The sequence below is a fragment of the Phaseolus vulgaris genome, chromosome 4 (genome assembly GCF_051622355.1).
Source record: "Phaseolus vulgaris cultivar YP4 chromosome 4, ASM5162235v1, whole genome shotgun sequence".
NCBI lineage: Eukaryota > Viridiplantae > Streptophyta > Magnoliopsida > Fabales > Fabaceae > Phaseolus > Phaseolus vulgaris.
In genome coordinates this window covers 21,171,025-21,243,113 of record NC_143501.1, presented here as the reverse complement: position 1 = coordinate 21,243,113, position 72,089 = coordinate 21,171,025, and the positions used below count along the sequence as shown (strand labels likewise).

The 72,089-nt window shown below is 36.9% G+C and overlaps 1 protein-coding gene and 1 pseudogene across 3 annotated transcripts; one reads left to right on the top strand and one right to left on the bottom strand.

Moving 5' to 3' along the window:
- The first annotated feature begins 39,492 nt into the window (after positions 1–39,492).
- LOC150027959 (uncharacterized) lies at positions 39,493–44,375 on the top strand (annotated as a pseudogene).
- A 6,991-nt stretch (positions 44,376–51,366) lies between these two features.
- Positions 51,367–54,391, bottom strand: LOC137837515 (Ubiquitin carboxyl-terminal hydrolase family protein). 3 transcript variants are annotated; one of them, XM_068646520.2, is made up of 3 exons: positions 52,174–54,391; positions 51,643–51,762; positions 51,367–51,536 (listed from the first exon to the last, which is right to left on the bottom strand). In XM_068646520.2, the coding sequence occupies exon 1, from the start codon at positions 54,256–54,258 to the stop codon at positions 52,252–52,254; it is 2,007 nt and encodes a 668-aa protein (XP_068502621.2). In that variant the 5' UTR covers positions 54,259–54,391; the 3' UTR covers positions 51,367–51,536; positions 51,643–51,762; positions 52,174–52,251. The 3 variants fall into 3 exon arrangements, with proteins under 3 accessions (XP_068502621.2, XP_068502622.2, XP_090157963.1); XM_068646521.2 differs by having other exon boundaries at positions 51,643–51,755; XM_090301837.1 differs by lacking the exon at positions 51,643–51,762.
- Positions 54,392–72,089: the final 17,698 nt, after the last annotated feature.

Below are 72,089 nucleotides of genomic sequence, written 5' to 3'. Positions count from 1 at the left end.
CTCAATGTCTTTACACAAAGCTTTCTCTTAGTAAATCACTTAGATCACAATTAAGTTGAGAAAACAAATGCAAGAAAACAATGTATGCTAACTAATTAACAAAGCTAGACGATTTTAACAAAGCTTAAAACAACCACACATACAAAGCGTTACTAATTAAGCAATATAGAAACAACTAAAACAATTAACAATTGCTAATTAAAGAGTTCTATACTAGTCGGCCCTAGGTGAGGCTTCTTGGACACTTGGAGCCCTTGAAGACACACTCACCGTCTAATAACGTAATTAAGAGGTAATTAACATAAATTAAGTTGCAAGGAAATTAAGAAAAACTCCCTTTGTTGATCCTCTTTTTGCTAAATGCACTTCCTTGTTGTCTTTACTTGTTGGCCCTCCAAGTGTTTGTGGTGTTTTTTTTTTTTCAAGAAAGCTTGATTCTGCCTTGGCTTTGTTTCCCCTTAGAAAGAAGGTCTTAATTCTCCAATTCCAGCACCTATCAAAAGACTAGACCTTACCCAAGTCAAGTTTCCATTCATTTAAGCACCAGAGGAGAATAAATTCCAGCACCAAATTAGAGGTCAAAGAACAAAAGCAAGAAACAATTTAATTGAATAAAACAGTACCACCAAAAGGAGTTAGATTATGACAACTAGAAAGAGGTCCAAGAAATATTAAGCAAGCAAATAAAAGGTACCAAAGTAAAGGTAGGCACACAAAAGAATCCTAAGAATGGCACTAGAATTAGATGACCAAATAAAAAAAACAACACCACTGGAAAATGTTGTGGGCCAAAAACGTTTTTTTCCCCAATTTATGCTGAGCTGTGTTTTTAAGATATGATTCTGAAATTTGATATGCAAGATATACAAGATCTTAGCTAAAATCTGGCTTTGGAATCACTCAAAACTCATGCACCAATTTTTTTTAATAAATTTTTTGCAATTTTGGTGTTCAGTTACGCCAGCTGTAGCGCCTCAGATTTGCACACTGATTTTAAAAGATTTATCATTTTTTTTTCTGTTGATTCTTTTGGACTAATTCTTTTCTTGTCCTTTCTATAACACTTCAAACTTGCATATTCCAGAGAATCAAAATTTTCCTATGAGTGAAAATATTTTTCTAGAACAAAACAGCCAGCACAGAAAATTTGAAACAGGGGATTCTGGAAAGTGGAAACAAAAAAACAGCAAGATACCAAAATTTAAACACAATGGAATTTGTGAAATAGAATTTGTGTAGGATCTAACACAAATATGAACTCAAACTAAAATTAAAAAGGCACCAAAAGATCAAAGAACAGCATATTCAAAGCAATTAAAGATACCCAAAATCAAGACACAATCAAGCCAAAAAAAGGACTACTAAGAATTGTTGACATTGTGGATGAACATGACTTGACAAAACATATATGGATTCAGAAATTAAAGACTCAAAAGCATAATATGAACCAAATTAAAAGTGCAATAAAGACTCAAAAGCCTAAAAGAAAACAGCAACTCAAAGGTGTATGAAATCCTATCACAAATTGCACAAGAAATTGTTCAAGATCAATTGAACAAAAGTGCTTCGGTTGGATCTTCCAAATAGCACACCAAAACAAATTAAAATGCAAAAAATAGCAAGACAATTATGGAAATAAGATGAACAACATGAAATAAAGAAGAACTAGAAATGAAAAGACCAAAAGCAACTCATCTTGAAGAACCCAAGCTCATGATACCAAATGATGGCATTTTCATGAAGGTCTTCTTGAATCATGTAAGAAAATGGTGCAGAAGCTATGGAGGTGTGTGTGCAAGATCCTCCTAAGAGTGATGTTGATCTTGAAGGTGCATGATAGGTATGAACATAGGGAGGTTCGGCCAGCCCAAGGAAAGGTGAAGGATGTGAAGTTTAGAGCCTAGAGTTCTAGGGAGAAGCAAAGCTTGGCACAAAATGGCAGCATAACTTTACTCACAATAAACTTGAAAATACAAGGTGTAGGCTCCTCCTTTTATAGGCTAAGGAGGACCATAATGCAACCCTAATGCTAGCCAAATGAAATGTAAATGTGAAGCACATGGGTGCACATGGCACATGGGTGCACAAATGAGCACATGGGGAGGGGTGTGTCTAGTTTTTATGCTCACCCCCTCCATGGGCTTTCTAGACCGGCCTTGGTAAATTTAGAGGTTTTTTTAGAAACTCTAAGTTTACCTAGGTTGGTGTTTTAGGTGTCAAAATGAATTCTAAGAAAATTACAAATAAAGTTCCTATGCTAATTTTGACAAGAAATTAAAGTCTACTCTACACTAGAGTTTATGGCATTTGAACATGTAAAAGAACGTCTTCTTGGATCCTCTTGGCCATAACTCTATGGTTGGCCCAAATCTACCCTTTGGTGGGCTTGCATGTGGGCTTGTGCTTGGGCCTCTTCCATCATAAATTCCATTGTGTTTTAAGTTTCTCAAAACTGTTTTTAATTCCAGAATTAGGATTCCTCTGTTTTTGATTCTGTATTGGCTGCTTTTTGCTAATGAAATTAAAATTCGTTGGAGAAAAATTATGAAATTCTGGATTTAAACAGATTGAAGTGTTAGAAAAAAGTGAAGCCAAATTCCAAATAGAAAAAAAAATGATAAATCAAATACAATTAGTGTGCAATTCTGGCGCAGAAAAAACGGTGAAATAGCATCAGATTTAAAAAGTTTATCAAAATTAATTGGTGCATTGTATTGGTGTGATTCCAGGGCCAAAATTTAGCTAAGATCATGAACTGTTTGTGATTCAAAATTCAAATTCGAACTATACAGCTCAACATAAATATTTTAAGTCACGCATTTTGTGCCTCAAAATTCCAGTAGTACTGCTTTGGTTTTATTAATCAATTCTAGTGTCATTCTTTAGGTTCAATTTGTGTGCCACCTTTTGTAGTGCCTTATTTGTTGATTGTCATATTCATTCAATACTCTTTCAATTTGTGTCATATAATTACTCCTTTTGTTGTTGTCCAATTCCAAATTGATTTGTTTATTTGCTTTGAAATTTGTTGACCTCTTTGATTGGTGGTAAAATTTTCAAAAAGCGATGCTAGATTTAGTTGGAGCTAACCTTTCCAGTGAGTCCATTGTCACTTAGTAGGTACTGTTTTGAAGACCTAACTTGAATATTTTCGGGAGGTTGAACAAGAGTGCAGCAGCAAGTGAGTTTACAAAATACACAAAGAGTGGGTGCCAATAGCAAGAGTAACAACAAAAAGGAGTGTCAACAAGCAAAAGAAGAACATAGAATTGGATTTCTAATTTTTGTCAATTGAATTTGTCATTATATTTCTTTGAGTTGTAATTGCATTAAACTTTGATTAATTAGTGGAATAATTACGCATTAGACGGCAAGTTTGTCTTCAATGGTTCTAAGTGCCTAGAAGCCTCACCATAGGATTTGTCTAGCTTAAAAGCTTTCTAGTTAGCTACCTTTAATTGTGTTTTTGTTAATTGCTTTGCATTGTTTACTTGCTTTGAATTGTTTAATTTCTTTGCATTTGTCTTGCATAAAATTGTGTTTTTTCATTCTTAATTGTGATCTAAGTGAATTATTTAGAAAAAGATTTGTGAAAAGTCTTGAGGGATAGATTTTGGCAAGGAAAGGCTTGGTACTTAAGAGATCCAAGTGATCCACCTCCCTTTCCTGGGAAGCTACCTTCATTACTCTCTTTCTCTTTTTTGGGGTAAATTACTTACAACACATTGCTCTAACCATGTATTCTCATCATTCTAATGAAAGTGAAGGAGAGTCTATCAAATCTCTTTTGAAAAAATTAGCACAAGACTTTCAAGCACTTTCAATAGACAAATGCAACATGAGACCCTTTTCAAAGAAAGAGATACTCAATTTGCTTTAATACAAGATGAGTTGAAAATGGTTAAAGAAAGAGATGATTACACCAAATCCAAAAAGAGTTATCATGCATCTAGCTCTAGGGTGAATGATTCTTTTAGGGAACATATGTAGATTGGGAAATGAAAAGAAAGACAAGAAAGCTCAAAGGAGGTTAGGGTAGAGCTACCTCATTTCTATGGAAAAGAAAATGTTGAAACATATGTAGATTGGGAAATGAAGGTAGAACAATTGTTTGCTTGCCATAGAGTAAGTGAGGAAAGAAAGGTACCCTTAGCCACCTTAAGTTTTCAAGGAAATGCTATGAATTAGTGGACTACCCTCAAAAGAGAGATACATCTCCACAAGGATCCTCCCATTACATATTGGAATGACCTTAGGGGAGCCTTGAGATGTCGCCATATTCCCTCACATTACAATAGGAATTTGATGGACAAGCTCCAAAGACTTCATCAAAGAAATCTGAGTGTAGAAGAATATTGGCAAAAGATGGTGTTATATATAATAAGGGCAGGGATTAATGAAGAAAACCATACCACCATATCTAGGTTTTTAAGTGATCTCAAACTTGAGATAAGAAACAAAGTTGAACTTTTACCTTATAGAGATTTAAATACTTGATTCAACTTAGCATTAAAGTTGAAAAACAAATTTTGAGAAAACAATCAAGTCAAAAACAAAGTTCATACTCTGTATCTTATGACAAGGATGAGTTCCAAAGAGGGGAAGAACGTATAAAAGAAACATCTCTAGAACCTTCCCAAAATCAATCCAAATACGAGCATATCTCATACACTCAAGCTACAGAAATTCAGTGTTTTAAATGTCTTGGTAAGGGTCATTTAGCATCTCAATGTTCCAATGAAAGAACTATGATCTTAAGGGACAAAGATGAAAATAGTAGCCAAGAACAAGAAACTAGTGATAGTTAAGAAAATGAGAAAAAAAAATAAAGAAATAGAAAAGCCAAGTGAGGGGTTGTTTGAAAAAGAAGAAGAGGAATCTAGAAAGAATGAGAAGTATCTAACAACACCTCCTACAAGAATAGTGAAAACAAATCCTTAAAGGGGGATTGCATAGGTAAATATGTAGTAGTTTACTTTGATGATATCTTAGTTTATAGCCAAAGCCTAGATTTCCACCTAAGTCACCTTAGGGAGGTTCTTTTAGTGCTTAGGGACAATAGCTTGTTTGTTAATATTGATAAGTGTACCTTTTGTGTTGATAGTGTAGTATTTTTAGGCTTTATAGTTAACAAAAATGGGGTACATGTTGACCTCTAGAAAATCAAAGCCATCCAAGAGTGGCCAACTCCACAAAATGTAGGAGATGTTAGGAGTTTTCATGGTCAAGCAAGTTATTATAGGAGATTTGATCCTAAATTCTCAAGTCTAGCTTCATCACTCAATGAGTTAGTGAAGAAATACACTCAATTTTGTTGGATGGAGAAGCATGAGCAAGCCTTTCAAAGGTTGAAAGCTCAACTCACCAATACACCCATTCTAGCTTTACCAAACTTTGTAAAAATTTTGAGCTAGAGTGTGATGCATCGGGAGTAGGAATAGGTGTTGTGTTGTTGCAAGGTGGGCACCCAATTGAATATTTTAGTGAAAACCTTCATGAACCCTCAACTACCCCATCTATAACAAAGAGCTTTAGGCATTTGTGAGGGCCCTGCATGCGTTTTTAAAATATTTAAAAGGTCAACACAAGTTAAACAAAAGACATGCAAAGTGGATGGGATTTCTTGAGCAATTTCCATATGTTATCAAATACAAGAAGGGTAATACAAATATTGTGGCGGAAGCTTTATCAAAGAGACATGCCCTATTTTCTAAACTTGGAGCCTAAATTCTTGGATTTGAAAACATACCTGAACTTTATAAAGAAGATCAAGATTTTGCACCCACTTTCATTAAGTACCAACATAAAGCACATGGAGGGTTTTATCTTTATGAGGGGTACTTATTTAAAGAAGGAAAACTTGGCATACCCCAAATAACACATAGAAAACTCCTTGTAAAAGAATCACATGAAGGAGGATTCATAAGTCATTTTGGAGTTGTTCAAACTCTTGATCTTTTGAAAGAAAATAAAGTTATGTACTTCTGTTTAAATAAATCTTGTGAAAAGTTGCCAAAAACAATAGAAAAACAAAAACAATGGCAACTTAATAAAACTGATTTTTATACTGCTGAAACTAACTCATTTGATTTGTTTGATGACTTCAATAGATTGACATTTGATCCTGAAGGATGAGCATAGTTTTAAAAGCAGGAATAAGGCTGTTGTTCGAGATCAACCCTATAGATCTGAGGACAGATCCTCTCAAGAAGGTGGGGATGATGGAAACCGTCCAGCCTCACACAACCATATAATAAGGAGGATGAAGACCTAAAGGTTGTTTATTGATTTAATTTCAAATATGGTTCTAATTGGGCTTTTGTTTGTTTTTGTAGGCCCAATCAAGAGAAAAACTCTAGGGTGAAGGAATGCACAAACATATCCAAGAAGACCTCCAAGTCATCAAAACATAAACTAGAGCTTTGGCCAGAAGAACACAACAAGACTGGGTTTCTGCTGACTGGTTAACATTATTTGTGAGCCAAGCTTTAGCTTAAATAAATTGTATAAAGTTGTTTAGGATTTCATGGGCCATGTATTAGGCCTAGTAGCATAAAATAATTCGACCAAATATTTGGGCCAAGTAGTATAGGTTTTTGGACTTGTATTAGGGCCAATAGTAAAATATGACTAGTTAGAGTAACAATTGGGCTTCTTTGAGCCCAATGTGTTGAATCAAGTGTGTTCAAGCTTTGAAGAATCCAAATCCTTTGAGTTTGATGGAAGGCTGGATGTGCTTGTTGTTGCTGAGGTTTTTTATAATAGGATCTGGGGTAGATTATCTGTGTTAATCCACTCTTAATTGAATCCAAAGCTTAAGCATTCTCAAACCTTTTTAATTGAAAGTGTTTTTCAAACTAAGTGAAAAACAACCTGTAGTTTTGTCGAAACAACCGATTGATTTATACTTAGGTGTTTTGAGAAACGTTGAAAATTGTTTTTGGTGGTTGACTTGTTGTCAAACCAAAACAACCTATTGATTCGAGCATTCAACCAATTGTTTGTTTTGGGACCATAACAAAAAATTGTTTTATGCTTTGACTGAGCTTTAAATGATTGTATAACTGAATATGCTCCAGTTATAAATGCTTTGACCAGTCATTGAAAGCAAAACAGAGTTTGTTCAGATTATGTAACAAACAACAACTGAGATTTAATCATAGAAAAACAAATTTGAGTTTTTCACTGATTTTGCTTTTTAAGAGTTGAAGATTTCTTTGAGATTGCTTTGATCAAGAGAGTGTGGAATAGGATTTTCAATTGTATTGATTTCAGATCATTTCTGTAACAAGTGTAATCATTTTGTACTTTGTGTAAACTCTATTGTGTGAGGCCGAGAAGTGTTGTGTGCTCTTGAGGTTGTCAAGATCAGCATTCTTGGTGGTGTATGTGCTGAGCCAAAGGAAGTGTGTGTCTTGAGGGGATCAAGGTCACTTCTTTGGTGGTGTGTGTAAGTAATCTAGGTTTGATTACTTAGTGGATTCCCCAGTGGTTTCTGGGAAGACTGGATGTAACTCTTGGTTTAAGAGTGAACCAGTATAAACTTGTGTGTGCAATCTCTCTATCCCTTAAACTCTTTAATTTCAGTTTATACTTGTTAACTAGTATAAACAACCAATTGTTTATGCGAAACAACCAATTGTTTTTCTGGTGTTGTGCTAAATTGCTTTGTGTTTTTGGCAAACTGAATTCTGAATCAAGTTTTCTCGAAGGAATTTCATTCTAGACTAAAAGGTTGCGAAAACCCTCTTTAAACCATTCACCCCCCCCCCCCCCCCTCTAGTTTAAAGCCATACATTCTAACAATTGGCATCAAGAGCTTGGTTCTTGAAATTTATTCAAGTGTGATCCTAAAACTGTTTTTGGGGAAGGTGCTTCAATCAACAGACCACCTCTGTTTTGTGGTTTGAACTACCAATTTTGGAAAGTAAGAATGAAAATCCTTGTTGAATCTCTTAACAAAGGAATTTGGGATGCAATTGAAAATGGCCCCTTTGTTCCAAAATTTGAAAATGATGAATCTTCCATTGAAATACCTTAGTCTCAATGGACTGATTCTGAAAGCAAGAAGGCCAAATTTGATTGCATTGCTAAAAACATAATAACTTCTACCTTGAATTCAGATGAATTTTTCAGGGTCTCAATTCAAATCAGCAAAGGAAATGTGGGACACCTTGGAGGTAACTCATGAAGGTACCAATGAGGTGAAAAGAGCCAGAAAGCATACTCTAATCCAAGAGTATGAAATGTTCAGAATGCTCAAGGGTGAGACAATTGCTGAAGTTCAGAAGAAGTTCACTCACATCATCAATCACCTCATGAGCCTTGAGAAAACCTTTGAAAAATAAGAGCTAAACATCAAGATCCTCAAATGTCTTGGTCTTGGCAACCTAAGGTAACTGCTATATCTGAATCAAAAGTTCTAACATCATTGAGTATGGCTTCTTTGTTTGGCAAGCTTAGGGAACATGAGTTAGAAATGAATAGACTCAATGTTCAATAAAGTGAAGACAAGCATGTGAGAAGCATTGCCTTAAAAGCTGTCAAGCACAAAAGCAAGCAAGAATCCAGTGATAGAAGTGATGAAGAGAACCTTAGTTTGCTATCTAGAAAGTTTAGCAAATTCTTGAAAAGGAACCGCAACAAAGACACCAACAAAGAAAGGTATGGAAACAAAAAATCCAATGATTTTAATTCCAATAACTATACTTGTTTTGGTTGTGGTGAGCAAGGGCACATAAAGGCGGATTGCCCAAATAAAGAAAGCAAGGAGAAGATGTCAAGCTATAAAGAAAAGAAGGGAAAGTCAAAAAGAACCTACATAGCTTGGGATGAGAATGAAGTCTCCTCATCAAGCTCATAATCAAGTGAAGAAGAAAAGGCAAACATATGCTTGATTGCTGAAGAAGATGATGAGTCATGTATCTCAAGTGATGTAAGTTCATGTGCTTCTCTAAATGCTGAAAATTATAGTGAATTGCTTGAAGCTTTTCAAGAAACACATGATGAAGCTAATCGATTGGTTCTTTCAAACAACCGATTGAAAGAGCTTAACAGATGGCTTGAAAAGAGAGTTAAGGCACTTGAAGAAGAGCTGGAAAAATCAAAAAGTGATTTTGAAAATCTGAAAACTCATTGCAAAAACTCCTCTTGCAAGTGTGACACTCTCATTTGTGAAAATCTTGAAAAGAAAGTGCATTATCTTGTGAGTACTGTGGATAAGCTTTCAAAAGGAAAATCCAACTTTGGGAATGTCTTGGCATCTCAAAATTGTGTTTATAGAAGAGCTGGATTAGGTTTTAATCCACAAAACAAGCAAGATAAGTTTTCAAAGAATTTTTCAAAACAGCCAGTAAAACAACCGATTGTTAAGTCGAAACAACCGGTTGTTACATGCTTTTATTGCATGAAGAAAGGCCATTCTTTTAGATTCTGCAAAATAAGGAAATTTTTTGTTCCCATAGGCTTTATGAAATGGATTCCCAAAGGTTGTGAGGTTTCAAATGATAAAAATAAACCAAATGGACCCACATTTGTAAGGGGACCAAACCTTGTTGCTTGAATTCATGTTTATGCAGGGAATCTAGAAGAACATGAGGAACTGAGTCATCTAATCAGGTTTTTGGAAGGAAAAGAGTAACATTGAAGCTGAATCAATGTTATGTACCAGTCCAAGGTTCTCAAATAGTCAAAAGAGGCTTCTTGATCACAAGCATATGACTCATTGAAGGAACTTCATAAAGGATAAGACCTTCCTTATCTCTATCTTTAATTTTTTAAAATTCATATTCATGCTTAATATCTCTCGTTAAATGCTCAATTTCATCTACATTGAATCCTATATGCTCATTCTTAATAATTCAAAATTTGTTTTGCTAGTGCAGAAAAACAACCGATCGTTTCCTCGAAACAACTGACAGTTTCCTCTCTGACAACACTGACAAAGAATGGATTTAATTCTTTTTTGAATTCTGTCTGTTGCAAATCTCAATTATGAAAGAATCCTTAGTCAATAAAGCAGTGTTGAAAGTTGATCACGTTCTGGAGGAAGTTACAACATGTCATAAAGGAATATATTCCAAAATCTTGAAAATTTAAGAGCCTTTATGACTAGTCAAAGATCACATGTGATGACCATGTGATTTTCTGCTTTTTCTGACGTTTTATGTGCAAGTCTTGGTCAAGTCTTTTCTCTTTGAAGACTGAAACCCACTCACATCAATTGAATGCAGTATGGTTCAGTTTTTCTTTAAATTCTGGTGCAGTTGTTCTCTCTCACAAGAACAATCAATTGAGCCATCTCTTGCAGCATCTCTTGCTCTCCTTGTGTGAGTCTTCTTTGCCTCTTTTTAACCTGTCATGGAATTCACTCCTCCCACTTCAAAGAGGATCAAAACCAGAGCTGTGAGGTCTGGAGGGAGACTAGAGGGCTAGTTTTCTGGAGACAATGAGCTCATTGAAAGATATCGCTTTGAAACTAGCACAAAGGTGATCAACAACCCCAAAGTTGTTTCCTTTGATTGGCTAAAAAGCCAAAAGCAAGACAATGTGAGGAAGTTGCTCAAGGACCAGTTGTGAGAAGGTTCCTGGAGATGAAGGGAAACATATACCCTGATTTGATTCAGGTGTTCTACACCAATCTCAAGTTTGAGGGAAACAATCTTGTCTCTCATGTGAAGGGAGTTGACATGGAGATCACTCATGATGTGTGGACTGTTGTTGCTGGTCTGAAATATGTTGGTCTAAGAATCAACCAGGGAAATCTTGGAGGAGTGGAGGATTTTAACAAAGTCCAATACTACAAGAGTTGCTTAAAGAATCAAAATACCCAAGTGAGAACTTGTTCGGTTGGAGGCTTAAAGCTAGATGAAAGGGTGCTTGCTCTTATTGTAACTTGGATTCTTACTCCAATGGGGAGCAACCATTCTGTCCTAACAAAAGAAGACCTTGTATACATCTACTACATCATGAAGAAGATCAATATCAACTGGATCCACATCATTAAAGAACACATGCAAAAAGCCATGAGGTTTAGTAATTACCACTATCCCTATGCTGTTTTAATCTCTAAATTCTTGCTCTGTTTTGAAGTGAATATTGAAGATGAGACATCTTATTTGGTTAAGTCAACACAAGAGATGAACAATGGCTCTCTTAGCAAGATGGGATTCACCAAAATAAATGGAAAATGGGTGAGCAAAGATGGTGATCATGGTGTTTCATCAAGTGTTGCAGCTGCTGATTTTGATGAAGAAGATCAAGCTGCTGACATGGATTTTCACCATGAAGAACAGCCTGAAACCAATTTAGGTGCCGGAACCAGTGCAGGGAATCAAGGAGATGAAATGCCATCCATGTCTGCTTTTGAAAGATACATGGTGAATAGGTTTGATGGCTTTGTCGAGAATCAAAGAAATCCTCATGATTTATGTGTGAGCAACTTCCAGAGTATAGACAACAGGTTCAACAACATGGATACTCGGTTCATGACCTTGGATGAATAGATAGAAGTTGTTCCAAATCAGATCTTTGAACTCCAGTATGGCAAGGATGATTAAAGGAAAAACAACCGGTTGAACTCACAAAACAACCGATTGTTTTTGCCCTGTATCAGATTAAGTGCTTCTGTTTTCTAATTCTGTATAATTTGGAACAATTTCCTTTTTATCTCTTCTTATTGTCCATTTGTGAAGACAAATAGGGGGAGACTTTATGTTGTGTTGTCTTTTATTATCTGGTAATTTCTGCAAACTCTATCTTATGTTTAAAATGTTTAAGTAAGCTTTATTTCTGTTGTTTTCTTCTGCTGATAGACTGGTTTTTAAGGTTGCTAATAAGCTGTTTTTGCTATTTTGCTCTAACCTTCTATCAAAGATATTGTGCTTTGCTTAAACCTTGTCTTGCAGGAACTGCTTAAGATTCAATCAAATCCAACACAAGCAACCAGGGTTTGTCTTCATCAAATAGGGGGAGATTGTTGAATCAAGTGTGTTTAAGCTTTGAAGAATCCAAATCCTTTGAGTTTGATGGAAGGCTGGATGTGCTTGTTGTTGCTGAGGTGTTTTAGAATAGGATCTGGGGTTTATTATCTATGTTAATCCATTCTTGATTGAATCAAAAGCTTAAGCATTCTCAAACCTTTTTAATTGAAAGTGTTTTTCAAACTAAATGAAAAAACAACCTGTTGTTTTGTCGAAACAACCAATTGTTTTATACTTAGGTGTTTTGAGCAAGGTTGAAAACTGTTTTTGGTGGTTGACTTGCTGTCAAACCAAAACAACTGATTGATTCGAGCATTCAACCGATTGTTTGTTTTGGGACCATAACAAAAAATTGTTTTGTGCTTTGACTAAGCTTTAAATGATTTTATAACTGAATGTGCTCCAGTTTTAAATGCTTTGAGCAGTCTTTGAAAGCAAAAAAGAGTTTGTTCAGATTATGTAACAAACAACAACTGAGATTTAATCATAGAAAAACATATTTGAGTTTTTCACTGATTTTGCTTTTTAAGAGTTGAAGATTGCTTTGAGATTGCTTTTATCAAGAGAGTGTGGAATAGGATTTTCATTTGTATTGATTTCAGATCATTTTCGTAACAAGTGTAATCCTTCTGTACTTTGTGTAAACTCTGTTGTGTGAGGCCGAGAAGTGATGTGTGCTCTTGAGGTTGTCAAGATCAGCATTCAATCTAACTCCATTTGTGTGGTACAATTCTGGTCAGCAGCTTGATTTAACTCTATAAGTGCACACACAACCCTAAACATACACTTTGCAATGGTTGTCTCAATAAGACATGACAAGTTTCTTTAGGCCCTACTTCACATAAAAATTTGCTTTTTTAGATGCTTATAAAAAACTTGACATTCACTTGGTGATATCCTAGCACATATGAGAAATAATCTATTTCATTTTTATCTATGCAAGCTTCTTTTAAAGACTCTTCTTTTTCACTTAGGCTTGCAAGTGTTCCTTTACAAAAGGTAAGGCTTTGAGGTTGTTCAACAAGACACGTATTTTCAAAGGTATTTTCAAATCTTTGGTCTTGTTGAATGACCTTGTGGGAAGGAACACTCTTCTCCCACGCCTTTTGTTCTTCAAGGGTCTTCTCATGCTTTTCTTTTTCTTCTTTTTCTTTAGCTTCCCTTTCGAATTCCCCTCTCTTCTTTTCTATTTTTCTTTCCTTTCTTTCTTTATGGGAAGCAAACAATTTTTCTACCCTCATTTCCCATTCTTGGCAAACTTCTATATTTTCTTTTCCATGGAAATGGGGTTGGTCTACCCTAACCTCTCTTGGGTTTTCTTGTTCTTTTCTATCTCTTCTATGTCTTCTAGGGGGTGCTTGATAATAATCATTTACTCTAATGCTTCCCTCCCCAAAAGAATCATGATCTTTAGAGATATATGCATGAGAAGGTAATTTTTTTAGAATGTGAGACTTCTCATCCTTTGCTTTAGTCAAAACATTAAGTTTAGTCTCACTCTCCAATTGTCTATATGCAATTGATTGCACAGTTTGTGAAACTTCTTTCAAAAGAGTTTTTAAAGATTTTAATTCACTTCCAATAGAATTTGTAGAATGAGAAGAAGAAGACATGGCTAAAGCATTGTGTATACAAGTATTTTACCTTGAGAAAACTTAGGAAAGTCAAAGAAGGGAGGTGAGTCACAAAGGACTACTTAAATACCAAGCATTTGCCTTAGCCAAAAACTATCCCCCAATGTCTTCACACAAAGCTTTCTCTTAGTAAACCACTTAGAACACAATTAAGTTGAGAAATCAGATTTTAATGCAAGAAAATAATGCAAGCTAATTAATTAACCAAGCAAGGATTAACAAGGCTTAACAAAGCAACACAATTGCAAAAGCGAAACTAATTAAGCAATAGAAAAGCAATCAAAAACAATTAACAATTGCTAATTAGAAAACTCTACACTAGTCGGCCCTAGGTGAGGCTTCTTGGACACTTGGAGCCCTTGAAGACACATTCACCATCTAATCGCGTAATTAAAGAAGTAATTAACACAAGTTAAGTTGCAAAGAAATTAAGAAAACTCCCTTTGTTGATCCTTTTTTTGCTATTGGCACTTCCTTGGTTGTCTTTTCTTGTTGGGCCCTCCAAGTGTTTGTGGTGTTTTAAGAAGTGTTTGATTCTGCCTTTGTCTTTGTTCCCCTTAGAATTAAGGTCTTAATTCTCCAATTCCAGCACCTATCAAGAAGACTAGACCTTACCCAAGTCAAATTTCCACTCAATTAAGCACCAAAAGAGAATAAATTCCAGCACCAAATTTAGAGGCCAAAGAATAAAAGCAAGAAACAATTTAATTGAAGAAAACAGTACCACACAAATGGAGTTAGATTGTGACAACTAGAAAGAGGTCCAAGAAATATTAGACAAGCAAATAAAGGTACTCAAATAAAGGTAGGCACACAAAAAGAATCCTAAGAATAGCACTAGAATAGATTTCAAAATAAAAAACAGCACCACTGGAAAATTGTTGTGGGCCAGAGAACGTGTTTTTCCCCAATTTATGCTGAGCTGTCCTTTTAGAATTTTTCTCTGAAAATTGATATGCAAGATATTCAAGATCTTAAATAAAATTTGGCGTTGGAATCACTCCAAACGCATGAGCCATTTTTGTTTAATAAATTTTTCAATTTCAGTGTTCAGTTACGCCAACTGTAGCGCCCAGATTTGCACACTGTTTTTATCATTTTTTTTCTATTTACTCTTTTGAGCTGATTCTTTTTTTGTCTTTTCTGTAACACCTTAAACTTGCATAATCCAGAGAATCAAAAAATTCCTATGAGTGAAAATAATTTTCTGGAACAAAACAGCCAGCACAGAGAATGTAAAACAGGGGATTCTGGAAAAACTGGAAACAAAAACAGCAAGAGACCAAAATTTAAACACAATGGAATTTGTGAAATAGAATTTGTGTATGATCTAAACACAAATATGAACTCAAGCTAAAAATAAAAGGCACCAAAAGATCAAATCTCAGCAGTTTCAAAACAAATATATAAACCAAAATCAAGAAACAATCAAGCCAAACAAAGGACTACTATGAATTGATGACATTGTGGATGAACATGACTTGACAAAACATATATGGATTCAGAAATTAAAAGACTCAAAGATCATTTTATGCTCTTTTGCAATAAAGACTCAAATACCTAAAATAAAAAATAGCAACTCAAGGTGTATGGAATCCTATCACAAATTGCACAAGGATTGTTCAAGATCAATTGAACAAAGTGCACCGGTTGGATCTTCCAAATAGCACACCAAAACAAAGTAAAAATTAAAAAACAGCAAGACAATTATGGAAACAAGATGAACACAATGAAATAAAAAAGAACTCAAAATGAAAAGACCAAGAACTACTCATCTTTGAAGAACCTATGCTCATGATACCAAATGATGGCAAATTCATGAAGCTCTTCTTAGAATCATGTGAAAAATGGTGCAGAAGCCATGGATGTAGATGTGCAAGATCCTCCTAGGAGCTATGGTGATCTTGAAGGTGCATGATATGTATGGAAGTAGGGAGGTTCGGCCTGCCCTATGGTAAGTGAGGAAGATGAAGATTAGAGCCTAGAAACTAGGTAGAAGCAAAGCATGGCACAATGTTGGCAGCATAACTTTACTCACATTAATCTTGCCAATACAAGGTGTAGGCTCCTCTTTTTATAGGCTAAAGAGGACCAGATTTGATGACCTAAATGCTACACAAATGTAAGCCAAATGAAATGGAAAATGTGAAGCACATGGGTGCACATGGGTGCACATGGGTGCACATGGGTGCACATGGTGCTTTATTAGTAAAGGCTTCTAGAAACCTTTAGCTAATCAAGGTTAATGCTTCCTTAATTCTAATGTGCAGAAAAATAAACATTTGTCCACATGGCTATGCTATTTACACCCCAATTAAAGCTAAACTACACTTGTTGGGCCTTCACGGAATATGTGCTATTAGGCCTTTTCCCATTCATAGCTTGATCCAAGTCTTCTTGTTCTAGACGCTCTTGGCTTGGTCTTAGACGCTCCTAGCTTGGTCTTAGACGCTCCTAGCTTGATCTTAGACGCTCCTAGCTTGATCTTTAGACGCTCCTAGCTTGGTCTTAGATGCTTGGCTTGGGTCTAGACGCTCTTGGCTTGGGGTCTAGACGCTCTTGACTTGGCTCTTGCCTTTCATGGAAGGTTGTACTTGACCCTCTTCCATCATGGGGTGTTGAGCATCAATTGGTTTCAATATTTGTAATTTCAGTAGAGTAGGTCCATATAGCATAAATAGAAGGTGTATTTATCAAATTGGGCATATGAGAAGTCCTTTAGGGAAGGAAGCTAAACCTACCTTGATGGAAGAAGTGCCTTCATGTGTAACGAAACTTGAATGACAGTGGCAGAAGCATATAAAAGATTTGTGCAAGGATCTCCTAAGAGGTGTGGTATCCTTGAAGGTGCATGAGATGTATGGTGAGTGATAGGTGAGGCGTAATCACTTGGAGGGTGAAGAATGAAGATCAAACTTCTATCCTAGGGAGAGTAGGAGACAAGAGTGTAATTGGCACATATTTGGCAACAATTCACTCATATGATTAATCTTACAAAATGAGAGCCAAACACCTCAATTTATAGGAGAGAGGGCTAAACATTTTGGAGCCAAATCTACGATTACTTTCTTTTTTATTACAAATAGAAACTTTTTCAAAATAGCAAGAATCTTTTTAAAATTCAAACTCTCCAATGAGAAGGTGCCATGTGGAGTCATGCTTTCCATGCTTAGCTCACACCTTCCATGCTAAATTCTCTCCACTCCTATGTTACCATGTGGACGTTCATGTGCTCCATGCCAAGGTATTTTCGTTCTCCAATATACCCTAGACGTTTTATGGTTACATTGTGTTAGAACGTATGGCTTTAAACTAGAGGGGGGGTGAATGGTTTAAAGAGGGTTTTCACAAACTTTTTAGTCTAGAATGAAATTCCTTTGAAAAAACTTGATTCAGAATTCAGTTTGCCAAAAACACAAAGCAATTTAGCACAGCACCAGAAAAACAATCGGTTGTTTATACCAGTTAACAAGTATAAACTAAAATTAAAGAGTTTAAGGGATAGAGAGATTGCACACACAGGTTTAAACTGGTTCACTCTTAAACCAAGAGCTACATCCAGTCTTCCTAGAAACCACTGGGGGAATCCACTAAACAATCAAACCTAAAGTACTTACACACACCACCAAAGAAGTGACCTTGATCCCGTCAAGACACACACTTCCTTTGGCTCAGCACATACACCACCAAGAATGTTGATCTTGACAACCTCAAGAGCACACATCACTTCTCGGCCTCACACAACAGAGTTTACACAAAGTACAGAAGGATTACACTTGTTACGAAAATGATCTGAAATCAATACAAATGAAAATCCTATTTCACACTCTCTTGATAAAAGCAATCTCAAAGCAATCTTCAACTCTTAAAAAGCAAAATCAGTGAAAAACTCAAATATGTTTTTCTATGATTAAATCTCAGTTGTTGTTTGTTACATAATTTGAACAAACTCTTTTTTGCTTTCAAAGACTGCTCAAAGCATTTAAAAATGGAGCGCATTCAGTTATAAAATCATTTAAAGCTTAGTCAAAGAACAAAACAGTTTTCTGTTATGGTCCCAAAACAAACAATCGGTTGAATGCTCGAATCAATCAGTTGTTTTGGATTAGCTCTTTCTTGGACCTCTTTCTAGTTGTGACAATCTAACTCCATTTGTGTGGTACTGTTTTCTTCAATTAAATTGTTTCTTGCTTTTATTCTTTGGCCTCTAAATTTATGGTGAAAATCCATGTTAGCAGCTTGATCTTCTTCATCAAAATCAGCAGCTGCAACACTTGATGAAACACCATGATCACCATCTTTGCTCACCCATTTTCCATTTATTTTGGTGAATCCCATCTTGCTAAGAGAGCCATTGTTCATCTCTTGTGTTGACTTAACCAAATCAGATGTCTCATCTTCAATATTCACTTCAAAACAGAGCAAGAATTTAGAGATTAAAATAGCATAGGGATAGTGGTAATTACTAAACCTCATGGCTTTTTGCATGTGTTCTTTAATGATGTGGATCCAGTTGATCTTGATCTTCTTCATGATGTAGTAGATGTATACAAGGTCTTCTTTTGTTAGGACAGAATGGTTGCTCCCCCTTGCAGTAAGAATCCAAGTTACAATAAGAGCAAGCACCCTTTCATCTAGCTTTAAGCCTCCAACTGAACAAGTTCTCACTTGGGTATTTTGATTCTTTAAGCAACTCTTGTAGTATTGGACTTTGTTAAAATCCTCCACTACTCCAAGATTTCCCTGGTTGATTCTTAGACCAACATATTTCAGACCAACAACAACAGTCCACACATCATGAGTGATCTCCATATCAACTCCCTTCACATGAGAGACAAGATTGTTTCCCTCAAACTTGAGATTGGTGTAGAACACCTGAATCAAATCAGGGTATATGTTTCCCTTCATCTCCAGGAACCTTCTCAGCAACTGGTCCTTGAGCAACTTCCTCACATTGTCTAGCTTTTGGCTTTTTAGCCAATCAAAGGAAACAACTTTGGGATCAACAAATCTGGTCCTCTTTAGCCTATAAAAAGAGGAGCCTACACCTTGTATTGGCATGATTAATGTGAGTAAAGTTATGCTGCCAACATTGTGCCATGCTTTGCTTCTACCTAGTTTCTAGGCTCTAATCTTCATCTTCCTCACTTACCATAGGGCTGGCCGAACCTCCCTACAGGATCTTGCACATCTACATCCATGGCTTCTGCACCATTTTTCACATGATTCTAAGAAGAGCTTCATGAATTTGCCATCACCCAAAGTCTATGCTCTACTCCTAGAGGTCTTCTGAGGTATGGCAGGTGTTGAGGTCATGGCTGGAGAATCTTGCATGGGCCCTAGGTCTTGGGTCATGCTCCTAGTCTTCCTCCTCAAAGGTTGGGCCTGGTCAATAGGCGCCCTCTCTCCTAGGTCTTCATCAACATGTTTCTAAAGATCAATTGTAGTTGGATTTTGAAATTGAAAAGACAACTCGGAGGAACATGATTAAGAAAAGAAAAGAAAACCGAGAAGTTATTGAGAAATCTTCAACCATGTCTACCCCTCACATTGAACCAATTCAAGAATAAAGTAAAATGTCTGAGGAAAAACAACTGCCACCGGAAGAACACTTGGAGATTATGCTATGAAACAGGGATCATGAAACTTTTCGAACATTGCAATACCTCATGCTACTAAGACATGGAGATGAAACCAACATTCCTCACTGGCATGCACCATGAATATTTGTATACAATTTTTTCTATGTTTTATGAGTTGGTTGGAATAATGGAGTTCCAAGAAGGTGATATTAAATTTGTTCATTTGTGTTTATTTCCTTTTTTTTATTAGCAAGTAAAGCTAAAGAATGGCTCAAGTCACATCCAAATCAGATGTTCACCAGTTGGAAAGATGTAGAGGAGAATTTCTTACATAGATTTTTCCATATTCCCATTACATCAAAGCAAAGTCTGACATTTATCTATTTAGACAATGACCAAATGAACCATTTTGTGAAGCTTGGGAGATATTTAATGCAATATTGAAAAAATGCTCAAATCATGGATTTGAAGATATAATTCAGTTAAACATCTTCCACAGTGACCTTAGACCTAACACAAAGATGATTCTCGATGCAGCAAGTGGTGGTACAATGATGGATGTCGATGTTGAACAAGCAACTAGGATAATTGAGGCATTGACTTGAACAAATTATCAAGCTACACACGATAGACATACTGTTTCGAAAAAAAGGGTGCTTGAGCTTAATACTTCAAATGAAATTCTGAAACAAAATAAAATTCCGACACAAAAGATTGAAGCATTGACTGCACAAATACCAAAATTTCTACAAAAAATACAAGTTGTGCATTCTTTCTCTAACCATGCTCATTCCATGAAGTGTGGTTTTATGGAGATGATCATCCAAATGGTCACTATTCGTACCAGAATAATCCACCTGAAGAATAGGTCCACTACATGGATAATCGGGGAAGGCAAGGTGGTTTCTCCAAAGACAATAATTATCATAATAATATGTCTCAAGGTTGGATAAGCAATCAGAACCAATGTTTTGGGTGGAAACAAGATGTTGGTCCATCCAACAGACAAGTGATAAGTGCCAAATTTAAGTAATATGTCATATTAAAAAATAGGCACTTATGAGTATTAATTGCTAAAATAAGTATAAAATAAGTATAAAATAATCTAATTTATAAATTTATACTTTTTTACATATTTTGTAATTTTTAATTGAATAGGAACGATTTATTCCCAAATTTTATGTTAATTTCAAGATTCTAGCAGAGAATTGAGATAATTGGGCAAAAGGAAAACATACAAAGCTAAAAAGAGAAAGTTGGAATGCATCAACACTCACCAAAGTTGCCCAAACATGCAAAAGAGCCATCTAACCACCAGGGGAGCTCGCTCAAGCGACCTATATCTCGCTTGAGCGAGAATCCACTTAAGCCCAAATAATTTAGGTTAAATAGGGGGCTTGAGGCACAACCCAAGTGTGCAAGATTGAGAGGAAAACACCATTGAGTGACTTAAAGGAGGCAGTCGTCAAGGAGAAACATTATGGATCTTCTTTTCATGCTCTCCCTACGTGTAATAGTCATCATGAGTGGCTAATTCTACCCTTTAGGATTAGGAGTAATCCTATTCAAACTCTTATGTATTAAGGTGATATCTAAACATATTATTTTGTTCTTGGTTCATGATTGGTATTATTGTTTTGCTTTTAAAAGGCTTGGTTTACATAATCTAGAATCATAAATTTGATTGAAAAGTATTTTTAGGGTTCTGACCTAAACGATAATACTTAACATATTTGAGTGCTAGGAATAAACTTGAAATGTTTATTGCTATCAACGTTTAATCTTAAATGATAAGTTGTTTTTATAAATATGCGATGAATCAATATTTAGGAAGCACCTTAATAATTTTATATGCGAGGAATCGATAGAAATGATTTTTATACAAGCATTATTATTATCATGCTAATCAAAATAAAAAAGAGTGAGAAAGATGAAACCCAATCCCTATTTTTCCAATTGAAGCAACAAATTCTTTGACTTGTTTTCTTGTTAATCATTGCCATCACAACAACTTTCAACATACTTTTATTATTTTGTTTTATATTTAACGAATATTTTACTTGATTATTCAATTGTTCCTTGTGGGTTCGATATCTGTCCTTGGGGACACATTATTACTTCTGACAACGTGGTGCACTTCTCGTAAAAAATCATCAACAAGCCCCTTATCAACAACAACCACTTTATCCTTCATTTTAAGAGAGAACAAGCAAATTGGAGGATAACTTGGAGAAATTTATGCGAACCTCATTGTCTAATCAGAAGAATACAAAAGCTTCAATTAGAAATCTAGAGACACAGGTGGAACAAATTGCTAAACAGTTGGCAGATCAACAAAGTGGTCCATTTTCAACAAACAGTCAGACTAATCCCAAGGAGCATTGTTATTTAATCACCACTAGAAACGATAAAGTTTTAGGAGCGGGGATTGGTGATAAATCAGTTGTTGGTGAAGAGAGAAAAGATGAGGAAGAAAAAATTAAGTGTGAGAGAGAAGATGAGAAGAATAAAAAAGTTGAAGAAAAAACAGAGAAAAAGAAAACGATGGAAAATAAAAAGAGAAGTGCACCCATAGTGAATATACTATCCTCATGCTTCTTCAAGAAAATATTAGAAAATACAAGTTGCTAAATTTCAAGAGATTTTTAAGAATTGGCATATTAATATTCCATTTGCAAAGACTTTAAGCAAATGTCGACATATGCAAAATTCATGAAGGAGTTGCTAACAAAGAAGATGAGATTTATAAAGGAAGAGACTATAAAGCTTGAGGTTGGTTGTAGTGCTATTATTCATAAATCATTGTCCTTAAAATCTAAGGATCTAAGAAGTTTTACTACCCTAGTAACCATAGGTGCTTTACATGTGGAAAAGACGTTACTGGATTTGTGGGCCAACATCAACTTAATGCTTTTGGGCTTGATGAAAAGGATTTGAGATTTGGAGGCTAAACTCACCAGGATTACACTACAGTTAGTTGTTCGATCAATCAAGTATCCCTATGGTATGGTTGAAGATGTTCTTGTTAAGGTGGACAAATTCATATTTCCTGTGGATGATGGAAATCTTAAAATGAGAGCTCAAAATGATGAGGTGATTTTTAGTGTTTTTGAGGTATTGCAACATTCTAATACAATGAAAGATTGTTTAAGAATAGATGCATCAAATGAAGCCTTTCCCGAAACCAAAAAGTAGTTGTACACTTTGAATATGTTAGAGAAAACAAGTATGATGAAGGAGGAAGACAAGGTTCACCAGGAAACAAATATAATGAAAGATGAGTTTAGACTTGGTCAACCAATTATGTTTAGTAGCTCTAAGATAAAACTCCTCTCTAGAAGGTCAAAGAAAAAATGGTTAAGTTTGTGGGTTGTCAAAGAAATCAAGAGTGATGGAATTATTGATCTTGAAAGTCCATACTCCAAAAGAATTAAAGTTATAACCAAGAAAATATTGCAACAAAGAACTCATCCACTGTGATTGAAACCAAAGTCAAGCTATATGATGTTAAACAAGTGCTTTCCAGGAGTCAAGCCAGTGTTTTTTATGTTTGGTTATGTTTAATTTATTTATTTATTTTTGTTTTGCTTTTAATCTCTTGGTTTAATTCTTATTTTGACTTAGTTCATCTCATTCGCATTTGGATGACCCCGGAATAGTTTGGATCATATGTTGTCTGATATGGGGACATGTATTCTTTTCCTAGGGAGCAGGTCCAGCAGATGATGTTGATACAAATATAGACGAAGAATTTGACACAGATGGATGAACTCAAAGGAGATTGACAAGCGTTGAAATGGAAATGGTTTCATTATTCTCACTTTATTTTTTGATTTTGATTTTGATTTGTCTTATTTTTATTGTTATTTTTATTATTATTATTTTTATAGTTCTCTTATTTTGCCAGTTTTTCTAGTTTTTTTTATATTTTTTTCTAATTTCTAAGTGTTTACTTTTTCTAGTATTTAAATTTTGTTTTTTATGTATTTTGTTTTGTGGTTAATAATAAACTAGACCTTGGGCTTTAAGATTAGAACAATAGTGATCTGGACAAGGGTGAAAAACAGAAAATGTGTTGAATCCATATCCAAAGTTAGTTAAGATTTTGTGTATGAAAATTGAACAGGATGAGTAGTTAGAACAATGAATGGAAAGCAAGTAAGGAATTAAACTAATTAAATCAATTGAGTGTGTGAATCTTAAATAGTTTCAGAGTTTCATTGATGAATTAACCGTTGTGGTTGCCTAATTTTTTAATTTTTGCATCTCATTATAGAAGAACATGAAAATGATTAAGGCATGTTTGTGTCAAGTTCAAATTGGAAAATTCTGGGCCAAATAGCCAACCTTTGTTCAAATTGAAAAATAAAAAATTTGTGATAACAATTTTAAGCCAAGAATTTTTCATTACACCCTAAACCTTAAATGTTATATCTTCCTACCTTTTAGCATACTTAGGGAAGGGGAACATATGTGCAATATAAATGAAGGAAATGGCAATGGTTGGTGTTGATTATTATAATTGAAAAATGAAAAACAAAATGTTAAGTGATTCATCTTGTTGAAGAATATGGAAAATAAGAAAGAAGTACATCACATGAAAGAAAAGAAAATGGATGAATTATTAAATTCAGAGAATTGGTGATTGGGTAGCAAAAATAAAATTGTACTACAATTTTATATATGTTCTCATTTTATTAAAGTGTGCATTTTGTTATCTGAAAAAACATTATTTTTTGGAACGCGACCTCATTACAACCTTGTAAAAGACCTTAAGATTCGTGTTTTTGATATGATTGTGATATGAAAGGAAAATGAAAGGCAATTTTGATTTGTTAAGACTCGGTGGAAATTGAGAGAAAACACTCACGTTGAGAATAGAAGAAGAAATTCCTTAATAAAATTGTCATTTCATTGTTACAGTTGTTTATCCTGGAAAATGATTGCATTTCTAGCTACATTTGGAGTTGGAAGCATCATAGGTTTCTAATTTAATCTATTGTCCAGTGAATGAAGCTTTTTTTATATTCAACCATGGTCTGGTTTATTTGGATTTAATTACTTTGCTTTAGGATAAGCAAGATTCTAGGTTGGGGGGATTTGATAGTATCATTATTTAGTGAAATTTCGTGCAAAAAGTTAGACATTTATTGATTTCAATTTTTGATTAAATTATTACTCAACCCTAATTTGAAAAATTAGAATTTAATAATATATTTTGGAGTTATGAGATTAATTAAATATTTTATTCCCAATTTTTTATTATTTTCAGGAATTTAAGGAGAGATGAAGCAAAGGACTATATTATGAATAGAGATGTCATTTAGCCAAAGCCCAATTAGGTTAAATAAGGGTGTAAGGTAGAGAGAGAGGGAAAAGAAATCCTAGGAGGCAACCGTAGAGGAGAAATGCTCTAGGTCTTCTTCTTTTGCTTTCAATCATCTTTTGGTGCATGTAATGGCTACCATGAGTGCCTAATTCCTTTCCTTTGGGATTGAGAATGTAATCGTTTCAAACTTCTATGTATTGAGGTGATATTTATTTATAATATTGTGCTCTTATTTGATCTTGTTTTATTCATTTTATGCTTAAAGCTTGAATTTTTCTTCTTGATTAGATCTTTGGAATTGACTGGGAAGTATTTATGATAATCTAACTTAAATGAAAATACTTGATGTGTTTTAATCCTAAGAATAGATTATTGTATATAAAAAGACACGAAAATACTTGATGTGTTGCATATTGATTTTTGTATATTTCAATCACATCCAAAATGTTTCCTAAAATAGATTAAATATTTAAGACGTGAAAAACATATAAAATTTGAAGTTTCCTTATAAAACGTTTAACAAAAACACGAAGAAGCTATAGTACAAAAAATATGTAGCCTTCGAGTATTGCATATTCAAGCCTCAATGTTCAAAAATATATAAGTGTAGAAGGATTTCGAAGATCAACGATAATATATCAACTCTCAAGACATACAAGAAATCTTCGTACCAGAAGTTTTCTTTTGGAACGTCTAATGCCAAAATAATGAAGTACAAAGTGAGAGTTGAGAAGTTTTTCGTTCATCAAGTTACATTTGATATCGTAGATTGCAATAAATGTTCTTCATTCAACATTTAACACAAACTTCTTCTTAAAGAAACATTCTGATACTCATCATGACTTAACAGGCCTAAGTCAAATAAATTTTAACTCGTCTTGAGTAAAAGTGAGGACCACATACAATATGGATGGTATATGCATAGGTGTCAGATAAGAAAGGTTGTTGGCATAAAGCAGCTTCGACACACTCTAGGAAATATATTTGATGTTGATGTTTATTGCAAAATTCTCTTTGTGACCAGATGAAAAACTTCTCTACAAAACATAGTAAAAGAATTTTTAAGTCTTTGAGTAGTACTATTAATACCAAAGGCCACATATCTTATCATTTGTCTAAATTCGAGCTTATCATACCAATATATTCATGTAAAATGCTTTTGTGTCTATTGCTATCAGATGAAGCAACTCCTTCTATCAAAATCTTATACTTAAAAACAAATATACTTTCATATTTTATATTTTGTTGTAAAGCATTTAATCAAAACTCAATTAGGATAATATTAGTTCTATTCATCTTCTTTGTAAGAATAACTAACTCTAAGGAGGATTTTGATTAGTGAAAAGTTTAATATATAATTTTTTTCTTCCGGTATTACGAGGAAGGGCTGGAATGATACTTATTTCCCTTTCTTTATGCTTCTATCTTGAATTTCTCTTCTTAATAGATCTTTTATGCTACTTTTGCTCTCATGGTAACCTTATTTCATAATAAGAAATTCAGCAGAAAAACATAATATTATATAAAGACGTTTTTTTCTTCCAATTTATACTGTAATCTTCCACTTAATATACTCAAAACAACAAGTTTAAACTCTAAACTAAGCAATCAAACATCAAATTCCTAACCATGACATATAGTAGTTTGGACCAAATGAAAATGGAGAGGGTATAAAAGTTTAATCAATGGATTAGCATATAAACAAATCTTAAAGGAAGTATAGAACTAAAATAATTCAGCCTAATAAATTCACAAATAAAAAAAACACACCACTAAAAAATAGATTTGGAAGAAAAGGAAAATTTACATGTATTTTTTTCATTCTAAAATAAGGGTCACATATATGTTATTTGCAATGATAGTGAAAAAAAGAAGGGTTGTAACTAAGGAAGAAATGGGAGTCATAATGATAGAAGAAATATATAGATGTTTGAGAAGAATATGGGAATATGTGATTTGATTGGGATAGCCTTGAGTGCAGCACTAGTGAGGTGACTTTATGCAATCATTGTCAAAAGCCACCAACAAAGAAAAATAGCCATTTCTGCCAAAGGAATGGATTCATCAAGGCCTTATACAGCAACAAGACAAATCAAAGGGTCATTTTCTCCTGTTCTTTTCCCACAAAGAAAAGGCTCCTTTTCTACAACTTTATGCACATCAAAATTCATTTAGTACATGTTTCAACAAATTTTATCATAAAGATGTCTAGAATATAAAAATATCAAAAGAATCAATGTTTTTTATAAATTCAAATTAACTCATAAGTATAAAGACTTTTATATTTAGCTTTTCTAATTTTATTTTTTCATTTTTGTTTGAGTTAATTTTAATATATGAATAACTTAATTTTCTTTTTTTATCTTCTAAAAGTTTGATAAAAAAGTGTTAAAAAATTAATTCATTTTAATTTGTTAGTTGTAAACTATATATATTATATTAACATTTATATGAATTATTTAGTTTGATTTGAGAAAGCTCACCTAAGAAGAAAAAAATGAAGATGAGATGATAATAATCGATGAACATGTATAATTTTACAATTCTGTTTTCTCATATTTTTTTTTTTAAAACTTAATACCTCACTTTAAAAGAATCCAATTCGATAAAACTTAACCACAAAACATGTAGAGCAACTATAGTATAAATTGTTCGGCAAATTCTTCCCGCATTTATATCTAAATTGTCTGTTAAATGATAAAAATACTCCTGATAAAATTGATTTTAAATAAAGGGAGTGTGGATAAAAAAAATATTTTTGAAACTTTTATTTAGAACACATTTCTAGATTTGGTGTTTTGAATTTTCTTTTCTAAAATGTATTTTTTCATAAATAAGGAGTAATTTTAAAAAAAAATTAAAAGTGATAGGTACAGGTTATCAAATTGGTTATAGTGAAGGAAGAATTTGACTAAGTTGTTCTAACATATGTAGTAGTTTATTTTTTTTTTCGGAGACATTGATACAAATATCTACGATTTTTATTATTCACTAATGTCTGTTAAAAAGTTGATTATTAATCGTTTTTAATAAAATTTCTTCTTTCAAATACATTTTTAATATAACTTGAATCAGTGACACGCATTCATAGTAATCTCGAATTATTTAAGAGGTGTATTATTGCTCAAAGTTACACACAAAAAAAAAAACATTTAAATTTAAAGTTTTATGAAAACGTGATTCGTGAGATTTATGTGCTACCCAATTAAGAAAATGGATGTGATTGATATATAAGTTATCACTTCAATATTCGTAAAGTTATCAAATTGGAGGGTTTTACATACATTGCAGTAATGTTTTTTTAAAAGTGTGTAACTTTTAATGTTGATCGCAGGTGTAAATGTACTTTCGCATATAAAATCCTATGCTTACTAAAGAACGTAAATTACAACCCATGCATTAATTATTATCTTTTTAAACATTTTGTTCTTTCTTAAATCAAAATTGCAACGTGTTTTATAGATTTTTCTTTATGAACAGGAATTTCTTAATAAATATCATTATTGATTTTAATTTCCATGACATGAATTGTTTTTATTGGTTCATGGTCATACTATTTAAAAAAATAAACAAAAGATATTCACTAAAAAAATCATTAAGTATAAATTAAAATTTAAAGACAAAAAAGAATTAATTATATATTATTTTTTTAATACTACAAAAATATTAATATTTAAATATTATTTAAATTTTTATTTAATTAGTTATTAAAAATTTAACTACCAATTTTAAAATATAAATAATTAATAACTAAAACTTTCTAGCTAATTAAATACTATAATTTAAAAACTATTTATTAATAATAAAAATTATTTTAAATATCAGTAATATTTTTAATCTCTAAAATAATATTTAATTTAATTAATATAATGATTAATTATTTTGATATTTAAAATTAGTTTTTATTTAATAATTTTTTTAGTAATTTGTTTATAAATTTTTTTGTGTGATTAAGATCACTTAAATCCTTGATTAATGTCCACCATGATAAAGTGCACGCATGAAGATCGGATTCAGAAAAGCATTGAACCTTTTTCCTGTTACTGACAGTGATAACAAGAAGAAACATTCATATATGCAAATTCATTGTGACATGAAGCTATGTTCACTGTATTTAGATAGAAAGAAAAACAATGAATAAAATATGTATGATACCCCAAAGTATATAAAGTTATCATGTTAATATTTAGAAGGAAAAATAAAGTTCTGAATAGTGTAATCTATCAATAAATTAAATTTTAAATTTTTAAAAAGATGTGATTTAAGTGATAATATTATTATATATTTAAAATTTGAGTGACATTAAGTAATTTTAACATTTTAATAACTATATTTTTAGTTTCAAAAAACTTATCTTACGATTTTTAAACTTTGAAGAACCAAAATATGTTTAGTTTAAAAAAACACTATAGATGAGGAAAAGAAGTACCAATAATATATTATTATTATTATTATTATTATTGCCTATGTTTGGCTGTAAAATATTAAAGCAAGGAAAAATCTAAAAATAAAAAGTTAAAAAAAAAAGTGAGTTTTAATTTCTTCTCTTAATTTTAAAGTTGAAAATATTCTGTATCTTTCTTTTCCTCTTCTAAACAATTAGTGGTTCATGAGAATCAATTAAGAGCATCTTCTAATCATAGATTAGCTGGCATTCCATTCTACTTCTTTGGTTGAGAGAGAACTGCATAAATAAATCAACATAACACTTTGGAATCAAAAAGGAAAAAGCTTGCAAAAGCATTTCAACAGTGTGCACTACACAATAATAATAATAATAATAATAATAATAATAATAATAATAATAATAATAATATGCATTGGTCAAGTAATAAAACAAAGGGCTTATATTTTATTGATGCACATGTTGGTGATGTCCTATACTGTAGCACAATATGTTTAGAGAGCATAAATAATAAAATAAACGAAGGTTCATTCACGCACACAATAGTCATTCAATGTTCTTCTATTTACAATATCTGAAACATAAGTTACAAGGCAAAGAACCTTTCAATTGAATTAAGAGTCACCTATATCAGTTAATACCTGCAAAAAATATCTATAATGGAGAGGAAAATTAGTTAATGACAATATTATGGAAGAAAAAGTTTATTTGACGTCCCTATAGCAAAAACGGGGTTACGCATATATCTTATCAAAACCTACACACAAATGTCATCCCTGTAGCAAAAATTCAACTTCTGCATTTTTTTTCTTAGCATTGGAAAGTGAAATGTTAAAAGAAACACATTTGAACTTGGAAAATCCTTCACTCAACTTTTACTGTGTTTTCGATTTGGACCAGTGACATACATTCAAAACGAATTCAACTTGGACCATTGTCCATTTACAAATAATTTCTTCCTACACCTTCATAGTTTCTTCCTGCACCTCCATAATTATTAAAATTCCAAAAGTACTGTTCTGAATTTGTATTTCAAAATTATAATTTATAAATTATTTTGTGATTCATAAATGAATTCTGAATTGGAGAATTCAGAATACAAAGTTGGCTTCCAAATTTTACAACTCAAAAATCATATTTTAATCCTGAAAATGGTTTCCAAATTATAAATTTCATAAACCGTATTTTGAATTTTATAATTGGAAAGTCATTGTGACTTTTGAATTCAAAAATTCGAAATACAAAATTATTTTTTGAATTTTATAATTCGATATACAAAGTTCACTTCTAAATTCTATTCTATAATTTGAAAGTTAATTTTTTGAATTCAAAATATTACTATTGGAGTGTAGAATTTGTAATACTATCTGCACGTAGACTTAATTCTTAAATGATGGAGGATTCAGATACTTAGACTTAATTTTTAATTTTATTAAAAAAAAATCTGACTTTTCACAAAAAATAATGTAGAGGTACGGGAATAAACAATGGAGGTAAAGGAAGAAATTGCCCCCATTCTCAAGTACAGACTATTTTTTGGGCCTTCGCAATGCTCCATATGGCTTTAACGTTTAGTTGCATGCAATTGCTTCCTGCACCCAAAACAATTTCAAAAATTTCAAAAATACTCTTTATTCTAGAAATGAAAATTCAGAATTGAAAATAATGCATTCCAAAAAAGTAGATCCGGAAGAGATTATTGTGTTCTGAATTTAAAATCTGGAAAAAAAATTAAAATCCCATTTCAGATAAAAAAATCAAGAATTGAAAATAATACATTTGGAAAAATTTATCCGAAAGAGATTATTGTGTTTCGGAAAAAAGGATCCGGAATGTAATTTTATATATACCTATTTTTTTAAGGGTACTTTTATCTTTTCCCCTGTAATGGGGTGCAGTGGGGTGCAGTGTTGTGGTGCAGGAAGCAATTACCTTAGTTGCATGTGTACCGAAAATATTTTGCGTATAATAAAACTCCGAAGGAGCATGAAGCAACATGGTCTTGGTCCTGTACCTGGTTATCTAAAATATCAAAAGAAGATTCTTCACTTATGGGAATAAAGTTCTTCATATCTAACTCTAAATTCCACAAGGAAAAAATTTCTTCAAGGCTTGAAATCCCAAACAGGTCAACAATGAACAAAATACAGGTTAGTAATGTATTTTGAACAGTTACTTTGTTACTTTCCCAGAAAGAAGGACAAAAGATTCACGGTAAAAAAATGAATACCTCTCTTTGACTTATTATTTCAGCATTTTAACAGAGCACCCAAGCACTTACAAAGGAAAACAAATTTCTTTCACACAGGTATTAGCCTGTCACTACATTAACATACAACAAAATCTCCTTTAACCTACCGAGTTAGTCTTTATTTAAAGACCAACCATAGTCAACAACTAACTGAAACCCCCTTATCCTTTCTTCTTATTTTTTTTTTTCTATAATACACCCTTCATACATTTTCCTTATCTTCTTGTATAACATTACTCCCTTCAGTCAAAACAATCTTGTCCTCAAAGTTGAAATCTGAAAATTGCTCCTTGATGGTTGTCACATCCTCCCATGTATCCGTATCAGTGTCACCTTCATTCCACCTTATTAAGACTTGGGGAATGTGAGCTCCTTTGACGGCTACTACACGTCTATCCAAAATTCACACCCTATCCCTGAAATTCTTGAGGAAATTCTGGATGCACTTGGTGATTTCCCACCGCTAACTTGAGTTGGGAAACAAGGAAAAATGGGTGTATTCGAGCTTGTACCGGTAGTTATAGTCAAAACGCCACGGGACCCACGTTAGAACCGTAAAAGGCCCATAATATTTGGCTGCTAGTTTAGGATGCAATCGACCAGGCATAGTTGTTGATGCGGACAAGTTTTCAAATATACCATATCTCTTAGTGTAATTGGAGAAGGTTTTCTGTGGCGATTGGCGAAAGGCAAACTTAGATATTTGATCCTGCGTTCTCCCGAAATTAAATTTGAGTTGTGAGGGCCTTATCACAATTCATTAAAGCTTGGGTCACCGCCTCTACCATTGTTTCCCCTATAACAAAACGTGCCAAAGATGGAGGAGGGTGTCCATACACTACTTCAAAAGGTGTACATTTTGCTATCCCATGAAAATTGGTGTTTTACCGATATTCCGTCCAAGGAAGGAAAATCGCCCACATTTTGGGTTGCTTCGAACAAAAACAACAAAGGTATGTTTCCAGCATCCTATTCGAAACCTCTGTTTGTCCATCCGTCTTTGGATGATATGTCGTGCTCATGTTAAGCGTTGTCCCTTGCAATTTGAACAATTCCTTCAAAAACATACTTAGAAACGTTGAATCTCTGTCACTCACAATGGAAGTTGGGATGCCATGTAGCCTCACCACCTCTTTGACAAACACCTATGCAATCGATCTAGTTGAATACAGATGTTTAAGAGGAATGAAGTGACCATACATACTAAGGCGATCAACTACCACCAAAACTGCGTCCTTCATGCTGGATTTAGGAAGTCTGATAATGAAATCCATGCTTATCTCATTCCAAATATCCTTTGGACTAGGCAAAGGCTGAAGTAGCCCTTGTGGTGAACACGTTTGGTACTTGTTCTACTGGCACACAACACATGCGAGGACATATTCTGTGATGGTCTTCTTCATGCCCATCCAATGCAAAGATTGAGCTATTCTTTTGTAAGTACGGAAAAGTCTCGAATGCCCTCCCATAGAAGTAGTATGGTATTTTTGGAGCAGTTTGGGAATCCAACTCGAAGACGATAATAACACCATTCTACCCTTGTAATGGAGTCTTCCATTTTTCAAGGTATAATTCCCATGTGACGCAGGATCCTAATCCTTAATTCCTCTACGATTTTATTTAATGCAGGATCCTGCTGGTTTTCTTCTTCTACTAACTCAATGTCCCGCCAATATGGTTTGGATAAAACATTGATCTCCACAACCCCTTCTTCTTCCTCCTCCAGTCTTCGTGACAACGTATCTGCCACCTTATTAGATGCTTCTGGTTTGTACACAACTTCAAATTCATAACTCAACAATTTTTCTAACCAATTTTGTTGGTTCTGGGTGGTGATTCTTTGCTCCAGTAAATACCTCAAACTCTTTTGATCCGTGTAAATAGTAAATTTATGTCCCAACACGTAGGGTCTCCAATGTTGAATTGCTAACACCAAAGTCATTAATTCCTTCTCATATATAGATTTGGTCAGAGACGTCTCAGCCAATGCTATGCTGAAAAAAGCAATTGGTTTTTTATTATGGGACAACATCGCCCCAAAACCCGTGCTTGAAGCATCACATTCGATGGAAAAAGGTTGGCTGAAATCTGGCATCATTAACACACGTGCAATAGTAATCGTTGTTTTTAACTACTACATGGCTCTCGTACTCTCCTCTGTCCACGCAAAATTTCCCTTTTTCAACAACTACGTTAACGGTCTCGTCATTCGTCCATAGTTATATATGAATTTTCTATAGTAACCCATGAGGCCCAAAAATCCTCTTAAAGCTTTCAAGGATTTGGGTATTGGCCATTGCAAGATGTATCATATTCTACATGACCCAAATATTTTTCACTTCCTGTTTACCAAACTTTCATTTCTTGTGATTTCCGTAAAACTAATGTTGTTGGAGAAATTTGTATAACCTGTTTCAGGTGTATCATATGCCTTTCCCACGTTCTGGTGTATATCAGAATATCATCAAAGAAAACCAATACAAATTTCCTTAAGTAAGACTGTAGAATGTCATTCATGGCACACTGAAAAGTAGATGGTGCATTAGTTAGTCCAAACGACATAACTAGTGATTCATAATGTCCATGGTGTGTACGAAAAGCAGTCTTCTGTATATCAGATTCATGGATACGAATCTAGTGATAGCCAACCCGCAAATCCACTTTGGAGAACTATTGTGCCCCATGCAATTTGTCTAGCAGTTCCTCTATAACTGGAATTGGAAATTTATCCTAAATTGTCGCTTTATTCAAGGTTCTATAGTCCACACAAAACCTCCAGTTGTCATCCTTCTTTTTAACTAGAATAACTAAACTTGAATAGGGGTTGTTGCTAGGTCCAATCATCCCTGCCTTCAACATTTCTTCAACTTGTTTCTCTATCTCCATCTTCAATACATATGGATACCTATACGACCTCACATTGATTGGGTCTACCCCATATTTAATTGGAATATTATGATCAATTTCCCTGTTGGGTGGTAATTGTGGTAATTGTTTGGTTTCTTCAAAAACCTTCTCACATTCCTTCAAAACATCATTCAACTCCATTGTTTGCCCCAAGGTTAACCCAGCCATTTCCTTCTCCCTCATGGTTAATTTGTACACGTCTACTTTTGTGCTCTCAACTCCCATATAACAGACACCACTTCTATCTCCTCCTTTTTAACGCTTTGGGAGTCCCCAAAGTTCTGGTTAATGTGTGGTCTCCTTTAATTTGCATCTTTTGACCTTCAATACAAAAATTCATTATCAACGTCTTCCAATTGACTCTCTCATCTCCCAAAGTCGCCAACCAAGCTACTCCTAGTATCACATCCACCCCTCGTAGCTCAAACAAGAAAAAGGTCTCCTTAAACGTATAATTTTCCAACTTCACCTCCACTTCTTGGCAGCACCCACTCGCTATTTTTTTATGTCCATCACCTAACCTCACGTTATACGACAGTGTGGACTCAACTTGTAATCCCAATTGGCGCACCATCTCGGCAGAGAGGAAGTTATAACTAGACCCACTATCAATCAACACTAATGTTGTTTTTCCTTTCACCTTCCCTTGTAATTTCATGGTGTTGGGTTGTGTTAGACCCCAGCGAAAAAATGGATAAATTCATCTGTTGACACTCCCTCTCCTCTTCTTCGTCCTCCAAAATTCTCATCAATTTGTCCCAGCATACTCTGATTCCCCTCTGCAGGACCTCCCTCATCTTTTGCGTAGATGATCACATGCAAATTCTTTTCAAGGCAACGATGGCCTGGACCATACACCCCTCCGTATTGATCATAGAACTTCCTGGTTTCTATTACTTTATCAAACAATCTTAGGTGTTTTCTATTACTTTCATGATTATTGTAATTGTACTTTCATAAACTTGTAAGTGTGTGTGAAATTCTGCAAAGTCAAAGGGTGTTCTAACTTGAAGTGTGTAGTTGCAAAGAGGGTGAGTGGGCTTGTGGTTTTCAATGTCACCTCTTTGTGGTTGTGTTGTTCTAAGTGGTTGTTTTAGGAACAGGATGTAGCTCAAGATTGAGTGAACCAGTATAAAATTGACTGTGTAAATCTCTCTCTCTCTCTCTAACTCCTTATAACTGTTTGTTTTAATTTTGCTTTTGCTGCTGATATAAACAATCGATTAAAACGTATTTTCAATCGGTTAAAATTCTGTAAACAGTTTCTGTATCATTGTTTGATTGCTTTCCTTAATTTTTTATCTATGATTGTTTGATAAAGGTTCATTCTTATTCAATCTTTGCGAAAATCTTTGATAAACAATTCACCCTCATCTTGTTTAAGCCATCAATTCTTACACAAACATATTCCCTCCTTCGAACATATTTTGGGTAGGGAAGGGTCCTGGACCCCTTGTTTCTTGAACCTTCTCTTGCAACTCCTCATGGTCGAACCTCTCTGCTTGAGATGAAAAAATCTTACCTTGCGTTGCTAGCCAAATTAGACAAGACCTGACCACTGTTTCCCTTATACAACTCCGTGTGGACTATTATTCCCGTCCCTCCTTAGTAACGCCCGTAGGAAGCGTTATTCCTATACCCATTATTGTCTCATTTTTATTTCTTGATGGACTCTTCCACATCCAGTGCAATCTCCATTGCTCTCATAAGTTCTTTGGGATCATGAGGTCTAATTTGGTTATGAATCTTGGACTGTAACCCCACAAAGAAATATCCTAGCAACGGTTCATCCCCTGTCTACGGTGCTTGTGACACTAACAGCTCAAACTCTTGAATGTATTCATCAATTCTTTAAAAAAAAATTAATCTTTGCTAATTTCTCAAAGACAAAACTCTTTTCCCCTTCCTCTGAACCTTCTATTGAGTGCCATTGAAAACTCTACCAAAGAAGGGTTCTTGGAATTCTTCCGCCAAAAACTGAACTAAGGACTGGTACTACCTTCCCTACTAATGAAATTCAGTCTTAGTCTCTCCCTGGTTGAGACATTTTACACCTCAAAGAATTTTTCTGCTCTGGCCTACCACCCCATCGGATCCACTCCCTCAAAGACCGATAATTCCACCCTCTTAGACCAAGGTTTACAATGCCCTTCATCCTGGGCATCAGATTTGTTACCATCTTGATCGTTCTTCCTTCTTTTCACTTCCATTCACCGAACTCTCTCCCCCCCTCTGACATTTTGTCACCTTTCTTGATGTCCCGCAACATTTCTTTGATTTCCTTCAAGTCCAACATGTTTTCCTTTAACTCTGTGATGTCTGCTCTCATTTCCACAATCACTTTTCCTTGTGCGCTAGTCAATTTCTCCAATGCACTCATCTTCTATTCTATCTTCTCTTCCTCCCTCTCTCTTTTTGGATCCGGCAGGTCAGACCAAAATGTTACAATCCTAGAAAGAAAGACAAAAGATTCACTCACAAAACACAGTAAAAGAATGAATACCTCTCTTTGACTTATTATTTCAGCACTTTAACAGAGCACCCAAACACTTACAAAGGAAAACAAATTCATTTCACATAGGTATTAGCCTCTCACTAAATTAACATACAACAAAACCTCCTTTAACCTACCGGTTGGTCTTTATTTAAAGACCAACCACAACCAACAACTAACCGAAACCCCCTTATCCCTTACTCTTAAATTTCTTTTTATAATACACCTTGTGCTGGACCAGAACGCTCAAAGCTCAACACTCGGTGGTCGGACCTCGACACCTATCATAGACAGGTCCGATCGACTTTTGGGCCAGAATAGCGGGCCATATAATTGGGCCCCAGATGTATGTATAAGTCCGTTTTTGTATAATTAAGGTAATTCTTCATGCATAAGGCCTAGGCGGCTGGTGAGGGGTAGTTATGGGCCTAGGGGTGCACTTAATGTGCATGGGGTCTAGCTTAAGTAAATACTTTCTTTTATACCTAAGCCCATGTATGCTAAAGCGTGGAAGGGTTAGGTTGTATGTATGATGAGAAGAAGCGTAGCACCACGTTGATGGTGCCTACGTAAACATATTGGACCCCTGATGCTGGTACATGAGTTGGTACCCTAGTGGTTATTTTGTTATTATTTTATGCACTCCCTATAGGAAAGATTTCGTTCTGTTGTAGCACCGTGATGATCTCGGGAAGAACAGATGCTATGCATTGCAAAATGTTCATGGGGACGTTCATAGGAATGACATTACAGTTGTTTGTTTTCCTTCCTGATGGCCACATAACCTCTTTCGATCAATTTTTTGGATTGTTCAGGGAACAATTCATTGTTAATCAAGCCCAACCGCTGGTCTCTTTCGATCTTTTCGGCATAAAGCAAAGACTGGGAAGATTGCCTTTGAAGGATTTTTTGAACAGATTTGGGGCGTTCGCAGTGAAGCTCCAAACTCAGGATGAGGCCTTGATGTTCCACGCTTTTCGAAAGGGGGTCATGTCAAGGTCGTTCAGCGACTCATTAATCAGATATCAAGCAAAAATGTTTGGGGTGTAGTTGGATCGGTGCCACATGGAGGATCTGAAGGACCCCCATGGTAAAGTCATCGGAGGGAAGGGTAATATGTAGTTCGAGAAAAAAATATTATAAACAAAAAAAGAAATTGTGGGGTGCGTTTTCCCGACCATGGCAAACTCGGTCAGTGTAGCCGCAAATGTCAGCCATCAGCACATCCGAAGGTGAATCGGGTTTTAGATAAAAATTGATTAGATTATTGGAATCCCTGAAGCAAGTAGGGATAGCCAAGATGCATGGATCAACCCACTCGTAACTCATACCGTGCGATCTAAAATCGTTCGAGCCACTAGCGTCTCTCGCACTACCAGATGTAGTGTCAATAACTTTCGATGACTATATCTACAAAAGTATTAGAAGAGTCGGAAAGAAGACATGACTCACCTGAATATTGTACGAAGAGTGAAAGTAAGTGAAGAGACTCGACATGTGGTAAACCTTATAAGCAACAAAGAAAGTGTAAACCTTTCCTCAGTCAAATGAAGTCCTATTTATAAGAAAACTAAAGAGAGAGATTATCATGCATACGGCTTAGAACCGTTAGATCCATATCCATCTAATGGCTCGTGCCACCCAGCTTACGAAACGACGCACAACCTCAACCATTCGATTTGATTAAACAGTGTTTATTGAAATGGTGATTTTGTTCTGAAAAGTAAACGTCATATCACTGTTAGGCATTTAATGTTTCCAATAATCACATCTCATCTCGAGAACTACAACGGCCATCTTCGGCTCTTTAAAAGTCAACTTCACTAGTACAAAATACCTCATTAACGACAACCTTTACAGTCGGTTTGGAAAGAACCATCGTAATAAACGAAGCGGTGGCAACATCGTAATTTTTTTGAAATTTTTTACACTTTTAACAACGGTTCTCGCCTTAACCGTCGTTAAAAGTGAGTGTTGTAGGTTTTAACGACGGTTCTCCCTAGAACCGTCGTTAAAGGTAGACATTCCACGACGGTTCACTCTGAACCATCGTTAAAAGTGGGTCTCCTTTTTGAATTCACATCTGAACGTTGCTTTTCACTCTCTTCTTTCAACCAGTTATTCCTTTTCTTCTCTCTACCGCGACTCACCCTGTTCCGCGACTCCACCGTGCACCGCGACCACCACCGTTCGACCACCACCGACGCCGCACCTCGACCACCGTTCGACCGACGTTCCACCACCGCGCACCCACGTCGCACCTCCATCACTGCGCGACCCACGTCGAAGCTCCACCACCGCGCGACCCACGTCGCAGCTCCACCACCGAGCGACCCACATCGCAATTCCACCACCGCGCGACCCACGTCGCACTTCCATCACCGCGTGACCACCGTCCTGCTCCCAGTGACCACCGATTCGCGCGACCGAGCGATTGCCCAATCCTCTGCGTCCAGTGACCGCTGACCGACGCCCTGCAACCCTCGAGCCGCGACCCGTGACCTCTGAGGCGCGCCACCGTTCCCACCTTGCCCTCCGACCGCGACCGCCACCCATTTTGAGGTTAGTATATTTTTATTTATTTTTAACTATATTTTAGAAATGTTTGTTTTGAGTTAGATATTAATTCTATATATTGAACGAACTAATTCTGAGTCCGGAGGTGTCTGACCTTCTGCAGTGTTGATTTAATTTTCAATGATTATATATTGTTTTGATATATTGAACGCATTGGTTCTGAGTCCGAAGGTGTTCGACCTTCGACAATTTTGATTTATTTTTTAATGATTATATATTGTTTTGACATATTGATCGCACTGGTTCTGAGTCCGGAGGTGTCTGACCTTCGGCAATTTTTATTTATTTTTTTATGATTTTGAGTCCGCACAGGTTTTTAGTTTAGCAGCTCTATGGATCGGAGTTGGATTAATAAACCACGAATAAGTGAAACTTACGAAAAAGGGGTGGAAAAATTCATACAATTCGCAGAACATAATGCCGTTAGTTGTAATAATGGAGTAAGGATAAGGTGTCCTTGTGTCAATTGTTTGAATGGAAGGATATTGAGTGTTTCCGAAATTAAAGAACATCTTTTGTGTGATGGATTTTTGAAAAGTTATACAACATGGACGTGGCATGGTGAATTGTTAGACTTGCCAAGTGTGCGTGGTGCTTCGAAGGAAGTTCATTTCTCAATGGATGATAGATTAGAAGACATGATTCGTGATGTGGGAGCAGAATCTTTTGCTAATGCAGTTTTTGAAGATATGTCTAATGATGCAGAGACTCCTTTGTATCGTGGTTCAACCAACTTCACACGATTATCAGCAGTGTTAAGGTTGATGAATTTGAAGGCAATGAATGGATGGACCGACAAAAGTTTTACAAAATTGCTTCAATTGCTTAAGGACATGTTTCCAGAAGGAAATACCTTGCCCAATCGAAATTATGAGGCAAAAAAAAATACTTTGTCCAATGGGTATGGAGTATAGAAAAATACATTCATGTCCTAACGATTGTATTTTATACAGAAATGAGTATGAAGATTTAAGAAGATGTCCCAAGTGTGGTTTGTCACGTTATAAGGTTAAAGTTGGTCAGAATGATGAAATTGATGAATTCACAAAGGAAGGTCCTTCTGCTAAGGTTGTTTGGTATCTTCCAATAATTCCAAGGCTTAAGCGTTTGTTTGCAAATGCAGATGACGCTAAAAACCTTAGGTGGCATGCAGATAATAGAAAATGTGATGAACTACTTCGTCATCCTGCTGATTCTTTGCAGTGGAAGAATTTTGATAAAGAATTTCCTGAATTTGGAAAAGAATCAAGAAACTTAAGACTTGGATTGGCAATTGATGGAATGAATCCCTTTGGAAATTTAAGTAGTAATCATAGTTCATGGCCCGTTTTGTTAGTGATTTACAACTTACCTCCTGCTTTGTGTATGAAGCGCAAATACATGATGTTATCTATGATGATCTCTGGTCCAAAACAACCTGGAAATGACATAGATGTTTATCTTAATCCATTGATTGAAGATTTGAAGTTATTGTGGAATGAAGGGGTTGATGTGTTTGACGCGTTTAAGAATGAATCTTTCTGATTGCATGCGATGTTGTTTTGTACTATCAATGACTTCCCTGCATATGGGAACTTGTCAGGTTATAGTGTGAAAGGCCATAGAGCATGTCCAATATGTGAAGAGAAGACATCTTATGAGCAGTTGAAACACGGAAGAAAAACCGTGTATCTTGGGCATCGTAGATTTCTAAAGAAATATCATCCGTATCGTAGATTGAAAAAAGCTTTTAACGGATACTAAGAACATGACATTTGTCCCACTCCCTTAAGTGGTATTGAAATTTATGAAAAAATAAAAAATGTTAATGTGACTTTTGGAAAAATGAAGAAGAAGAAAACTGTGAGTGAAATATGGAAGAAGAGATCAATATTTTTTTATCTTCCGTATTGGTGTAAGTTAGATGTCAGACACTGTCTAGATGTAATGCACGTAGAAAAGAATGTGTGTGACAGTCTAATAGGAACACTTCTGAACATTAAAGGCAAAACAAAGGATGGTGTGAATGGACGTATGGATTTGATTGAGATGAATATACGAGAGGAATTGGCACCGAGAGAAGTTGGTAAACGTACATACTTGCCTGCAGCGTGTTACACTTTGTCAAAGAAAGAGAAAACAAGTTTTTGTGAATGTCTTAAAGGTGTTAAGGTACCACAAGGCTACTCTTCAAATGTGAAGAGTCTTGTATCTATGAATGATTTGAAACTAATTGGCTTAAAGTCACATGATTGTCACGTTCTAATGCAACAATTACTACCGGTGGCTATTCGTGGAATCTTGCCCAAAAATGTTAGGCATACAATCACTCGACTATGTTCATTTTTCAATTCCATATGTAGTAAAGAGATTGACTCTCAGAAGTTGGATGAACTTGAAGAAGAAATAATTTTTATCTCGTGTCAACTCGAGATGTTTTTTCCTCCATCTTTTTTTGATATTATGGTACACTTGGTTGTTCATCTTGTAAGAGAAATCAGATTGTGTGGGCATGTTTATATGCGATGGATGTATCCAGTTGAACGATACATGAAGATTTTGAAGGGATATGTGAAGAATCAATGTCGTCCAGAAGCTTCCATTATTGAAAGATACATTTCAGAAGAATCTATTGAGTTTTGTTCCGAGTACATGTCAAAAGCCAAATGTATAGGAGTTCCTGAAAAAGGTTGGCACTCTCGTAAATTCATAAGTAAATCTTCAAGAGGTGTACATGTCATAAGCAAATCTAGAAAAGAGGTTCTGCAAGCACACTTGTATATCTTGAATAAAACTGATGAGGTGTTACCATACTTAGATACACACAAAGACATTATCAAATATAAAAATCCAAGACAATCAGAAAAATGGGTGTTAATTGAGCATAACAAAACTTTCATGTCATGGTTTAAGCAACAAATAATGAATGATCCATCAGCATCTGAAACATTAACATGGCTTGCAAACGGTTTCAAATTTGATGTTTTATGTTGTTCTGGCTATGAAGTAAATGGTTGTTTGTTTTACACAAAGTCTCGAGATGATAGGAGTACAGTGCAAAATAGCGGAGTCAACTGCAAATGATCAAAATCCTGTTGTGGGATCAATGCCTTATTATGGTGTCATAATAGAGATTTGGGAAGTTAATTATATCAAGTTTATTGTACCTGTTTTCAAATGCAAGTGGGTTGAAAATAAGACTGGTGTCAAAGTTGATGAATCAGGAATGACTTTGGTTGACTTTCGAAAGATAGGTTATCATGACGAACCATTTATAATGGCACATCAAGCTTCCCAAGTTTTCTATATCCAAGATCCTACGTCTGACCACTGGTCTGTTGTGCTACATGGAAAAAAACAACATAATGACCCAGAAGATACAAACAATGACATTTGTGAGATTGAATCACTTACAAGAACGACCATCAATAAAGAGTACGAGGATGTTGCTGATGTTGTACATGCAACTCGAAATGATCATGATGAAGGAATATATATTTGTATGTACATGTGATTCATGTTTAGTTTTACAATATATTTCATTTTCATTATATTTCATATTCTTGATGCTTATTATATTTTTTTGATAACAGGAACATGGCAGATGATAAAGTTTCCCATTCAAAAACTGGTAGAGGACCTACAAGATTAAAGAATATGTTTAAGAAGATAACTAAAGATGACAAAATACCTTTGTCTATTGATATCCACACTGGGCAACATGCAAAGAAATATAGGAGTTATCTTGGAGTACTATCTCGTGAAAGGATCTCTATCTTAACTCAGTACTGGGATCACGTGAGTGACCACGAGAAAAACATGATTTGGCAAGATATTATGGTATGTAACTGTTTTTACTTTGCTCAATCTAAAGTTCTTTTATACTTTGTTTTTGTTTATGAACTAATTCTTTCAAACAATGTAGACGCATTACAACATCCCGAATGTGGAAACCTTGAAAGCGAAGGTTCTTTCAGATGTGGGTGTCAAGTTTCGTCAGTTCAAATCAAAATTGACAACAGATTATATATATGGGAAAAGGAAAGAAGAAAATCCTTGTGCAAAATATGCATCCATTGATGAAGAAACTTGGCAGCAGTTTGTCAATATTCGACAAACTGAAAAATGGCAGGTTAGTATCACTTTTATATTTGAATATAGTTTATATTAACGTATTACTAAATTTTGAGTGTTATGATAGGAGGTTCGGAACAAAGCAAAAGCCAATCAGGCATATAATGATACCCCACACTTATTGTCTCGTGGTGGTTATAAGTTGCTAGAGCAGAAGATGCTTGAAGAAAAGATTAAATCACGTTCTACTTCCATTGAGGAAATGAATAGTGTAGATTCTTTAAGACCTCCATCCCCACCACTCCGACATGAGATGTGGAAGGGTGCCCGTATAAACACACTAGGGACATGGAGTTCTAAGTCTACAGAACAAACAGTTGAACGCATTGTAAGTTTGACAATTTCTTTTCAATGTGTTATTTTAAATTCTATGTGTTATTTTAAATTCTATGTGTTATTTTAAATTCTATGTGTTATTTTAAATTCAATGTGTTTTAGTTTGTCAATTTCTTTTCATTTGTTTTAGGATTCTCTTAATGAGCAATCAACACATGGGACTTTTAAACCATGTGGTCGCAATGATATTCTTAATGTTGCTCTCGGACGACCTGAACACCCTGGACGTGTTCGTGTAGCTGGATATGGGGTTGGGATTCGGTCATACTTTGGACCTCCATCACACAGCAAGTAACAATTGTCCAATGAACCTAGCCAAGAGTATTTACTACAACTACGTGAGCAGTTAAAGACTGAGGTAACTCAAGAGCTTAAAGAAAGCTTCATGGAGGAGTTTAGTGCGCGAATGGAAATGGAGTTCAAAAAGCGGTGGGAGAGTTTAGGACACTCACAGCAACCACCTACTATGGTAGAAGATGAACCACCTCTGCCTCCTATTAAGAAAGTCAGCACTAAAGGGAGTTGTTCGACAGTTGATCTATCAGGGGATGACTTTGGCTCAACTAGCCAATGCGAATTATATGTTGAGTGTAATTCTTTGACCCGATTCGTTGCCTTGGGTAAGTGTTATGAAGGGGTCACAATGTTACACAATGTGCCTCTTCCTTCTAATTTCATGAAGGTCACGGTGGAGAAGGTCCTTTATGGTGATCTTGCAGTTCCTGTGCCGACATCAGAGGTGACAATTGTGGCAGAGGCATTACATACTTTCGTTGCCTGACCTAGACATCTCGTCAGACCTATAGACTCTATGGTATATATTTGCACTAATATTAATAGAATTATATATCAGATATATTACATTCTAACTAATTTAAGTATTTTTTTTTTTTATGAGTAGCAGGAACCTAAGACAAATCTGCCTCTGGGAAAGAAGAAAATAGTCTCTATTGATGATCCTCTGGCGGCATTGGTGGAAGTTGCTACAGCTTTAGATACAACCGTCTTAGAGGTTCCATGGGATGCCAATGTTTTTGGAAGGTATAGTAATCTACCATTGTACGTTCACATGTCTGATTTGTTGGACCTTGCATCTGGAGATCAAGAGATTAACATAACAGTTCTGCAATTATGGATGATGTAAGTTCAAATTTTAAAATCTTTATACTTTTGATTTATTAAATATATTAGTACTAACTTATTGAAATTTAGGTATCTTTCTGGATTATGCTTTGATGAGGGGAAACACAATATATATGGGTTTTTAGACCCTCAAATCACTCAATCAATTGGAAACAAGAAGTCGGAAACACAAACATACATCACCACTGCCTTAAAGAATGGTGGAAAACACATTTATTTTGCTTCGTACATCCATGAGTAAGTTCTTATTTATTAAATAAGTTTTAATAAATTATTTAAATAAGAGAAACTAATTAACTGATTTGTTATACAGGCGGCATTGGCAACTATTGATCATATCTATTCAAGATCATACCGCTGCATGGTTTTTCTCCTTGCATAAAAACCCTCCTGCCTATTTTAAAAACATTATAGATAGGTACGACAGTTTCATTTAACATTTATTATTACTTATATATTATATAATGTTATGTATTTTAACATGAAATCTTATTATTTTAGTGCTTACTCTGGATATAATATGTTGTGTGGGAGAACTTCAAACGCACAAAAACTCACTTGGATGTACCTTAAGGTATTTAAAGTATATTTGTTTACTTAATTTAATGTGTTTCACTCATTCATTTAATACATTTATTTTCACATGCAGTCCAACAAGCAACCTGAAAATTATGAGTGCGATTATTATGTTATGCAGTAGATGTTGACTATTTTGCAAGCTGAAATTAAGAAAGGTTGAGATAAGGTAATACCTCAATACAATAAACACTTTAAAATTTGAGATTTACACCCGCTAGATTTAGAAGCATTGGAGTATGTGAGAACAACATGGTCAAAGTATTTTGTAACCATGTATAACACTCTAGTATAGATAAATCATTACAATGACAAATTTTTTCATATATTACAAAAAAAAATTTGTATAATGTTATAATTTGTTGTATTTAATTTTTATATTTAAATTATGATTTGAAATGTTTTTATTTTCTGGAATTGAAAACTTTAAACAAGTTATTTGAGATTTTTTTTTAAAAAAAATTTTAATCAAAACATATAACTACGGTTCCTCTTGGAACCGTCTTTAAAAGTCATACTTATAATGACGGTTCCTCTGGGAACCGTCCTTAAAAGTGCCTTAAATTTTTTAAGTTTAAAAATCGTAACCCTTCTTTAACGACGATTGTGGGAACCGTCGTTATAAGTTGGAGTTTTAACGACGGTTATGGGAACCGTCGAGAAAAAACCATACCTTTTAATGACGTCGGTAATAACGACAGTTCTGGGACCGTCTTTAAATGTCGATTTTAACCGTTGCTAATCTACCTTTTTGTACTGGTGCTTCTTCGAGCTTGGGAGGCAAGTATGTCGGTCAGTACCGGCCAAGCCAGTCTCGGTGCCAGTGACCGAACGCCCAAGTCAAAGAACATAAGAAATACACTAAGTAGCAACATTTACAAGTAGCATTGAATGAGTCAATGAATATCCCGAAATATGCATGAATAACTTATTAACTGAAAGATACACGTTCTTAATATCAAAGGACTACTATGCATCAGTTAATAACTGATGTCAACCCATCAAGATCAAGGCTCATAAGTTAATACTATATATAGAGTCCTTTGTGAAGGAGTAAGGTATGTTTTTCATATTTTACCATAACACACCTAAACTAGAGAACTGACTAGAGCGTCGAAGTACAATTCGCAGGTATCTCCCAACCGACCAAGCATCAACATTGAAAGAATGAGACTTGAAGAAATTTGGAGATCACTGGCACATCAATAATTGTACATCCAACTATCTGGGCCCCTCAACCTATATAGGTACAAGACTTTGAATACCTATATGGAACTTTATGATCAAACCCTAGTTTGAAAAGAGGTAACTCGATAGGAGTTCTAAACACATCATCAAACTCTTACAACATCTCCTATATTTGTCGTGGGATATGTGGTTGCTCTGTCTGATTACCTGCACGAATCCATCATTTCTATGACCCACTTATATCATAGAGAAATGGACTCCCTCCTGTATAGCTTTAACCAAATGTTGTTTCTTCAGAGTCTTTATTGGTCGTGTTGTTGCCCCCTTAACACGTTGCCTTATACCTTAAAGTCCATGGTAAGCTTATCAAAATTCCAAGTGGTGTATCCTAAAGTCACCAACCATTACACTCCAAGCACCAAGCCACATAAACCCAAGGGAATTAAGAATACATCAGATGTAAATGTTGTACACTTTTCCACACACAAAATTTAACCATGGAAGAGATAGTGATCTTGTTTCCATCAGCAACCATGACCATCAACGGGTCACGTTGTTCGGCACTCAAACTTCTTGGCAACTTCAATGTCCAAGAAGTTATGCATACTTCCTGCATCCAACAAAATATGTAGTGCATATTTGTTGAAATAACACATCAATCTCATAGTCTGGAAATTAGGAATTCACGTAAGTGCGCTAACTAAAATTTAAGGATAATGATTAGTTGGAGTAGTTGGCTCAATAGGCATAAAGTTTTGTTCTTCTTCTGTTTCTTGAATTTCCATCATATGAACCTAGAGTTTCTTATTATGTGTGAGACTATATTCCACTGGGTATGGTTCCTCACAAAAGTAACAAAAGCCCTTGGCCTTTCATTCATTCATAAACACCATAATCAACGTTCTTATGGATCCAAATTGAGATTTAACATTATCAAGGTGTTTAGGGACTGTATTCTTGTCAAGATGCCCAGGTTTAGGACCCAGAATTCCCTTATTCTTGGTTAAATAACCTATAGATTGGCAATTGAATCAGCAATGCCTAGGACACTGGTTAACATTCTTCTATAATGCTTGACATCCTTGCTACTAAAAGAACAAGATGGATTATATATGTATCTTGTGTGTGCAATAGTCATAACTCATGTCAATATTTGTTGGTGAAAATGCAATTTTTAAGAGCTTTTGAATTTATATTCAGCTTAACTATTTGTCATCTTTAGTTTTTGAACTCTGAATAGAATGACTAGGACAAAACTTTATGGCATTGACATGGATTCAAGAGCCTTCAAATTATAGGAGTTGATGTAGCATGTTGCCTTAACTCTCTCCGCATCGATTGTGCTGCTCGTGGGTAGACTAAAAGCATCAAATATTTTGCTAGCTTCAGAGTGAATTGAATGCAAGTGTAGGCTTATTACTCCAACACATATTTATGACCTCATTAGTACTAGTGAACAAGTTCTTGATGGGGGATCATGGGCTAGAGTTGGTTGCCAAAACAAATGTCTCTTATTATGTGTCTTCTCTACTAATGAAACAAAAATATCCATGGTTACCAAATTCTCAAGGTTAACCCGTAAACCCTTCCGAGTTTACGAGTTCAGTGATGGGTATTGATGGGTTATGAGTGAACTTATGTGTAGTCTCGTTTTTTAGCGAACTTAGACTAAACTCAAACGACTTTGGTGGACTCAGTACAGACTCGCAAGTTGGATGTTGAGTGAACGAATGTAGAAGAATGTTATGAGTTGTGTGATAGTTAGTTTAAACCCTAAGTGCCAGTTCCTATAAATTAGGAACTGCCTTCTATAAATAATGATTGACAAACTATTCTTCCAAGAAAAATACTCTTTAAATGTTCTTACCCTAATAAAAATCTCGTGAAGTTTGACGGTAGGACTTTTTTGTGTGTATCTACTTGTGTGTGAGCTCTTCTCCTTTCTAGATGGCCCATAAAAACATACACAATTTCTCATTTCTTCTATGTGTTTATTGGCCTGAGTTCACATACAATCTTGAGCCTTCAGTGATTAGCTTTCAAATCTACTAACAACTCATCTCATTGTTGAGTAAGTTGATTAATCTCTTCCATAGTGGAAGGAACCGTGATTCCTTTGAACAATAAAGGAGGGTCTTTGTCGAAGTTCTTTGAAAGGAGTCCTTTTAAAAGCAACATTATAAGACATTCATACTACCTTCGTGGTTAAGTTCCTAAAGACAACACAAATAAGTTTCCAAACAATGACTAATGACCTTTGTTTGGCTATCTATTTGTAGGTGTACTAACTTTTAATTTGGTACCTGCTTTACTCATCAAATGCTTCCAAAACTTGCTCAAAAAGTTAGTCCCTATTAGTCACAATTGATAAAGGAAAACCATGCAAACAAAAAATTTCATTAACGAACATAGCGGTTACATCACTTGTAAATGGATGACTTAATGCAATAAGCATATTTTGAGAATTTGTCCACAACAACAAAAATAGTATTCTTCCCTTTTAACTTGGGTAACCCTCCAATAAAATCCATGTAAATGAGATCACACACTTGTGTAGGTAACACTGTTATCAATATCGAATAAATTTGTGAAGACATGTGAGAAACTGTTTAAGATGTTAGATACCCCTATGGACGATATTGTAGAAGAGGATGTTGCTCACGTCATCACAGATAATGGAAGCAATTTTATATTAGCTAAGAAGTTGGAGGAGAACAGACAATCTATATTTGACTCCTTATGATGTTCATTGCATAGACATAATGCTTAAAGATATTAGAAAAATTTCCTTAATGAGGAAAATAATTCAAAGGGAAGTTTTAGTTCTATATATAGTCATTATAGTACCTTGAGTTTGTTGATACAATTCACACACAAGAGAAAATTAGAAACACCATTACAAGATTTTGGTAATATTATTTATCATTAGAAAGGCTTCTTCCAGAAAAAAGAAAATTGGAGAAATTCAATTCTGATTAATGGAAAAAAACAAGTTGTCTAAGGAAAATAAGAGGGAAGTTTCAAAAGTTGTTCTTATGCCTTCATTTTGAAACCGTGTGGGTATTACTTAGAAAGTCATGGCTCCTCTTGTTAGTCTTGTTAGTGTAATTCATCTTGTAGATGAAGAAGGAAAAACAACAACAATGGGATATATATCTACGAAGCAATGGAGAAGGCAAAAGAAACCATAATAAAGTCTTTCAATAATAATGAAAGGAAATACAATGATATCTTTTATTATATAATAATGAAAGTAAATACAATGATGTATGTACAATAATTCATAATAGATGAACTTTCTAACTTCATCGTCCCTTCCGTGTAGTTGGTTACTTTTTGAATCCAAAATTTGATTACTCTAATTCCAACATGGAATACGATTTAGAGGTAACTAATTAGTCGTATGCTTGCATAAGAGGTTGGTGTCAAGTGAATACATACAACAAAATATTTTAATTGAGTTGTCTCTTTGTGGAAGAAGACTATTTGAGGATGACTTTGTCAAAGGAACAAAAAATACCACAATTGGATAATTAAACAATTCTAAATTAATTTAAGTTATAATTCATAAATTTTAAGTTAGTTTATCTGTTTTTATAGCTCAATGGTGAAAGAATAAAACTCACGCAACTCCAAAATCTACAAAGACTAGTAATTAAGACTTTAAGCTAGACAAATAGCACATATGGATGATGTGAACACAATTGGAGTGTATTGGAATAAGTACTAATTATTGTTCATACCTGATCTCCTCATTGTTATATTCTTACAAAGTAGGAAGAAACTAATTATTACTTTATTTATCTGTAATGTAGATTTATTAAAAAAAAAATAGGCTTGACCACAACAAACTACATGATTTGGTTTAAATCAAGCAAGGCCAACAACTTGTTCAAATATACAATACAATATTAAACATGAAATTTGATCCTATTGTACACAATGACATTCATGAGTGCAATGAGTCATTGGTACACAGAGATGATGAAGATGGAGAATGAGTTGGTCTTTTTATATCATCCCACTCTAAATTTGGCATTGTTTATAAAATTTCAAGTATTGCTGAGCCAATAGTTTATACAAGAAGAAAAGAAAACAATAAAAAAAAAAAACCAAGTGGTGGTATTGTTATTGGATTTAGGGTTTATGTGTGTATATTTTTTTGTCTGCGAATATTTTACGTTTCTAACATCTATAACACTGGTCTTCTCATAGGAAATACTTCATATTTTCTTTTTCTATTAAAAGCACACGACACCCAAGCAGATTTCATAAAAAAAGCTTATAATTGGTTAGAGAAGGAGAAGAAGGAATTTTTTTGCTACCTAGTTTTACTAAAAATAGGTTATTAGTGAGAAGGCAATAGCTGATTATTTGTTGAGTTTGAGAAATTGATGTCCTTTTCCTCAAATAATGATTATCACATTAAAAGCATAACATAATTTGTCACAGATTTGACTAATTGGCTAAACTAGAACACGTTGAAAAACTAAATCCAAAATTAGACTTACTTCACATGTGAATGAGTGCCGCATCATCACAGTAAAAATTATACCAATCCCCACTAGATTTCTAAAAGAACCTTCAAGGATCATTTCATAACATACCTCCCTCCTAATAGTAAAACACCTAATCAACTTGAAGATCAGCATATCACCTCTCTTCTCATTTCACTATGGAAACATAAAATAATTGTTAATGAAAGAATTTTTTTCCCTATCACAGTGAATGAGGATGCAAATTCTATTGAATGGAATCCTCCAAAACTCTTGCATGTACATTTTTTTCTTGATGGTAGTTATAACCAGTGTAAAAAAAATTGGTAGGGGGTGTAAAAGAACAGAATAGAATTGTCAATAAAGGATATTTGCACCTCAAGAACAATTGACCATTAAAATGAAGAGATTATCCCTTTGTAACACACTGAATATCCTGAAACAGTTGAATGTTTAATTGCTTACATACTGAAGCAAAATTTACTGTACCTTTTCTGTAATTTCTCTGGTAAACATCTTTCTCCCTATAAGAAATAAAACATAAGAACAAAACTAGTTTAGCTTAGAAGGGAGTCTGCAGAACAAATAAAAAGGAAAATAAAACAACAAAAGTGAAAATGCCATACTTACTTCAGTTGAACAAATAAGATGACTGAAAGACTGTATTCAACTTACAGTGTTGGGCTTTTGTTGATGTATATATAATAGGATACAAAGATGAGAGAAGGCACTTGCCTAAAACCCTAAACCCTAACACAAAGGAATAATTAATAAAAATCAAAATAACATTACATTTTAACAACCTACGAAACATCTATGCACATCTGTTTGGAAACCCCTTTAAAAAGGACAATGTACACCAAATACAAGCAATTAACCACGAAACCTCCTCGAAAATAAAAATTACGCCAAAAAAATGTAGCCTAGATAACATATTTGCAATATAACATTAGTCTCATTGTTGTTACAAAAAACCACTAAGGCTAGTCACATATTTAGCCCAAGAACCTATGGCACGACCAGTACTGTGACCATCACTAAACTATAGGTCCTAACATTATATTGCATAGAGAAAGAGCAACAATAACAAAACATTCAAAAAAGTGTAACTTTAAGTTTCAAACTAATAACAGGGAAGGACCAAGAACAGGAAGTACATACCAGAATAATTGATAGTTGCCACAAACAAAATTGAATCTTTAGAAAACAAGCCTGCTGGTCAATGACCTTCTGCTGCTTTTATAGTTGATCCCTCTTGTGTGTTCTCAACTTCTTTTCATGCGCACCTCGCACTGGTCTTCTTTTAGAAACTTCTAACGAATTCTTCTCCCCGGTTTTCTGTGTATGCTCCCCAGTTGATCTTTCCCTTCGAGAATCTCTCAAAGGCGACCTTTCACTCCCAGAATCTCTCAAAGGTGATCTTTCCCTTTGAGAATTTCTCACAGGCGACCCTTCCCTCCCATAATCTCTCAAAGGTGATCTTTCCCTTCGAGAATCACTCAGAGGCGACCTTTCCCTTCCAGAATTTCTCAAAGGTGATCTTTCCCTTCGAGAATTGCTCACATGCAACCCTTCCCTCCCAGAATCTCTAAAAGGTGATCTTTCCCTTCGAGAATCGCTCAGAGACGACCTCCTTTCCTTTCCAGAATTTCTCAAAGGTGATCGTTCCATTCGAGTATCTCTGAAAGGCGATCTTTCCCTCCCAGAATCTCTGAAAGGCGATCTTTCCCTCCCAGAATCTCTGAAAGACGATCTTTCCCTCCCAGAATCTCTCAAGGGCGATCTTTCCCTCCCAGAATCTCTCAAAGGCGATCGTTCCCTCCCAGAATCTCTAAGAGGCGATCTTTCCCTCCTAGAATCCCTGAAAGGCTTGTCAACATCTAACTTCACTTTCCCAGAGCCCCTGTCCCTTCTACCAGGAGCAATTTTCTGACTACCTCTCCAAGACCTCCTTTCATCATTATCATCATCAACATCGGTTTCACTGGCATCCTCAACTTCGGTTTCACTGGCATCCTCAGCTTCAGACGCCTCTTCTTCATGCTCCCCCACACTCTCCCCTTCATCCTCTCTCTCTCCTTCACCCCCTTCAACGCCTTTAGCCTCTGCCTCATCCACACCACCCTTTCCTTGCACCACCTTACCCACTTTCCCCTCTTCACTAACACTATTCATCAGATGAACATACTGGTTCCTCAAATTCATCACCGGATGATCCTCAATCAGCGCACCCCTCTTGTACCCCTCTCTCAAAACAACAGTATAGGTCTCAACCTTACTAGACACATAGAAAATCCCCGGATGCTGCGACAACGCCCTCTTAAACCTCGACCTCAACCCCAACCACTCTCCAAACTCAAACAAATTATCCTTCTCAATTCTCTTCCCAACAAAAACATGAAGAATCTCATGCAACACACCCACAACCCACCTATCAGACTCATCACTAGTGGGTGACAAATGAGACACATTCTCATAAGGAGACACATAAGGCAACCTCTGCCACTCCCTCAACCACTTCTCATACTTCTTATCCATCTCAAAACCAGTAGAAAACTGCACAGGAAACACCAATTGGCCATCAAAATCCTCTTTCTGTTTTCGGTTCTGGAGAACCGAAACCGCCTGCTCGTGGCTCCAGCAGACGAGTTCCAGGAACCCGTCTGCAATTCGAAAGTAGTCGGGAAACTCCGGTACAACCGTCTCGGTGTAGTCATCCGGTAGGCCAAGGTCCCACTGCAAGAGCTCAATGAGTGGCAGCGGGATTTTGTGGATCCTTGCAATCATCAAGAGTTTCAAAAGCTTGTCAGCTGATTGGTGTTTGAACTGGTGAGATTGGTAGACGAGCTGCTCCTCGGCGTCGAGGCGGAGGGTTCCAGATGTGAGGCGGATGTGGGGGTGAAGGAGGTTGGGAGTGGGAAGGAACTCTTCGAAGACAGAAGGATACTTGCGGATGAATTCGATGGGGCGGAAGGGGAAATGGAGGGTGCTTTTGATGAGTGAGAGTGGGACAGATTTGGATGGTTCGCGTTTGATGAGGGTTTTGAGGGAGAGCAAGGGTTTGAGGTTTTTCTCGCGCTCCACCGCGTGATCCAGGCCGCGGTCGCGGACGGGCTTGAATGTGCCATCAAAGATGGTTCGGAGGTGGTGGCGCTGGTGGTTAGGAGGAGGAGGAGGAGGACGGTTCCGTGTTGGGGTGCGGCGGGAGAGGAGGAAGAGGAACCGCGTTGCTCTGGGTTGAGGCATTGTTGATGGGGTGGCAATGGAAGTGTGCGTGCACAGAGGGTTGAAAGGAGAGGGGTTTGGGATTTGGAAAAGGTAGGGTTTAGGGTTTTACATTTTTATTTTTTTTTCAATTGAAATGCTATCGACCTATTTCTCCATCATATGTTAATAGACTTTTTTAATTACACACTTTTATTACTCTAATTGTCAATGAATTTTATTCTAAAAAATTTTAAACATTTTTTTAATTTTATATATTTTAGGGACATTATGAAATTTTAATGATTTTTCATGTACTTATAATATCATTTGTTTTCTCTAACTTCAATTTTTTTAATTTTATATTTAAATTTCTCAAATAATAATTCAAATTTAAGTAAATTATATATATATTAAAAATGTATTAGATTTAATATTATATATGAATTAATATTGTACCGACCAGGTCATCGGGTATGACGACGTGGACAAAAGAGAGGTAGGTAGTCAAGAAGTCAACTTGGTCGTTGTGTGTAAAGGCGGCGTGCTCTACCACTGAGTAAAGGGTTATCGCCGAGATGTGTCACCGCCAAGCTGGATCATCGCCCATCGCCTAAGCAAGACATCGCCTAAAGAATCAACTTGCATTACGTAAGCATTTCACAGAGAGGGGGCCCACGCGAGGGAATAACCCTAAGTTGGGCAGTGACGTTGTGGGTCCCTATGTACAGAGTGAATGATCAAGTCAAAGGGGCACGTGGTAATGCCCATGTGCTCGTTGAAGGTACCCAGGGGAAGCTGCATGCACGACACGTGTCATGTTAGGGGATTCGAACAGAATGACGGCGCACAACATCCAAGTTAGAGCCCAGGGGGCCATGAGGTTATACATTGCACTTCAAGATAAAGGAAGCCCATGGGCCAGATACGCTAAGATCCTAAAGATAGCGGTGCAAGGACCTTCTCCAAGGAACCCTAGACAATAGCAAGCAACGCAAAGGTAAACCCTAGTTTTCACCTATATATAGGGCACGAATAAGCCCTAGTGAGGTACGTTTTTACAGTTGCATGAGTTTTAACCTAGTTTTCATAAAGTGACTCAGAGTGGTAGTCTCTAGTTGTTCTTGACGGCGCATCCGCTGAGAGCACAAGACAATTAGGGCAGCACAATTTTAACCATACAGTTTCAGTCATTGAGATAGTTATACAGTTTCTAGTTACTTTGGTGTTTCTCGCTAGCTGACTTGATCGTCGGAGTGCAAACGGCCGCGAGGGCGCCCCTTTGTTCTTCCTTTTTCAGGTACTGACAGACGAAGCGAAGCGAAGGTGCCCTAGTTCGTTAGAATAAGCCACGCACAAAGACGACCCAGGTCAACCGGCCGGAACATCTGGCGCCCACCGTGGGGCCGATATAAACATCGGTTCCACCACACAAGATTTCAGTTCAAGATTTTCAACACTCGGATAAGTCGAGAGGATTCCCGGAGAGCCATGGCCACCCGACCAGCACGCGCTAGGAGTGAAGAGATGACCTTACAGCAGCTCATGGGGATGGTGCACGGGCTACAAGACGCAGTGGCCGCCTCGAAAGTAGAACAGGAGCGCATGCAGGCAGACCTCACAGCTTCTCAAGTAAGAAGCGAGGAACTCCATCGCACCAACGAGGAGTTACGTCATAGATGGCAGGGCAGAGACTAACCGGAGGCCACATCCCCACCCAGGGAATTCACAACACCGTTTTCACAAGCAATCTTGGAGACAGCAATTCCCAACACGTTCACGGGACCCAAAGCAATGTTCACAGGAACGGAGGACCCCGAAGCGCACCTCACGGCGTTCCACACGCAGATGTTACTAGTAGGTGGATCAGACGCTGCTAAATGCAAGCTTTTCATGAGCACCCTGACAGGAATGGCCATGGACTGGTTCATCAGCCTCCCAGAGGGCCACGTCACGTCCTTCGCCCAACTTTCGAAACTATTTAGAGAACAGTATTTAGCCAACAGAACTCCCGCCCCAGTCTCGTACGACCTCTTTGACGTCAAGCAGTTCCAAGATGAAACCCTAAAGGAATACATAAGCCGCTTCGGGGCGCAGGTGGTGAAAGTAGGTACCAAAGAGGAACCCATGATTGTGTACGCGTTCAAGAAGGGAGTGCGCCCCGGATCTTTCAGCAAGACGCTTAACCGCAGTCGCCCCAAAACTTTCGCTGAAATAAGGCGACAGGCGGTGGAACATATTGCCTCAGAAGGTGAAACGTACGAAAAATCTACAACCACTATGCCGGCGCGCCCCAAGGCACAGATACGCACGCAACCCATTCGGGTTCACCAAGCCGCCACAGAGAGGAAACACTTTGACAGGAAACGCGCCTACGAGCCACGAAGGGCTCAACTTAAGAGTCGAGTAGAGGAAGGGAGAGAAGTACGCAAACCACCAAGACACAGTTTCGTGATGGAACTCAAAGATCTGATTGCGATACCCAGCGTAGCCGACAGGTTGAGGCCGCCGATCAAAGCTGACAAGGTGCTAGGGCCTCGCAAGGAATCGTGGTGCGAATTCCACGAAGCATTCGGCCACCATATCAACAACTGTCTGGCACTTGGCTACCAGTTGGATGAGCTCGTTAAGAGCGGTTTCCTGAAGGATTACTTGATGGAGAAACAGGCGGGACGACCACCAGGCTCGCAAGCAGGAGGCAGTGAGGGGCAACAGCACGAGGCACCCGTCCTCGGTGAAATCCACACCATAGCTGGTGGGTTCTCGGGTGGCGGATGTACGGCGTCACAGCGTAAGAAATATGCAAGGTCCGTAATGTCAGTAGAAGTTTTCGAGGACCACTCACCCGATGTGGACATCACGTTCACTAAGGGAGACCTCAGGGATGTGGTGCCGCATGACAACGATCCCATTGTGATTTCGCTCGTCACGGCAGGAAGAACAGTTCATCGGGTCCTGGTCGATCAAGGGAGCTCGGCAGACGTGATGTTCTGGCGAACCTTCGAAAGGCTACAACTATCCACGGATCAGTTGAGGCCATATGGGGGCTGCTTATACGGTTTTGCAGGCGATCAAGTCGAATCAGGGGATACATCGAGTTGAGAACGACGTTCACAGATGGGACCGCCTCGCGCACGGAGAAAGTCAAATACCTTGTCGTGAACGCCCCTTCAGCGTATAATATCTTACTGGGAAGGCCAACACTCAATAGGATAGGGGTTGTACCCTCCACGAGGCACATGAAGGTCAAATTACCTTCAATGGAAGGGGCAATCGTCACCATCCGATCTGACAAAGAGGAGGCAAAGAGATGTTATGAAAACAGCCTCAAGAACAGGCGATCAGTATGCCATGTGACCACGACACCGCCTCCCGGTGCGAAGGATACACAGGGAGGTCGACGGACTATGGATGCGGCGACAGAAGGAACCACCGAAGACGATACGGGTATGGACATGACGTTGGAGGTAGCCATAGACGGCGACGTAACCATGAGAGATGTCGAGTCGGAGCCTGAGAATAGCGCTGGAGTAGAAGAAGAGGAGAGCAGCCCAGAGGCCGCCAGGGAGTCAAGCGTTGTGAGAGCCTTGTTCGCTAGCGAGAGGAGGCCACGCCCAGTTGGAGATTGGCTCGAGAAGGAGATCGGTGGAAAAATTTTCAAATTGGGGAAAAATTTAGACGACGGGACACAGGAGCAAATCGCCAAGGTGATAGGCAAACATCTAGACGCGTTCGCATGGTCTGCCTCGGATATGCCAGGAATCGACCCCGATTTTTTATGTCATCGCCTAGCAATGGACCCCCAGGTCAGACCAGTCCGGCAAAGAAGAAGAAAGTTCAATGAGGAAAGAAGACAGGCGATCAGGGATGAAACGCAGAAGCTCCTCAAGGCAAGCCACATCAAAGAGATACAGTACCCGGAATGGCTAGCCAATGTCGTGTAGGTAAAGAAGAGCAATGGGAAATGGCGAATGTGTGTGGACTTTACAGATCTAAATAAAGCCTGTCCAAAGGATTCCTATCCTTTGCCAAGTATTGACGCCCTAGTGGACAGTGCAGCAGGATGTAAATTGTTGAGTTTCTTGGACGCGTTCTCGGGGTACAACCAAATTAAGATGCACCCCATGGATGAGGAAAAAACTGCCTTCATGACGGAGAAGTCGTGTTATTGCTACAAAGTAATGCCTTTTGGGCTGAAGAACGTGGGAGCCACGTATCAAAGATTGATGGACAAAGTGCTTGCCCCTATGCTCGGGAGAAACGTGCAAGCTTACGTCGACGATATGGTCGTAACATCCCTAGAGAAGAACCAGCATATAGCCGACTTGGAGGAGCTATTCGTTACGATAGCCAAATACAAGCTAAAGCTGAACCCCGAGAAGTGCATTTTTGGCGTGGAAGCGGGAAAGTTCTTGGGTTTCCTCTTGACCGAAAGAGGGATCGAAGCAAACCCTGACAAGTGTGCGGCCATTCTGGCAATGAGGAGCCCTGCTACGGTGAAGGAGGTGCAGCAGCTCACGGGCCGGATGGCCGCCCTGTCGCGATTTGTATCTACCAGTGGAGAGAAAGGTCACCTGATGGAGGAGGGCCCAAGCTCACCACACTATGAAAGCCAAGCTTCCAAGACTAAGACCATCTAGCCATGATGGGAGCGTCTAGCCTCAAAAAGGAGCGTCTAGCCATGATGAGGAGCGTCTAGGCCATGAAGAGGAGCGGCTACATAAGGAGCATCTATGAAGAGTCCTAGACCGTCTAGCTTCACATATACATGGGCCAAGCTACGGTTTGTGAAGAGAAGGCTTTGTTACATAAAGGCCCATTAGGGGTGCTTAGTAATTAGAGTAGTGTAGAAAGCATATTTGTACATTCTAGAAAGACCATGGAGGGGGTGAGCATAAAAACTAGACACACCCCTCCCCATGTGCTCATTTGTGCACCCATGTGCCATGTGCACCCATGTGCTTCACATTTACATTTCATTTGGCTAGCATTAGGGTTGCATTATGGTCCTCCTTAGCCTATAAAAGGAGGAGCCTACACCTTGTATTTTCAAGTTTATTGTGAGTAAAGTTATGCTGCCATTTTGTGCTCAACTTTGCTTCTCCCTAGAATCCTAGGCTCTAAACTTCAATTCCTTCATCTTTTCCCTTGGGCTGGCCGAACCACCCAATACCCACACTTATCATGCACCTACAAGATCAACACCACTCTTAGGAGGATCTTGCTCACTCTCATTCATTGCTTCCGCCCCATACTCTACATTGATTCAAGAAGAACTTCATGAAAATGCCATCATTTGGTATCATGAGCTTTGGTTCTTCAAGATGAGTAGCTCCTTGTCTTTTAAATTTTAGTTCTTCTTTATTTCATATTGTCATTTACTTTCCTTACTTGTCTTGCTGTTTTTTACATTTTAATTTTGTTCTTGGTGTGCTTTGTGGAAGATCCAACCGAAGCACTCTTGTTCATTTGATCTTGAACAAGTTCTTGTGCAATTTGTGATAGGATTCCATACACCTTTGTGTTGCTATTTTCTTTTAGGCTTTGAGTCTTTATTGCTTTCATTATTTTGGTTCATATTATGCTTTGAGTCTTTAATTTTCTGAATCTATACATGTTTTGTCAAGTCATGTTCATCCATATTGTCAACAATTCATAGTAGTCCTTTTATTTGGCTTAATTGTTTCTTGATTTTGGGTCTCTTTATTTTGCTTGAATCTGCTGTTCTTTGCTCCTTTGGTGCCTTTTTAAATTTTAGTTTGAGTTCATATCGTGTTTAGATTCTACACAATTCTATTTCACAAATTTCCATTGTGTCTAAACTTTGGTATCTTGCTGTTTTTGTTTCCAGTTTTCAGATTCCCCTGTTTTCACCTTCTCTGTTTTGGCTGTTTTAACCCAGAAAAATATTTCCACCCATAGGAAAATTTTGATTCTCTGGAAAATGCAAGTTTAAAGTGTTATAGAAAGGACAAAAAAAGAATTAGGTCAAAAGAAGCAACAGAAAAAAAAATGATAAATCTTTTAAGATCAGAGTGCAAATCTGAAGCGCTCCAGCTGATGGAAGAGGCCCAAGCACAAGCCCACATGCAAGCCCACCAAAGGGTAGATTTGGGCCAACCATAGAGTTATGGCCAAGAGGATCCAAGAAGACGTTCTTTTACATGTTCAAATGCCATAAACTCTAGTGTAGAGTAGACTTTAATTTCTTGTCAAAATTAGCATAGGAACTTTATTTGTAATTTTCTTAGAATTAATTTTGGCACCTAAAACACCAACCTGGGTAAACTTAGAGTTTCTAAAAAAGCCTCTAAATTTACCAAGGCCGGTCTAGAAAGCCCATGGAGGGGGTGAACATAAAAACTAGACACACCCCTCCCCATGTGCTCATTTGTGCACCCATGTGCCATGTGCACCCATGTGCTTCACATTTACATTTCATTTGGCTAGCATTAGGGTTGCATTATGGTCCTCCTTAGCCTATAAAAGGAGGAGCCTACACCTTGTATTTTCAAGTTTAATTGAGTATTGTTATGCTGCCCATTTTGTGCACTAGCTTTACTTCTCCTAGAAATCTAGGCTAAACTTCAATCCCTTCACCTTTCTCCCTTGAGCTGGCCAAACCTCTCAAACCCATACTCATCATGCACCTTCAAAGCCAACACAACTCCTAGGAGGGCTTTGTTTCACTCACCCATTGCTTCCGCATCACTTTCACTACTTTGATTCAAGAAGAACACATGAAAATGCCATCATTTGGTATCATGAGCTTTTGGTTCTTCAAGATGAGTAGCTTGGTCTTTTAAATTTTCAGTTCTTCTTTATTTCATATTGTCATTTAAATTCCATACTTGTCTTGCTGTTTTCTACTTTTTAAATTGTTCTTGGTGTGCTTATGGAAGATCCAACCAAAGCACAATTGTTCAATTGATCTTGAACAAATTCTGTGCAGCTTGTGATAGGATTCCTTACACCATTGAGTGGCTGTTTTTCTTTTAGGAATTTGAGTCCTTATTGCTTTCTTAATTTTGCTTCATTTTATGCTTTGAGTCTTTATTTTCTGAATCTATAAATGTTGTGTCAAGTCATGTGAATCCATATTTGTCAACAATTCTTAGTAGTCCTATTATTGGCTTGATTGTTTCTTGCTTTTGGGTCTCTTTAATTTGTTTGAATCTGCTGTTCTTTGATCCTTTGGTGCCTTTTTTTATTTTTAGTTTGAGTTCATATTGTGTTTAGATCATACACAATTCTATTTCACAAATTTCCATTGTGTCTAAATTTTGGTATCTTGCTGTTTTTGTTTCCAGTTTTCAAATTCCCCTGTTTACACCTTCTCTGTTTTGGCTGTTTTAACCCAGAAAAATATTTCCACCCATAGAAAAATTCTGATTTTCTGGAAAATGCAAGTTTAAAGTGTTATAGAAAAGACAAAAAAAGAATTAGGTCAAAAGAAGCAACAGAAAAAAAATGATAAATCTTACAAAATCAGAGTGCAAATCTTGAGCGCTCCAGCTGGCCTAACTGCACACCAAATTTGCAAAAATTATTAAAAAAAAATGGTGCATGCGTTTTAGGTGATTCCAAAGCCAAAATTTAGATAAGATCCTGAATTTTCTTGCATCCAAATTTCAGAAACAAATTTTACAATTACAGCTCAGCATAAATCGGGGAACAAACACGTTTTCTGGCCCACAACATTTTCCAGTGGTGCTGTTTTTTTTATTTGGTCATCTAATCTAGTGCTTTTCTATAGGAATTCTTTTTGTGTGCCAACTTTTATTGAGTACCTTTAATTGTTTGCTTTAATTTCTTCAATCTCTTTCTAAGTTGTCATATTATAAATCCTTTTGGTGGTACTGTTTTCTTTCAATTAAATTTGTTTCTTGCTTTTGTTTTTTGACCTCTCTTTTTGGGTGCTGGAATTTAATTTCTCCCTTGGTGCTTATGTGCATGGAATTTGACTTGGTTTAAGGTTTAGCCCTTGTGAATAGGTGCTGGAAATTGGAGAATTAAAGCCAACATTCTAAGGAGGAGACAAAGCCAAAGCCGAAACAAGATTTCTTGAAACAAACACTTAGGAGATCAACAATCAAGACAACAAAGAAGTGCACTAACCAAAAGGAGGAACAACAAAGGGAGTTCTCTTATTTCCTTTGCAACTTGGTTTATTGTTAATTACCTTGTTAATTACGTTTAGACGGTGAGTGTGTCTTCAAGGGCTCAAAGTGTCCAAGAAGCCTCACCTAGGGCCGAATAGTATAGCATTCTTGATTAGTAATTGTTACTTGTTTGTAATTGCCTTTTCTTTTGCTTAGTTAGTGACGCTTTGCATGGTTATTTTGTTAAGTTTGTGTTAAACCGACTAGCTTTGTTGATTAGTAGCTTGCATTGTTTTCTTTCATTGAAAATTTGATTTCTCAACTTAATTGTGTTCTAAGTGGTTTACTAAGAGAAAGCTTTGTGTGAAGACATTGGGGGATAGTTTTTGGCTAAGGCAAAGGCTTGGTATTTAAGTAGTCCTTTGTGACTCACCTCCCTTACCTGGAAAACTACCTTCTTTGACTTTCCTAAGTTTTCTCAAGGTAAAATACTTGTATAACACAAAGCTTTAGCCATGTCTTCTTCTTCTCATTCTACAAAGTCTATTGGAAGTGAATTAAAATCTTTAAAAACTCTTTTGAAAGAAGTTTCACAAACTGTGCAATCAATTGCATATAGACAATTGGAGAGTGAGACTAAACTTAATGTTTTAACTAAAGCAAAGGATGAGAAGTCTCACATTCTAAAAAAATTACCTTCTCATGCATATATCTCTAAAGATCATGATTCTTTTGGGGAGGGAAGCATTAGAGTAAATGATTATTATCAAACACCCCCTAGAAGACATAGAAGAGATAGAAAAGAACAAGAAAACTCAAGAGAGGTTAGGGTAGAACAACCCCATTTCCATGGAAAAGAAAATATAGAAGCATGCGTAGATTGGGAAATGAGGGTAGAAAAATTGTTTGCTTCCCATAAAGAAAGAAAGGAAAGAAAAACACAAAAGAAGAGAAGGGAAGTCGAAAGGGAAGCTAAAGAAAAAGAAGAAAAAGAAAAGCATGAGAAGACCCTTGAAGAACAAAAGGCGTGGGAGAAGAGTGTTCCTTCCCACAAGGTCATTCAACAAGACCAAAGATTTAAAAATACCTTTGAAAATATGTGTCTTGTTGAACAACCTCAAAGCCTTACCTTTTGTAAAGGAACACTTGCAAGCCTAAGTGAAAAAGAAGAGTCTTTAAAAGAAGCTTGCATAGATAAAAATGAAATAGATTATTTCTCATATGTGCTAGGATATCACCAAGTGAATGTCAAGTTTTTTATAAGCATCTACAAAAACAAATTTTTATGTGAAGTAGGGCCTAAAGAAACTTGTCATGTCTTATTGAGACAACCATTGCAAAGTGTACAAATCCTTATAAACAATGGTTGTCACAACGAGACTATCCTTACACATAAGAGAGAAAGTCTTCATGAAGGAGAACTCATGGGACAAATTAGAGTTGATAAAACTCTAGAGCTTTTAAAAGGAAAACTTTTGTCCCCCATGAGAAAAGAAGTTCAAAGACATTACCTTAGGTACAATTCTTGTTTTCAAACTACACCCAAGGCAATGTCTCATGAACTCTATACTCCTTCACCTTTTGCAAATGATCCTTGGGAAGATACAAATTTCATATTAAAACTCCCTAGGACAACAAAAGGTTTTGATTCAATTTTCATGGTTATGGATAAACTCTTCTCTAGAGAAGTGATACATCTTCATGGTTTATCCTCAAGCATAGTGTTGAATAAAGCTTCAAATTTCGCAAACCATGATTTGAGGATTTCCTTTGGAAAACTTGCAACTAAGTTGCACACTTTAAATTCTTATCATCCTCAAACGCATGGTCAAAATACATTTGAAAATCTAGCTCTTTCTACTATGCGTAATATAATCATAAAGTGCACACACAACTCTAGAGATGAGCAAACATACCATAAAGTAGTTCACAAAACTACTTATTTTTCTACTTTTAAAGTTATGTGTGGCCTAAATCATCTTTCTCCTTTTAAGTTGTTACCATCTCCTATAGGATTTATGCCTAAAGAGAAAGTAACCACAAATGAACATTTTAAAATACATAAGATGATTAGAGACCACACACAACCAATAAAAGAGAAACTTTGTCCAAGGTTGCCAAAACCAAAAGAAAAACAAAAATGGCAACCTAGTAAACTTAATTTGCAAACTAACACCTATGCCTTATTTGATTATTTCTATAGGTGGACGTTTGACCCAGGAGGACAAGCTTTGGCGAAGCAAGAGGCTGCTATCCGAGATCAAGTCTGAAGATCTGAGGATAAATCTTCTCAAAGAAGGAGGAGATGATGGACACCATCCAGCCACAACCATCCCCCTAGTTGAAGAAAAAGCTTTGGATTGAGGACAAATCCTTTTCAAGAGGGAGGGGATGATGGAAGAGGCCCAAGCACAAGCCCACATGCAAGCCCACCAAAGGGTAGATTTGGGCCAACCATAGAGTTATGGCCAAGAGGATCCAAGAAGACGTTCTTTTACATGTTCAAATGCCATAAACTCTAGTGTAGAGTAGACTTTAATTTCTTGTCAAAATTAGCATAGGAACTTTATTTGTAATTTTCTTAGAATTAATTTTGGCACCTAAAACACCAACCTAGGTAAACTTAGAGTTTCTAAAAAAACCTCTAAATTTACCAAGGCCGGTCTAGAAAGCCCATGGAGGGGGTGAACATAAAAACTAGACACACCCCTCCCCATGTGCTCATTTGTGCACCCATGTGCCATGTGCACCCATGTGCTTCACATTTACATTTCATTTGGCTAGCATTAGGGTTGCATTATGGTCCTCCTTAGCCTATAAAAGGAGGAGCCTACACCTTGTATTTTCAAGTTTAATTGAGTATTGTTATGCTGCCCATTTTGTGCACTAGCTTTACTTCTCCTAGAAATCTAGGCTAAACTTCAATCCCTTCACCTTTCTCCCTTGAGCTGGCCAAACCTCTCAAACCCATACTCATCATGCACCTTCAAAGCCAACACAACTCCTAGGAGGGCTTTGTTTCACTCACCCATTGCTTCCGCATCACTTTCACTACTTTGATTCAAGAAGAACACATGAAAATGCCATCACCAGCTGGCCTAACCGAACACCAATTTTGCAAAATTTATTAAAAAAAAATGGTGCATCCGTTTTGAGTGAATCCAAAGCCAGATTTTAGATAAGATCCTGAATATCTTGCATAACAAATTTCAGAGCCAAATTCCAAAAATACAGATCAGCATAAATCGGGGAACAAACACGTTTTCTGGCCCACAACATTTTCCAGTGGTGCTGTTTTTTTATTTGGTCATCTAATCTAGTGCTTTTCTCTAGGAATTCTTTTGTGTGCCAACCTTTAATTGAGTACCTTTATTTGTTTGCTTTAATTTCTTGACTCTCTTTCTAGTTGTCATCATATAAATCCTTTTGGTGGTACTGTTTTATTCAATTAAATTTGTTTCTTGCTTTTGTTCTTTGACCTCTAATTTGGGTGCTGGAATTTAATTCTTCTTTGGTGCTTATGTGAATGGGAACTTGATTTGGTTAAGGTTTAGCCCTTTGCTAGGTGCTGGAAATTGGAGGATTAAAGGCCATCATTCTAAGGAGAAGACAAGGTCAAAGCCGAAACAAATAGTCTTGAAATAAACACTACAAACACTTGGAAGATCAACAATCAAAGACAACAAGGAAGTGCACTAATCAAAAGAGGATCAACAAAGGGAGTTCTCTTATTTCCTTTGCAACTTGGTTTATTGTTAATTACCTTGTTAATTACGTTTTAGACGGTGAATGTGTCTTCAAGGGCTCAAAGTGTCCAAGAAGCCTCACCTAGGGCCGAATAGTATAGCATTATTGACTAGTAATTGTTACTTGTTTGTAATTGCTTTTCTTTTGCTTTCATAGCTACGTTTTGCATGTTTAATTTTGTTTAATTTGTGTGCTAAACCGACTAGCTTTGATTGCATAGTTAGCTTGTATTGTTTTCTTGCATTTATTTCTCAACTTATTTGTGTTCTAAGTGTTTCACTAAGAGAAAGTCTTGTGTGAAGATATTGGGGGATAGTTTTTGGCAAGGAAAAGGCTTGGTACTTAAGTAGTCCTTTGTGACTCACCTCCCTTACCTGGAAAACTACCTTCTTTAACTTTCCTAAACTTTCTCAAAGTAAAACACCTATATACACAAAGTTTTAGCCATGTCTTCTTCTTCTCACTCTCCAAAGTCTATAGAAAGTGAAGTAAAATCTTTGAAAACTCTTTTAAAAGAAGTATCCCAAGCGGTACAATTGATATCCTTTAGACAATTGGAGAATGAGAACAAAATCAATGAGTTGGCTAAAGCTCAAGAAGAGAAATCACAAAAAACACAAAAATAAAAAAAAACGCTTACTCATGCATCTCAAAGTATTGAGTCTCTAGGGGAGGGAAGCCGTAGAAGCAATGATTATTACCAACCACCCCCTAGAAGAACTAGACAAAGGGAGCAAGAGAGCCCAAGGGAAGTAAGGGTAGACCTACCCCATTTCTATGGTAAGGAAGATGTAGAAGCCTACCTAGATTGGGAGATGAAAGTAGAGCAACTCTTTGCTTGCCATAGAGTGAGTGAAGAGAGGAAAGTACCCTTAGCAACCCTTAGTTTCCAAAGCAATGCCATGTATTGGTGGACCTCTTTAGAAAGAGACCGACGTCTTCATAGACAACCTTCCATAGAATATTGGAATGACCTTAGGGGAGCCCTAAGACGTCGCCACATACCTTCCTACTACCATAGGGAGTTGATGGACAAGCTCCAAAGACTCCAACAAAAGAACTTAAGTGTGGAAGAGTATAGGCAGAAAATGGAGCTTTACATGATGAGAGCATCCATTAGAGAGGAAGAAACCACCACCATATCTAGGTTTCTAAGTGGGCTCAACCTTGAAATAAGAGATAGAGTAGAACTATTACCCTATCAAGACTTGAATGATTTGGTTCAACTTTGCATTAAAGTTGAACAACAAAATTTGCGCAAAACTTCAAGTCAAAGGGTGGGTTCTTACTCCAACTCTTATCCCAAGAAAGACTTTAAAAGGGAGGGTAGTACACCTAGAGACGAATCCAAAGAAACTACCAAACCCTTAGTGAAAGATGCCTCCACCCCATACATCCGTGCTAGGGACACCAAGTGTTTTAAATGTTTTGGAAGAGGGCATGTGCAAGCGCAATGTCCAAACCAAAGGGTTTTGTTTTTAAAAGGAAAAGATGAGTACACAAGTGGTGAGGATGAACCTAGTATTCAAGAAAAAGGGGAAGGAGAAAGGATAAATCCTTTGGAGGGGGACTTATTGATGATTCAAAGAATCCTCCACAATCAACCTAGTGCATCCATCGAGACACAACGAGAGAACATTTTTCATACTAGATGCAATGTTTTAGAAAATATATGCTCTCTTATTGTGGATGGTGGGTCATGCTGCAATTGTTGTAGCATTAGATTGATTGAAAAATTAAAACTACAAGTAGTTCCTCATCCAAAACCGTACAATTTACAATGGATCAATGAGGATGGAGAACTACGTGTAGACAAACAAGTGGAAATCGAGTTTTCTATAGGTAACTACAAAGACAATGTTTTATGTGATGTAGTACCTATGGAAGCTTGCCACTTCTTATTAGGTAGACCATGGCAATTTGATAAGAAAACCTCGCATAATGGTCTAACTAACGAGATTTCTTTCATCCACAAGCACAAAAGGTTTATACTTAGCCCTTTACCACATTCCCAAGTGGTAAAAGACCAAATACAAATGAAACACAAAAGGGATGAAGAAAAAATAGAAAAAGAGAAAATTTTTGGGAAACAAAAGGCGTGGGAGAATAGTGTTCCTTCCCACAAGGTCATTCAACAAGTCAAGCACATTGAAAATACTTTTACAAACATGCTTCTTGTTGAACAACCTAGCCTTTCCTTTTGTAAAGGAACACTCGCAAGCATAAGCACAAAAGAAAAGTCTTTAAAGGAAGCTTGCATAGATCAAGACTATTTCTCAAATGTGTTAAGATATCCCCAAAGGAATGACAAGTTATCTATAAGCACCTACCAATTTTTGTATGAAGTAGTGCCTAGAACAATTTGCCATGTCTTATTGAGACAACCATTGCAAAATGTACAAATTTTCATAAACCATGGTTGTACCAACGAGACTCTCTTTGCACATAAGAGAAAAAGTCTACAAGAAGGAAAACTCATGGGACAAATGAGAGTTGATAAAACTCTAGAGCTTTTAAGAGGAAAACTTTTGTCACCCATGAGAAAAGAAGTTCAAAGACATTACTTTAGGTATACCTCTTGTTTTCAAACTACACCTAAAGCAAAGTCCCAAGAACTCTATCCTCCTTCACCTTTTGTAAAAGATCCTTGGGAAGACACACATTTCAAATTAGAGCTTCCTAGGACGACAAAAGGTCTTATTTCATTTTTCATGGATAAACTCATCCTAAGAAACGTGACAAACTTTCATGATTTATTCTCAAATGAAAGAGCTTCAACATTAGCAAACATAGCTCTCCCTTTTATGCTTCACGAAATCATGAAAGACACTCACCAATCTTGGGATAAGAATCCTTTTCCTTATAAGCATGCATACAATGGAGTAGTCCACAAGATTACTCATATCTCTCCATTTAAAGTTGTATGTGCCCAATGTCCTCTTGCCTTTTTAAAGTTGTTACCATTTCTTAAAAAGCTTATGCCTAAGGGAAAAGTAACTACTTTTGGAAATTTTAGAAAATATAAGAGGATTAGAGGGCACCTACAACCCTCAAAAGGGAGGTATTGTGAGAAGTTGGCCAACACAAGAGAAAAACAAAAATGGCAGCTTCACACAATTATCTGTTTTCCAAAGGCTCACCCTAACTCCTTTGCTTTGTTTCAAGATTCACATAGATTGATATTTGATCCGGGAGGATACACCTTGACGAAGCAAGAGGCTGCTATCCGAGATCTAGAATGCACATCTGAGGATAGATCTTCTCAAGAAGGAGGAGATGATGGACACCATCCAGCCACAACCATTCCCCGAGCAAAAGCCTTGGATTTGAGGACAAATCCTTTTCAAGAGGGAGGGGATGATGGAGGAGGGCCCAAGCTCACCACACTATGAAAGCCAAGCTTCCAAGACTAAGACCATCTAGCCATGATGGGAGCGTCTAGCCTCAAAAAGGAGCGTCTAGCCATGATGGGGAGCGTCTAGGCCATGAAGAGGAGCGGCTACATAAGGAGCATCTATGAAGAGTCCTAGACCGTCTAGCTTCACATATACATGGGCCAAGCTACGGTTTGTGAAGAGAAGGCTTTGTTACATAAAGGCCCATTAGGGGTGCTTAGTAATTAGAGTAGTGTAGAAAGCATATTTGTACATTCTAGAAAGACCATGGAGGGGGTGAGCATAAAAACTAGACACACCCCTCCCCATGTGCTCATTTGTGCACCCATGTGCCATGTGCACCCATGTGCTTCACATTTACATTTCATTTGGCTAGCATTAGGGTTGCATTATGGTCCTCCTTAGCCTATAAAAGGAGGAGCCTACACCTTGTATTTTCAAGTTTATTGTGAGTAAAGTTATGCTGCCATTTTGTGCTCAACTTTGCTTCTCCCTAGAATCCTAGGCTCTAAACTTCAATTCCTTCATCTTTTCCCTTGGGCTGGCCGAACCACCCAATACCCACACTTATCATGCACCTACAAGATCAACACCACTCTTAGGAGGATCTTGCTCACTCTCATTCATTGCTTCCGCCCCATACTCTACATTGATTCAAGAAGAACTTCATGAAAATGCCATCATCACCCCTACTTCCAATGCTTGAAAAGGAACAATAGATTTGTCTGGACGAAGGAGTGCGAAGAGGCTTTCGTGAAACTCAAAGGGTACTTGGCAAGCCCGCCGGTCCTGTGCAAACCCCAAGTAGGAGCGCCCCTCAGACTATACTTTGCCGTAACCGAGAAGGCGCTGAGTGCGGTACTCGTCCAGGATCAGGATCAAGTTCAGAAGCCCGTTTATTTTGTCAGCAAGGTATTGCGGGGTCCAGAAATGAGATATCAAGCCTTGGAGAAAGCGGCATTGGCATTAGTGTTTTCAGCGAGGAGGTTGCGCCACTACTTCCAGAGTTTTACAGTGTTGGTAATGACCGACTTACCTATCCAGAAGGTCCTAAAGAAACCAGATGTGGCTGGAAGAATGGTAAAATGGGCGGTAGAGTTGTCAGAGTTCGACATCAAGTACGAGCCCCAGGGACCGATCAAGGGACAAATCTTCGCTGACTTCGTGGTCGAATTATCCTCTGAAACAGTGCAAAGCGCCGGAGATGGTTTTCGTTGGGTACTCTCAGTGGACGGGTCCTCTAACCAGTTGGGCAGCGGGGCCGGGGTAATTCTAGAAGGACCCAACGGCGTGTTGATAGAACAGTCCCTAAAATTCACCTTTAAAGCCAGCAACAAACAAGCGGAGTACGAGGCTTTGATCGCTGGCGTTTTGTTGGCAAAGGAGATGGGAGCAAGGGTGCTGTTGGCCAAAAGCGATTCGTTGCTAATCACAGGCCAAGTGGTCGGCGAGTTCCAGGCTAAAGATCCGCAGATGGCAGCCTATCTGGAGTATGTGCAGGAGTTGAGGAAGTCTTTCGTTTCGTTCGAAGTAGTGCATGTGCCAAGGGAGCAGAACACCCGGGCCGACTTACTAGCAAAGCTCGCCAGTTCGGGCAAGGGGGGCAGGCAGAGGACCGTCATACAAGAGACCCTGAAGACACCTCGAGCGTTCGTGGCAGACCACCAAGTTCTCCAAATCTGCAAGTCAAAGGAAGGGATGGCAAGAAGTCACAAGTCCCTATCTCAGGAGACCTTGAGAACGCCAAGGGTTAGAGCGCATCCAATAGGGGAGATAAAAATGACGCAAGTTTACGCCGTCCACGAGCCAGACACATGGATTACGCCATACCAGCGATACATCACAGATGGCTTACTCCCAATGGACTCGACGGAAGCTAGGAAGGTAAAGAGGAACTCCAGCAAGTTCACCCTCATCGATGGTGAGTTGTACAGGTTTGGGTTCACACACCCCCTGTTAGTATGTGTGCATGGAGAGAGGTGCACGAGAATTATGACCGAGCTGCATGAAGGGATTTGCGGGAGTCACATTGGAGGTCGAGCCTTGGTGACAAGAACCATCCGTGCGGGTTATTATTGGCCGACAATGAGGGAAGACTGCAAGCGATATGCCCAACGTTGTAAGCAGTGCCAGGAGCACGCCGATTGGCACAATGCGCCTCCGGAAGAGTTGAAATCAATCTACAGTCCCTGGCCTTTCCACACATGGGGAATTGATATCCTGGGACCCTTCCCATTGGCGATTAGGCAGATGAAGTATTTGGTTGTGGCAGTCGAATACTTCACGAAGTGGATTGAAGCAGAACCAGTAGCCCAGATCACAGCGCACAAGATACAGAACTTCGTGTGGAAGAATATTGTGTGTCGCTTCGGTGTGCCCAAGCGTTTGGTGTCGGATAATGGGACTCAGTTCGCAAGTCACCTACTGAAGAAGCTATGCGAGGACGTTGGAACTCAACAGGTGTTCGCTTCTGTGGAACACCCGCAAACGAATGGGCAGGTAGAGTCGGCTAATCGGGTTTTACTAAGAGGTTTGAAGAGAAGGTTGGAGAAGGCCAAAGGGTCTTGGGCCGAGGAGGTTCCCCGTATAATATGGGCATACCACACCACTGAACAGTCAGGAACCCACG

Coding starts and splice junctions, on each gene's coding strand:
- LOC137837515 (XM_068646520.2), bottom strand. CDS start 54,258: ATGCCTCAACCCAGAGCAACGCGGTTCCTCTTCCTCCTCTCCCGCCGC.